The 72089-nt window shown below is 40.4% G+C and overlaps 2 protein-coding genes and 1 long non-coding RNA gene across 5 annotated transcripts; 2 read left to right on the forward strand and 1 right to left on the reverse strand.

The window, feature by feature from the left end:
* The first annotated feature begins 12678 nt into the window (after positions 1-12678).
* LOC117093742 (zinc finger protein 506-like) lies at positions 12679-32636 on the forward strand. 3 transcript variants are annotated; one of them, XM_033229256.1, is made up of 4 exons: positions 12679-12846; positions 28011-28137; positions 28644-28739; positions 30074-32636. In XM_033229256.1, exons 1-4 carry the CDS (start codon positions 12844-12846, stop codon positions 30160-30162), a joined length of 315 nt encoding a protein of 104 aa, XP_033085147.1. In that variant the 5' UTR covers positions 12679-12843; the 3' UTR covers positions 30163-32636. The 3 variants fall into 3 exon arrangements, with proteins under 3 accessions (XP_033085147.1, XP_033085149.1, XP_033085148.1); XM_033229258.1 differs by having other exon boundaries at positions 30121-32636; XM_033229257.1 differs by lacking the exon at positions 30074-32636 and adding an exon at positions 28975-29235.
* An 11790-nt stretch (positions 32637-44426) lies between these two features.
* Positions 44427-46471, forward strand: LOC117093518 (zinc finger protein 626-like). The gene is given in 3 exon segments (XM_033228853.1): positions 44427-44460; positions 44848-45065; positions 45067-46471. Coding segments are annotated over 3 exon segments (1026 nt in total). The 3' UTR covers positions 45841-46471.
* Positions 46472-57477: 11006 nt separating this feature from the next.
* On the reverse strand, positions 57478-70886 carry LOC117093762. Its single transcript, XR_004441225.1, has 5 exons — positions 70873-70886; positions 68751-68754; positions 64846-64851; positions 59286-59291; positions 57478-57546 (listed from the first exon to the last, which is right to left on the reverse strand). It is a non-coding gene; the product is annotated as an uncharacterized LOC117093762 (long non-coding RNA).
* Between the last annotated feature and the right edge of the window lie 1203 nt (positions 70887-72089).

Genomic DNA, 72089 nt, shown 5'->3' on the forward strand with positions numbered 1-72089 from the left:
GATACTTAGTGTCTTTTAGTCTTTATCATTCTATATTGCTAAATTTATTCCTATTTTTGTGCTAAGCTTCTGCGTGCTCTTAAAATTAGCTTTTATCTAAACAAATCTGTGTCTACTTTAGAGGACTAAAGATGAAAAATAAATAAATTTTGGAGAAGCAAAAACAAAGCAATAAATCTGAAGTACTAGATAAACATAATCTGGAGTCAGAGAAAATGACAAAAGGCTTATTCAGCTGTTAATATGATTTACACGTATTTCAAAAAAGCAGAGAAAAACATCTACAAATAATCTAATTCCCTTAAGAAAAGAGGGAAGAGCAAAAAATTTTTTGGAACTTTTTAAAGAGTTTTTGAACTCTTGAACATCTGAATTTTGCACACTATATGCACTTGAAAGAATGTTTATGGGAGAAAAAGCAGAAGAGACAAAGATGTTATAAAAAATCCACAAGTGCCCAAGACCAACGCAACAGAATAGAGAGCCCAGAAATAATGGCACCCTCCTACATCCATCAGATTTTTGACAAAGCTGACAAGAGGAATATGGAAAGAATTCTCTCTTCAGTAAGTGGGGCTAGAAGAATTACTTAGCATTATGTAGAAGACAGAAACTGGACCCCTTCATTACACCATATACACAAATCAACTCAAGATAATTTAAAGACTTAAATGAAAAACTTAAAATTATAAGAAATCCCACAAGATAACCTAGGAAATACCAGTCTAAACATAGAAACTGGCAAAGACTTCATGATGAAGCTACCAAAAGCAATTACCACAAAAGCAAAAATTAACAAATGGGACCTATTTAAACTAAAGAGCTTCTTTACAGCAAAGGAAGCTATCAACAGAGTAAACATCCTACAGAATAAAAGAAAATATTTGCAAACTTTGGCTCTGACAAAGGTCTAATAATCAAAATTTATTAAAAACTTAAACAATTTTGCAAGAAAAAATCTCATTAAAAAGAGGGAAAAAATATGAACAGATGCTGTTCAAAAGAAGACATACATGTGCCTAATAAGCATATAAAAAATGCTCATCGCTAATCATTAGAGAAATTAAAAGAGAAACCACAATGAAATGTCACATCACACTTGTGAGAACACTACATACCCATCAGGATGGCTATTTTTTAAAAGTCAACAAATAACAGATCCTGGCAAATTTGCAGAGAAAAGGGAATGCTTATACTCTGCTGGTGGGAGTGTAAATTAGTTCAACAACTATAAAAAGCAGTGTGGTGATTCCTCAAAGAGCTAAAAACAGAATTATCATTTGACCCAGGAACCTTATAATTGGGTATATAGCCAAAGAAATATAAATTATTATATTATAGAGACACATCCACATGCACGTTCACTGCAGAACTATTCACAATAGCAAAGACATGGACAGGCCCTAAATGCCTGTCAGTGGTAGACTGGATAAAGAAAATATGGTATGGTCAAATGCGGTGGCTCATGCTTGTAATCTCAGCACTTTGGGAGGCTGAGCTTAGAACTTTGATACCAAACTTCCCTGAGCTTAGAAGTTTGATACCAGCCTGGGCAACATGGTAAATTCTGCTCCATGAAAAATACATAAAGAAATATTGGCCAGGCATGGTAATGCACACGTGTAGTCCCAGTTACTTGGAAGGATGAGGGCGACGGAATTGCTTGAGCCTGGGAGGTTGAGACTAAAGTAAGCAAATGTCATGCCATAGCACTCTAGCCTGGGCAATAAGCCTGTCTCCAAAAATAAAGTAGAATAAAAGATTTAATAAAAACAAAATATGGCACATAAACATCATGGAATACTCTGTGGCCAGTGGAGGGTGGTGTAGGGAGACCTCCTGAAACTATTGCTATGGAATAAAAGATGAAATGCTCCTGATTATTGTAAATACAAAATTGCATGCAGGACTGTGTAAAGACAATGCCAGGTTGGACTGCCAGAATGAGCCGACAGCGTGTGATGTGCTTCCCCCTGCAGAGAGCATATGAATGGACTTGCAGTCAGGAAGGTTTCACATCACCAAGATTCCTATCCCAGAAGAGCAGATGTTCATAGCTCTGGGAATGGAACGCGACCCTCGTGGAAAGCCTATAAACGGATGTATGGGGGGGGGGGGGCGCCTGTCCATATTAGATAAGATAGGGCTATAAACACCCTCATCTTGCCGCGGCTCTTCTAGGCTTCTTTAGGGTTGAGGCATACTCCCTTCTGAGAATTTCTGGTCTAACCAGTTGTCTAACTTCACGTCCTGTTTCTATGAATTGTTTGTAACCAGCTTTTGCTGCAACTGTTACTGCTGATTAATATCTTGCTAATCATAGGTTATGGAAAGACTGTGTTCCTGTTTTAAGGGTCTGTTAGAAATTACTGATGCACACACGATATTGTCATTTTTTATCTCTGTATACTGTACTTCTGCATACAGATGTTATGTTAAAGAATTACTTCATTCCCACGTGACCATCTCACCTCATAATCAAATGGCCCTAAATCCCTCACTAACCTACCCCTGCCCTCACTAAACTTTTTTCTTTTTCTTTTTCTTTTTTTTTTTTTGAGACGGAGTCTCGCTCTGTCGCCCAGGCTGGAGTGTAGTGGCCGGATCCTGGCTCACTGCAAACTCCGCCTCCCGGGTTTAGGCCATTCTCCTGCCTCAGCCTCCCGAGTAGCTGGGACTACAGGCGCCCGCCACCTCGCCCGGCTAGTTTTTTGTATTTTTTAGTAGAGACGGGGTTTCACCATGTTAGCCAGGATGGTCTCCATCTCCTGACCTTGTGATCCGCCCGTCTCGGCCTCCCAAAGTGCTGGGATTACAGGCTTGAGCCACCGCGCCCGGACACCCTCACTAAACTTAATAATAAATGCTGGCATATCCAGTGCATTGTTGGCACCGCGGAACCAGAAGGCAGTGACCCCCCTGGACGCAGTTTTCACTATCTTGTGTGTGTCTATTATTTCTCGACCTGCAGATCCACCTGGGAGCAAACAGAGAGCCCCGTTGCATTGTGGACTGCTGGCCAGATCCTGCAATAGGGTGGGAGGACTCAGAGGATCAGAAAATATACCTGTTTGGTGCTATGCTTAGTACCTCAGTGACAAAATAATCTGCACATCAAACTCCCATGACATAATTTTAGCTGTGTAACAAGCCCACATGTGTACCGTGAACAAAAAATAAAAGCTAAAAGAAAAAAAAAATCCCTGGGTGGGAGAGAGTGCAATGTAGGTGAAAGGAATAATTTTTTGCTACAGATAGTAGCCCAGGTGGAGCTGTACTCTGATTCATTTCTGTGTGCATGCAGGCAGATGAGATTATGAACAGGAGGGCCAGAACCCTAGGCTGGTGGAGTAAACAGGCTGCTGCTGCAGATTCGGTGTCCAGGGATAGGGATATGCAAGGAGACCTGTAGACACTTGTGGCTTTTTGGCAAGAAACACTTGGATCAAAAATGCCGTGGTGAAGTTTCTGAGGATGGTGCCTAGTCCTGGGAGGAGTGTGGACACGTCAATGTCTAGAGTGTATGTTTGGGAGCAGGTGGGAATCCTGTGGTAGTAGCTGCAAGAAAAGGGGGTCTGTCATCAGAGCTCTTTCCTCTAAGTTTTCAGTCCTCTGTCACCCTAGAAGAAGACCTGGAATCACAGGACAATGGGCAGTGTGACAGCCTGTGTACAGGAGAGCAGCGCCTCCAGTTCCCAAATACCCAGAGTTTTATTCCATGCCAGGCCTTCATGATATCTTTTTTTCTGGCACCAGATCTGCAGAGTACTCTGCAGAAAACAATTCTCCAACATCAACTCAGTGTGAAACATTTGAATTCTGACAGCACCCAAAGTCAGCACAGACCGTGATTCAGGACTCAGTCCCACAACATTGTTCTCACTGCAGATGCCAGTCACAAACCCCATGGGCCCATCTATGCTTCTGAGCTACTGTTTAAAAATTGGGGACTTTCATAACTTCCTTGAAGTTCAATAATTTGGTAAAGCTACTCACAGAACTCAGCAAAACACCGTAGTTATGTTTACCAGTGTCATATATAAGAGGCAGCCCAGGAAAAGCCAAATGGAAGAAATGTGTAGAACAAAGAAAAGAGATGGGGAAAGATGAAACACATAGATAATCCTGGAAAATATTTGTGATTAATAAAATTCTCCATCCTTTGTGTGCTCCAGGAACAGTTTATGGAAAGAAACACTCTTCCTGTTATGACTTTTTCTTACATATCACACAGCCAGACACACAGTCTGCACAGTTTCTCCATTTTCTCATTAAGAAAAATCAGTTGAATTTGTCTTCACTGGTCAAAATATATATATTTTTTGAGATGGAGTCTCGCTCTGTCACCCAGGCTGGAGTGCAGTGGCACAGTGTCGGCTCACTGCAACATCCTTCTCCCAGGTTGAAGCAATTTTCCTGCCTTACCCTCCCAAGTAGCTGGGATTACAGGTGCCCACAAGGATGCCTGGCTAATTTTTGTATTTTTAGTAGACACAGGGTTTCCCCATGTTGGCCAGGCTGGTCTCAAACTCCTGACCTCAGGTGATCCGCCTGCCTTGGCCAGCCAAAGTGCTGGGATTACAGGTGTGAACCACTGCACCCGGCTTAAAATAAAATATTTTTAAATCAAACTTTACTTAGTGTTATCTCACTCCTTCAGGCTCCTGAACTTTGAGCTACCCTCAGCCTGAGTCAACATAGAAGCTTATTTTACATCCCTCCTAAGAACATGCTGATTTCAGGGTAAGACATTCTCTGATCTAAAATCTGACTTTTTCACCCTCCATTTGCCATTCCCCTCCCACCTCCTTTCTAATCTTGTTTGCTCCTCCGCAGGGAAGAAAGTCCTTTTATGCCTACATTTTTGCAAGCCATAAAGATCTTATAGTTGGTTGTTACTTTCTCCTGTTGCAATAATTTTTTGGAATTCATTTTTTTACATAAATATAGTGTTTTTACTTTACAAAATCTAGAAAGTGCCTCAAAACAATAACAAATTCATGATCAGTAAGACCCTCCCAGTTTCCCTTCATAGCCTCAACCGCATCTGCCTGTGGGACCCCAGCTTTCCAGGGCTCTGTAGCTTCTCTCAGAATAATGGCTCCTTCAATGGCTGGGGTGAGCAGGGGAGTCTTTCCAGAAAAAAGTAACTGGGACTTTGGCCGTGCGCTGTGGCCTGTAATCCCAACACTTTGGGAGGCCAAGGTGGGTGAGTCACATGGTCAGGCATTTGAGACCAGCCTGGCCAACATAGTGAAATCCTGTCTCTACTAAAAATTAGCCAGGTATGGTGGCGGGGACCTGTAATCCCAGCTACTCGAAAGGCTGAGGCAGGATAATCTTTTGAACCCAGGAGGCAGAGGTTGCAGTGAGCCGAGATCCTGGCAGTGCACTCCAGCCTAGGCGACTGTGTGAGACTCCATCTCAAAAAAAAAAAAAAAAAAAACTAACTCTGCCTTTAATAACCTTCTGTTGCAGGCTTAATATTAGCCTTAGGTTCAAGTCACTAGGTTAAAGCTTTAATTTCCATGTCAGAGTTATTCACTTGATTTTGAAACTAACTGCTTGAAAAATCCAGTGACATTACTCAAAGTGTTTACATAAGGGAAGGAAATTTTAAGGTGCTTACATTTATTTTATTTTATTTTATTTTGTTTTATTTTTGAGATGGAGTCTCGCTCTGTCACCTTGGCTGGAGTGCAATGGCACAATCTCAGCTCACTACAACCTCTGCCTCCCAGGTTCTAGCCATTCTCCTGCCTCAGCCTCCCAAGGAGCTGGGACTACAGGCATGTGCCACAGCACCCGGCTAATTTTTGTATTTCTAGTAGAGACAGGGTCTCGCCATGTTGGGCAGCCTAGTCTCGAACTCCTGACCTCAAGTGATCAGCCTGCCTCAGTCTCCCAAAGTGCTGGGATTGTAGGCATGAGCCACTGAAAATGGCTAAGGTGCTTGTATTTTGTATCTCCATAAGAAAAGCAAATATGTCTACTTCTTTCAGAAAACATATGTATTATTTTATTATTTCTATTAAAAATAATGTAAAAAATTAGTCATATGGGAACACTTGTAGAAGGTACATAAGTTTCATCACATATAATTTAGCATTAAACTAATAAATCAAGACAACATGATATAGAACCAAGATATTCACTGTCACAAATTTACCCTGCAAAAAGAGGAACTGATGTTTTGATGAATCTATGTAACCCATAAATTATCTACCACATTTTCCTGTGGAAATATGTTCATTGTCCACAGTCAAAATGAAAGAGAGATTTTCTGTAAATTTTTTTCTTTTTTCTTTTTTTTTGGTAGCTAACATTCTTTTTTTTTTTTTGAGATGGAGGATGGAGTCTTGCTCTGTCACCATGGCTGGAGTGCAGTGGCATGATCTCAGCTCACTGCAACCTCTGCCTCCCAGGTTCAAGTAATTCTCTGCCTCAAGCTCCAGAGTAGATGGGATTACAGGCGCCGGCCACCACGCCCGGCTAATTTTTGTATTTTTAGTAGAGACAGGGGCTCACCATCTCGGACAGGCTGGTCTTGAACTGCTGACCTCATGATCTGCTCGCCTCATCCTCCCAAAGTGCTGGGATTACAGGCATGAGATACCGCGCTCAGCCGGTAGCTAACATTCCTAAAGCTAAGGCTTTAAGGAATTTTGTTTGAAATAACTCAGCCATAAAAAACACACTTGAAAAAATTCCTAAGCTTACTCTGGGAAACAAAAAGGTAAATGAGAATTATTAACAAATGGAATATATTATTAAATACCAATTTTTTGAAACTCATCTCTTTTATGTCCTTTGTAAATATTTTCTTACCTTTTAAGCCCTACTAATAAAATGCAAATAACAGTAAAAAAAAATTGATGTGGCTGGGTGCAGTGGCTCACGCCTGTAATCCCAGCACTTTGGGTGGCCAAGTCAGGTGGATCACTTAAGACTGTAAGTTTGGGATCAGCCTGGTCCATCTCTACTAAAAATACAAAACCTAGCCAGGCGCAATGGTGCTCACCTATAGACCTAGCTACTTGGGAGGCCGAGGCACGAGAATCACTTGAACCCAGGAGGCGGAGGTTGCAGTGATCTGAGATCAAGCCATTGAATTACAGCCTGTGCAACAGAGGGAGACTGTCTAATAAATAAATAAATATATATATATATATATATAAATAAATACCGGAGGTCAAAATAAGTGAACAAATCTTTTCAAGGTACACATCCAATTACCTATCCCATCCTGTTCACTTACATGCTCAGTAACCACCTTCCCAGGAGATAGTGCGCTATGCCCCAGTGAGAGCCCCAGGTGCATTTTACTTCGTAAGTTTTTATGCCCTCACACTGGGGTCAGTTTTTTTGTCTGTTGGAGTGTTTTTTGTTTTTTGTTTTTTTCAAATTTTTGACTATTTTTTCTTCACTATTTTTCTGCCCCACTCAAGAGAATCCAGGGACGGAAATTATCTGTTTTCCCCTCAATACCAGGTTCTGATTGGCTGCCCAGCAATGCGTATCCAACAAATGGAAGCTAGGTTGGGTGAAGACAATCTTCATGTCTCAAACGGTTAGCTTTTCAAAAAGAAAAAAAAAAGAAAGCGCACAGGGAGATGCCTTTCAGCCCCAAGGCTGCCACCTGCTCCCTTGAGAGGCTACACTCCATACTTCAAGTGGTCGTATTAGAGAAAATGACCAAAGAGCTAATAGTCACTAGACACTCTAGCAGAGATAGCCATGGTGGGTGGGTATCTTGGTTTATCGCCAGAAAGTACTAAAACCCAGGCCCAGAAAAAAACGAACAAACAAAAAAAAACTGAAGGATAGCTGAGGACACATCACCCTGTAAAATTTCCAAAGGGTAATCTTAACCTAAAAACATTCTGGTAAGTTCTCTGGAAAAATAGAAGAAAAAGAGGCACAGATATTTTTACAATACAGTGTCAGGGGATTATTCTTTGCTTTCTTTTCAGGGGAAATACTTACAAACAGAAAACAAATTTATTTAATAGTGTTATGCAAGGCTTTTTAAAAAATGATTAATTGAGGAACATGGGGTACACTTGAGGCCCTGCTTGGGACACATGTGAAAAATGCCAGAGAAAATCAGTCCCCTGTGGGGTGTGAAAATAATTAAGTGGCAGACAGTTAGACTTTAGGAGTCTGAGAGACTGAAGAGGCTCTAGTCCCCGAATTCCTACTTCTAAGAAGAAAATCTAAACTCAAGTGCATTTTTTGGTAAATCACTGCATTAGCGGAAACACAATTCAAGTTTAAACAACGATAAAGTGCCAATTAAACTCTGATTACATAATCAGGAAATTTTCACCTTGATTGTACAAATTAAGAAACTACCTAACTACATCTGACCAATTATTGAATATGGTTTTCTTCATCATGCATCTTATATATGTGTTTTCTTCAAGCCCCTCCCATGGACCTCAAACTACAAACGATAGCTGGGTGCTCTACAATTCTTCTATAATTCTTTCATTAAATTACTGGATATTGTTGCAGTGACTCCCATATGGTTTTTGTTTTGTTTTGTTTTGTTTGAGACGGAGTCTTGCTCTGTCGCCCAGGCTGGAGTGCAGTGGCTCGATCTCGGCTCACTGCCACCTCCCCCTCCCAGGTTCAAGAGATTCTCTCTCCTCTGTCCCTGGAGTAGCTGGGACTACAGACATTCGCCATCACACCCAGCTAATTTTTGTATTTTTAGTAGAGATGGGGTTTCCCCATTTTGGCCAGGCTGGTCTTCAACTCCTGACCTCAAGTGATTCGCCCACCTCTGCCTCCCAAAGTGCTGGGATTACAGGCGTGAGCGACCGCGGCCGGCCCCATACATTTTTAATAGGAGAAAAGAAACACTGAGAACCCCACGGACCAAAGCTCTTTCCATTCATGAACCCGCAGCCCGAGTCAGGAATCTCCCCTGTCGACCCTTCCCTGGTCCCTGCACAATCTGGGAGAGATGCGGCGCTGTGGGTGCAGAGCTGCTCAGAGAGGACTCCAGGCCAGCGCACAGTCACTGTGCAGGGAAGAGACAGGACGGCCGGGGCCGGCTGTCAGCGTAGCCAACATGTTATGGCTGAAGCGGACAGAGGGCGAGCTGGGCAAGGAAAACTCGGGGAGCAGATTTTGGAGCTGACTGTGGGAGGCCTGAGTCCTGCCACAGCCATTTCCCAGCCAAGGGAGGGGGTGACTGAGCAGGCTACCCAGCCTGGGAAACTGTACTTTTTCCGTGAAACTGTGCAATCCACTGATCAGAAGATTCCACTCGTGAAGCCACGCCACTGAAGCCTCAGATTCCAACCCGGGAGTTGAACAGATTCTTAACATCCTCTCAGCTAGAGTCTGCTTCAGCCTGCTGAGTTCCCGGGGGAGGGGCGACCAGCACCATGGCTGTGGCTGCCTGCTGTCTAAGCCTTTTGAGCTCCTTGGAGGAGGGACAGCAGCCAGCACTGAGACTCCCAATTGCCTAAAAGGCAAAGCTCCCTGGGCACAGGAAGGACAGCAGCAATTTCTAGAGCTCCTGGCTGCATTTTTTTCCCTGCTAGAGCCAGGGAGGCTAGACAACTTGGTCTCAAGAGGTGTCCCCCACAGCCCAACACACTGGCTGTGTAGATTGCAGCCAAAGTGTCTCTTTAGGCCTGACACTGACTCATCCCTCCTCACTGGGCAGGGCCTCCCTGCAGGAACTCCAACAACTCCAGCCAGGGGCTCAGGGACATAACTCTGATGTCCCTGGGCCCGAGCCCCTAAGGGGAGGGGTGGCTGCAGTCTCTGCGGACCAGCAGACTTAGCCTTTCCTCCTGCTAGTTCTGAAAAATGCAGGCAGCCCAGATGAGTGGGTTTCCCCCCAGTGAAACACCCCCCTCTACCAACGAACAAAGTGCTTCATTAAATGGGTTCTCCTCCCCATGCCACCCAACTGGATGAAACTCTTCAACAGGGGTTGTCAGACACCCTATACAGGAGCAATCCTACTGGCATCAGGTTGGGCACCTCCTGAGGTCAGAGATTCCAGAGGAAGGAGCAGACACTCTTCTTTGCTATTCTCCAACCTCCTTGATTGACATCTCCAGGAACAGGAGTGAACCTGTTGTCCTGAATAGGGCCTAAAGTGACCCCCAGCAAACAGCAGCAGCCCTACAGAAGAGGGACCTGACCACTGAAAGAAAATCAAACAAACAGAAAGCAACAACAACAGCATCAACAACAAAAAAGGACCAACAAAAACCCATCCAAAGCCAGGCATGGTGGCTCACACCGGTAATCTCAATACTTTGGGAGGCTGAGGCAGGCAGATCACTTGAGGTCAGGAGTTCAAAACCAGCCTGGCCAACATGGCGAAAACCCCATCTCTACTAAAAAATACAAAAATTAGCCAGGCATTGTGTTGCATGCCTGTAGTGCCAGCTACTCAGGAGTCTGAGACACGAGAATCACTTGAACCTGGGATGCGAAGGTTGCACTGAGCCGAGATTGTGCCACTGCCCTCCAGCCTGGGTGACAGAGTGAGACTCTGTCTCAAAACAAAACAAAACAAAACAAAACAAAAACAAAAACAACAATTCAATTGTCAGCAAACTCAAAGATCAAAACTAGACAAGTTCATGAAGATGAGAAAGAACCAACAAAAGAACGGTGAAAGGCCAGAGTGCTGCTTTTCCTCTGAGTTATCAAAATGTCTCTTCAGCAAGGGCGCAGAACTGGACAGAATATGAGATGGATGAATTGACAAAAGTAGGCTTCAGAAGATGGGTAATTAACTCTGCTGAGCTAAAGGAACATGTTCTAACCCAATTCAAAGAAGCTAAGAACCTTGATAAAAGGTTAGATGAAGTGCTAACTAGAATAACCAGTTTAGAGAGGAACATAAATGATCTAATGGAGGTGAAAAACACAGCATGAGAACTTCATGAAGCATACAAAACTATTTGTAGCTGAATTGACCAAGCAGAAGAAAGGACATCAGAGTTTGAAGACCACCTTGCCAAAATAAGGCATGCAGACAAGATTAAACAAAAAACAATAAAAAGGAACAAATTAAGGGTAAACAAGCTTTATCCCAGGTAAATGGCAATGCATCTATAATAAGCAAATTGATATAATAAGAACATTGCAATGGGAAGGGGAGAAGAGAAAATATATATATATATATATATATACACACACACTCACCAGACTATGGAGGATTCATCAGCAGATCAGGAAGCAACAGTCTGGACTCCAGAGTCAGACACCCACTCACCAGACCGGGATTCACCACCACACCTGGAAACAACAGCCTGGGCCCAATAGTCAGCCACCTGTCCCTGCACAGACAAGGAGAGGTCTTTGAAGCTTTGGTGCAGTTGGGGATCCTAGCTCCTTTTGTAACAAGTTGTTTGGCATGAGGCCCAGTTGCAACTGGGCTCTTTGCAGCTGGGCTCGAGGAACACAAAAAGGTCAACTTGTTTTTTTTTGCGATTGGCTATTGTTTTTCAATAACTAACATATAGGAATAGACCAAAATAGAGATTTCTCCAAAACAATCTGCGCCCCAAGTTCTCTTTGCCCAGCTTGGCCTCAGTCCCATTCAGCCAGAAGATGGCAGCTGCACTGACAGCCAGGCCCCCAGGCGTCCTGTCTCTTCACTGCGCTGTGACTGTTCGCTGGCCTGGAGCCCTCTCTGGGCAGCTCTGCACCTGCAGCATAGCGTCTCTCCCAGATTGTGCAGGGACCAGGGGAGGGTCAGCAGAGGAATGCCTCAAGGGGCTCACATAACCTGTTCCAGGACTTGGTGACCATTGTGTGTGTCCACATTCAATTGAGTTCAAATTTAATATTTAACTTTTCCTCCACAAATTCCCCTGTCTTGATGAATCACCTCTGTCTCGACAAGATGAAGCCCTTAGGCCGTTACATAACCTCCGCCTCCTGGGTTCAAGCGATTCCCCTGCTTCAGCCCCCGTAGCACCTGGGACTACAGGTATGTTCCACCACACGTGGCTAATTTTTTGTATTTTTATTAGAGATGAAGTTTCGCCACGTTGGCCAGGCTGGTCTTGAACTCCTGACCTCATGAGATCCACCCACTTTGGCTTTCCAAAGTGCTGGGATTACAAGCGTGCACCAGCGGACTGGCCCTAAATGATTTCTTTCTGTCTCCTGTAACAGTTTGAAATTACTTAAAGGTTGTTTCAAATTGAAAAAATAAAAATAATATAGATAAAATAAAATATAAACAGTTAAAAAATTATATTAGATTACAAAATATATACGTAAATCTCGAGAGGTCAAAAATGACAAATTTGATCTTTTATAAGGTTTTATCAAAATTACCTTTAGTATTGACAATACATTATTGCCAAAGTAAAAGCTGATTTTCTCTTGAAAAAAAGTTTTATGTATTATTAATATGAGAGCAAAATATTTCTGTTCACCTTTTGAAATACATTCAACAAGAGAGAGAGTAAAGAAAAGAGAATTTTCCCAGGCTCTGGGGTGGGCTTGGCTCAGCTCAGGGAGGAAGCCCTGCCTGAAAAGGCTGCAGCGTAGGCTGTCACTCTTTCTTCACTCAGCCCAGCGTCTAATCACATCTACTGTCACTCGGGGCCTCAGAGGGCGGGGCCTTAAGCATTATCCAATCAGGGGCGGCGGGCTGGAAACCGTCCAATCAGAAAGGCAGCTGGAGCGAAGAGGACGGTTTCCGGATTTGGTGTGGCCTTTGTCTCTCGCTGTAGTCAGAGCTCTAGGTCTCGTTCTCACTGCTCCTAGATGCTCAGGCTCTGTGGTCCTGTGTCCTGCAGGTATTGGGAGATCCACAGCTAAGACACCGGGACCTCCTGGAAGCCAAAAATGGTGAGAGTGCCGGTCCGACATCCCGAGAGAGGAGAGGGACTGGTTGGAACCGGTGAAAAGTGGCTGTGGCGGGACTCAGGCCTCCCCGCAGTCGGCTCCACAATCTGCGCTCCCAGTTCTTAACCAGCTCGGCCTCAGTCCCGTTCAGCCGTAAGATGGCAGCTGTACTGACAGCCGGGCCCCCGGGCGCTTTGTCTCTTCACTGAGCGGTGACTGTGCCCTGGCGTGGAGCCCTCTCTGGGCAGCTCTGCACCCGCAGCGTGGCCTCTCTCCCAGATTGTGCAGGGACCAGGGGAGGTTGGGCAGGGGAGAATCCCGACTCGGGGTGCGGGTTCATGAATGGGAAGAGCTTTGTTCCTTTGGGTTTACAGTGTCTCTTTTCTCCTTTTAAAAATTTATGGGGCCGGACGCGGTGGCTCACGCCTATAATCCCAACGTTTTGGGAAGCCGAGGCGGGCGGATCGCTTGAGGTAAAGAGGTGTTAGGACAACAGAGTTCCTCTTAAGTGACTTAACTTTCTGGTCATAAGTTGTAAAAGTTGTAAATCAACCCTACCCCTTCTTCTTCCCCTTTTCCTTTTCTCGCAAGTCGCGCATTTACCTTATTTGGAAAAAGTTTCGGTCTAAGCTTACGGGGATCAGCTTAGATTGTGCGGTCTGATCCCAGACAACAGGGGACGGAAACAAAAACAGGAACTGCATTAGGGTTCAAAACCCCTTCCTGGCTGGGTGCGGTGGCTCAAGCCTGCAATCCCAGCACTTCGGAGGCCGAGGCGGGTGGATCACGTGGTCAGGAGTTGTAGACCAGCCTGGCAAACGTGGTGAAACGCGTCTCTACGAAAAATACGAAAACTATCTGGGCGTGGTGGCACGTGCCTGTAGTACCAGCTACTTGGAAGGCTGAGGCACGAGAATTTCTTGAACCTGGGAGGCGGAAGTTGCAGTGAGCTGAGATCCAGTCATCTTAGCCTGCTAGACAAAGCGGGACTCCGGCTCAAAAAAAAAAAAAAAAAGTAAGCATCTTAAAACTTCCTTTATGTAAACACTGTGAGTAATTTCACTGATTTTCTAACACTTACTTTCACAAACCAAGTGAATAACCCTGACGTGGAAATTAAAGCTTGAACCTAGTGTCTCCAAGCTAAGGCTGATATTAAGCCTGCAACAGGAGGGTTTTTGTTGTTGTGGGTTTTTTTGTTTTTTGTTTTTTGTTTTTGGACACAGTGTCGCTCTTGGTACCCAGGCTGGAATGTAATGGCGTGACCTCGGCTTACCAGGTTCAAATGATTCTCCTACCTCAGCCCCTCCAGTAACTGGGATTACAGGCATGCACCATCACGCCCGGCTAATATTGGTGTTTAGTAGAGACGGGTTTTCTCCGTGTTTGTCAGGCTGGTCTTGAACCCTCTGCATCAGGCCCGCCTCAGCCTCCCAAAGTGCTGGCATTATCGATTTGAGCCACCGCACCCGGCCGATAGGAGGTTATTAAAGACCCTGTTAGTTTTTTCTGGGGAGTCTCCCCTGCAGATACCTCAGACTGCTCACCCCAGCCGTGGAAGGAGCCTTTATGCTGAAAGAAGCTACAGAGCCCTGGAAAGCTGGGGCCCCGCAGGCAGATGCGGTTAAGATTAAGATGAAAGGAAACTGGGAGGGTCTTACTGGTAATTAAGTTGTTACGGTTTTGAGGCACTTTTTACACTTTCTAAAATACAAATGTTAGATTTACGTAAAAAAAAAAAATGAGTTCCTAAAAAGTATTGCAACAGGAAGAAGTACCAACTAACTAAAAGATCTTTATGGCTTGCAAAAAATGTAGTCAGAAAAGGGCTTTCTTTTATAGGGAGGAGTAAACAAGATTACAGAGGAAGGTGAGAGGGGAATGGCAAATGGAGGGTGAAAAAGTTTAGATCAGAGAATGTCTTACCCTGAAATCAGCGTGTTCTTAGGAGGGACATAAAATGGGGTTGTATGTTGACTCAGACTGAGGGCAGCTCAAAGTTCACTAGCCTGAGGGATGGAGATAAACTTAAGTTTGATTAAGAAATATTTTAGGCTGAGCGCCATGGCTCAGGCATGTAATCCCAGCAGTTTGGGAGGCCGAGGCAGGCGGATCACCTGAGGTCAGGAGTTCCAGACCAGCCTGGTCAACATGTTGATACCCTGTGTCTACTAAAAATACAAAAATTAGCCAGTAGTCATGGTGGCCACCTGTAATGCCAGCTACTTGGGAGGCTGAGGCAGGAGAATTGCTTGAACCCTGGAAGCAGAGTGAGCTGAGATGGTGCCAAGGAACTCCAGCCTGGGTGGCAGACCGAGACTCCATCTCAAAAAAAAAAAAATTATTTTGACCACTGAAGACAAATTCAACTGAATTTCTTAATGAGAAAAAGGAGAAAATGTGCAGAGTATGTGTCTGGCTGTGTAATAGGTAAGAAAAGAGGGCACCATCTAAGTCATAATGAGAAGGGCGTTTCTTTCCATGTACTGTTCCTGGAGCACACAAAGAATAGAGAATTTTATTAATCACAAATATTTTCCAGGATTATCTATGTATTTCATCTTTCCCCATCTCTTTTCTTTGTTCTATGCATTTCTTCCATTTGGCTTTTCCTGGGCTGCATCTTATATATGAAACCGGTAAACATAACTACAGTGTTTTGCTGAGTTCTGTAAGTAGCTGTACCAAATTATTGAATTTCAGGGAGGTTTGGGAGTCCTCAGTTTTCAAACAGTAGCTCAGAAGTATAGATTGGCCTATGGGGTTTTTGATTGGCATTTGCAGTGAGGGACAATGTTGTGAGAATGAGCCCGGGTTCAGGGTCTGTGCTGACTCTGGGTGGTGTCAGAATTCAAATATTAGGCAATGAATTGGTGTTGGAGAATTGTTTGATGTTCAGCAAACTCTACAGATTTGGTGTCAGAAAAAAGATATCACGGAGGCCTGACCTGGAACAAAGCTCTGAGTATTTGAAAATGGGAGGCTCTGTTCTCCTGTACACAGGCTGTCACACTGCCTGTTGTCCTGTGATTTAAGGTCTTCTTCCAAGGTGACAGAAGACTGAAAACTTAGAGGAAAGAGCTCTGATGACAGACCCCCTTTTCTTGCAGCTGCCATCACAGGATTCCCACCCACTCACAAACACACACACTAGACATTGACGTGTCCACACTCTTCCCAGGACTGAGCACCACCCTCAGGAACTTCACCACGGCATTTTGATCCTAGTGTTTCTTGCCAAGAACCCAGAAGTCTCTACAAGTCCCCTGGCATATCCCCACCCCTAGACACAGAATCTGCAGCAGCAACCTGTTTTCTCCACCAACCTAAGGACCTCCTGTTTATAATCTCATCTATCTGCATGCAAACAAAAATAAATCAGAATACAGCACCACCTGGGCCACTATCTGTAATGAAAATCAGTCCTTTCACCTACATTGCACTCTCCCACTCCTCCACAGGGATTTTTTTTTTTTTTTAAAGCTTTGATTTTTGATGGGGTGTATACATGTGGGTTTGTTACACAGCTAAAATTATGCCATGGGAGTTTGGAGTGGAGATTATTTTGTCATTGAGGTACTAAGCATAGCACCAAACAGGTATGTTTTCTGATCCTCTTACTGCTCCCACCCTCCCCCCTCAACTGGGCCTGACTGTCTGTTGTTCTCTTTGTGTTTATATGTTCTTATTACTTAGCTCTTACTTATAAATAATAACATGCATTTGGTTTGCTGTTTCTGCATTAGTTTTCTTTTTTTGTTTTTTGTTTTGTTTTGTTTTTTTGAGACGTATTTTTGTTCTTGTTGCCCAGGCTGGAGTGCAATTGTGCGACCTTGGCTCACCACAGTCTTCGCCTCCCGGATTCAAGCGATTCTCCTGCCTCAGCCTCCTATGTAGCTGGGATTACAGGCACATGCCACCACACCTGGCTGATTTTGTATTTTTAGTAGAGAGGGGTTTCATGTTGGTCAGGCTGGTCTTAAACTCCTGACCTCAGGTGATTATTCCACTTTGGCCTCCCAAAGTGCTGGGATTACAGGCATGAGCCACAGTGCCCGGCCTCTGCATTAGTTTTCTAAGAATAATTGTCTCCAGCTTCATCAGTGTTACTGCAAAGGACATGGTCATTTTTTTTTTTTTAATGACCACAGAGTATTCCATGATGTTTATGTACCATGTTTTGTTTTTACTAAATCTTTTATTTTATTTTTGCAGACAGGCTTATTGCCCAGGCTAGAGTGCCATGGCATGATATTGGCATACTTTAGCTTCAACCTTTCAGGCTCAAGCAGTTCTCTCCTACTTCATCCTCCCAAGTAGCTGGGACTACACATATGCATTATCATGCCTGGCCAATTTTTCTTTTTGTATTTTCCGTGGAGACAGGATTTTGCCATGTTGCCCAGGCTGGTCTCAAACTTCTAAGCTCAGGCAATCCACCTGCCTTGGCCTCCCAAAATGCTGGGATTACAGACATGAGGCACCGCATCTGACCATACCATATTTTCTGTATCTTGTCTACCAGTGATAGGCATTCAGGGCCTGTCCACGTCTTTGCTATTGTGAATAGTGCTGCAATGAACATGCATGTGAATATGTCTTTATAATAATTTATATTCTTTGGGTATATACCCAATTATGAGGTTCCTGGGTCAAATGATAATTCTGTTTTAAGTTCTTTTTTTTTTTTTTTTTTTTTTTTTTTTTTTTTTTTTTTTTTTGCGACGGAGTCTTGCTCTGTCGCCAGGGCTGGAGTGCAGTGGCCGGATCTCAGCTCACTGCAAGCTCCGCCTCCCGGGTTCACGCCATTCTCCTGCCTCAGCCTCCCGAGTAGCTGGGACTACAGACGCCCGCCACCTCGCCCGGCTAGTTTTTTGTATTTTTTAGTAGAGACGGGGTTTCACAGTGTTCGCCAGGATGGTCTCGATCTCCTGACCTCGTGATCCGCCCATCTCGGCCTCCCAAAGTGCTGGGATTACAGGCTTGAGCCACCGCGCCCGGCCTGTTTTAAGTTCTGTGAGGAATCACCACACTGATTTTTACTGTCATTGAACTAATTTACACTCCCACCAGCAGAGTAAGCGTTCCGTTTTCTCTGCAACCTTACCCATCTGTTATTTTTTGACTTATTAAAAACAGCCACTCTGATGGGTGTGAGGTGGTATTTCATTATGGTTTTTCTTTTAATTTATCTAATGACTAGCGATGACCTTTTTTTTTTAATATATAATGCTTGTTAGCCACATGTATTTCTTTTGACAAGCGTCTGTTCATGTTTTCTGCCCACTTTTTAATGAAGTTGTTTGCTTTTTTCTTGTAAACTTTTTTTTTAAAGTTTAGGTTCTTAATAAATTCTGTATGTTAGACCTTTGTCAGAGGCAACGTTTGCAAATATTTTCTTTTATTCTGTAGGTTGTTTGCTCTATTTATAGTTTCCTTTGCTGTGAAGAAGCTCTTTAGTTTAAATAGGTCCCATTTGTCAATTTTTGCTTTTGTTGCAGTTGCTTTTGGTACCTTCGTCATGAAGTCTTTGCCAGTTTCTGTGTCTAGAATGTTATTCCCCATGTTTTCTTGCAGAGTTTCTTATAGTAAGTCTGTGATTTATCTTGAGTTGATTTTTGTGTGTGGTGTAATGAAGGGGTCCAGTTTCAGTCTTCTACATAGTGCTAGGTAGTTATTCCTGTACCATTTGTTAAAGAGAGAATTCTTCCCACAATCCTCTTGTCAGCTTTGTCAAAACTCTGATGAGTATAGGAGGGTGGCATTATTTCTGGGCTCTCTATTCTGTTGCATTGGTCTTGTGCACTTATGGATATCATATAATATCTTTCTGTCTTCTGGTTTTTCCTCCATAAACATTATTTCAAGTGCATACAGTGTGCTAATTTCAGATGTCCAAGAGTTCAAAAAGTCTTTCAAAAGTTCCAAAAAAATTTTTGCAATGCCCTTTTTTCTTTTTCTTTTTTTTTTTTTGAGACAGAGTCTCGCTCTGCCACCCAGGCTGGAGTGCAGTGGCATGATCTCAGCTCACTGCAACCTCTGCCTCCTGGGTTCACGCCATTCTCCTGCCTTAGCCTCCCAAGTAGCTGGGACTACGGGCGCCCGCCACCACACCCAACTAATTTTGTGTGTGTGTGTGTGTTTTCAGTAGAGATGGGGTTTCACCGTGTTAGCCAGGATGGTCTCGATCTCCTGACCTCATGATCTGCCTGCCTCAGCCTCCCAAAGTGCTGGGATTACAGGCGTGAGCCACCACGCCTGGCTTCTATTCCCTCTTTTCTTAAGGAATTTAGAATATATGTAGATGTTTTTCTCTGCTTGTTTGAATATACGTAAATCATGTCAACAACTAAATAAAACTTTTGTCATTTTTTATGACTCCAGATTATCTTTATCTTGTACTTCAGATTTATTGCTTTGTTTTTGGTTCTGAAAAGTTTATTTTTTTGATTTTTATTCCTTTAAAGTAGACACAGATTTGTTTAGATACAAGCTCATTCTAGGAGCACACAGAGCTTAGCACAAAGATAAGATTAAAGGTAACAATACAGAATAATAAAGACTAAATGATACTCAGTTTCTGTGACAGAAACCTGATAATCCAAGGTAACTATCCAATATTTGCAGGCTGAAGTACTTACACTGTGAAAGCAAGAACAGTTCAGGGTATAAACTGAACAGTTGAGTCTGTAGTTGTACCTTGCTTTCTATTTATTACTTCAGAGCAATTAGCATAGTTATGTGTAATGTTTGTAGATAACCTGCATTCACATAAATTAAACAATATTTTCTTTTTTTTTTGGAGACAGAGTCTCACTCTGTTGCCGAGACTGGAGTGCAGTTGTTTGATCTCTGCTCACTACAACTGCTGCCTCCCAGGTTGAAGTGATTCTCCTGCCTCAGTCCCCTGAGTAGCTAGGTTTACAGGCATGCATCACCATGCCTGGCTGAGTTTTTATATTTATAGTAGGGATGGGGTATTACCATGTTCGCCAGCTTGAACTTGAACTGCTGACCTCAGGTGATCCACGTGCCTCAGCCTCCCAGAGTGCTGGGATTACAGGCATGAGCCCTAAACAGTATTTTCTAAAATAGTATGAATACAAAGCCACAATATTTACTTTGAATTAATCACTTAAATGGTTATTTTAATACTGTTATTTATGCTTTTGAAACATAAAATGTTTTAACTGAAGTATAGATTCCCCACCCACCCCGCACCGGAGTCTCCCTCTCTCGCTGGGGCTGGAGTGCAGTGGCACCATCTCCACTTACTGCAACCTCCGCCTCCCGGGTTCACGCCATTCTCCTGCCTCAGCCTCCTGAGTAGCTGGGACTACAGGCCCCCGCCACCATGCCCAGCTAATTTTTTTTGTATTTTCAGTAGAGACGGGGTTTCACTGTGTTAGCCAGGATGGTCTCGATCTCCTGACCTCGTGATTCACCTGCCTCGGCCTCCCAAAGTGCTAGGATTACAGGCGTGAGCCACAGCACCCAGCCTCTGTTGCCCAGGCTGGAGTGCAGTGGTGCGATCTTGGCTCACTGCAAACTCGGCCTCCGAGGTTCAAGCAATTCTCCTGCCTCAGCCTCCCAAGTAGCTGGTAGTACAGTTGTGAGCCACCAGGTCCGGCTAATTTTTTTATATGGTTTTAGTAGAGACAGACTTTCTTTTTTTTTTTTTTTTTTTTGAGACGGAGTCTTGCTCTGCCACTCAGGCTGGAGTGCAGTGGCCGGATCTCAGCTCACTGCAAGCTCCGCCTCCCGGTTTATGCCATTCTCCTGCCTCAGCCTCCCGAGTAGCTGGGACTACAGGCGCCCGCCTCGTCGCCCGGCTAGTTTTTTGTATTTTTAAGTAGAGACAGGGTTTCACCGTATTAGCCAGGATGGTCTCGATCTCCTGACCTCGTGATCCGCCCGTCTCGGCCTCCCAAAGTGCTGGGATTACAGGCTTGAGCCACCGCACCCGGCCTCAGACTTTCACTATATTGGCCAGGCTGTTCTCAAACTGACCTCGTGATTCACCATCCTCGGCCTCCCAAAGTGCTGGGATTACAGGCATGAGCCACCACACCCGGCCTAACTGATGTATAATTTTAATTTTTTAAAATGCTACATACATTATGACTAGTTCATTAAAATTATTCATACTTAGATATTTATATCTAATATCCAAAGAATATTTACAACCAAATTGTTAGAGTTAGTAGATATTAGACATGTTTATTACTTTATTCAATCAGGATAATTATGATTAAGCACAATTTTAGTATCTTTTATTTCACTAAATTTGTATGCGGCTGTTACAAGACAAATAAAGACAGGTGATGTGGCCACCCAAAAACTATAGTAGTTCTTCAATTAGCTATGTTGCAAGATCTAATATATTCCAGTGTATGAACATAGTCAGTTTGTATTTTTTCATCAAAATGTGTTATTGGAAGTTGTAAGATATATTTCAATATAGACCCCCATTCAGTGGCTAGGAGAGCACAGCAGAAATGGAAATGAAACTTTATAAAATTCTTCTGAAAATATGCCCCCATTCTTTTCCTTTCTTTTTTTTTTTTTTTTTTTTTTATAGGGGAACAGAGTCTCACTCTGTCCCCTGGCTGGAGTGCACTGGCACTATCTGGGCTCACTGCAACCTCTGCTTCCCGGGTTCAAGTTATTCTCCTGCCTCTGCCTCCCGAGTAGCTGGGACTATAGCACCCACCACCATGCCCTGTGAATTTTTTTGTATTTTTAGTAGAGATGAGGTTTCACCATATTGGCCAGGCTAGTCTCGAACTCCTGATCTTGTGATCCACCCGCCTCAGCCTCCCAAAGTGCCAGGATTACAGGCGTGAGCCATCTCACCTGGCCTTGCCCCCTTCCTTCATAATGCACATGTTTCTCATGCTTAGAGTAGCTGTGCACTTTGGGTGTTCAGAGAGAAATTGCTTTTAGGGGAATATTTTCTGGCTGACATCATCAATCTTATATGTAAACTGAGCTTTTTCTTAAGATCTAACTTTTTTCTCTCAAAAGAATCTTGCTCAGATGCAGATCTGTTTTTCTCTCCAATGCTTTGGGTGTCTGTTTCAGAAGCCCTATTAATATCCCATGGTTTCTGAATAAGGTGGGCTGTCACAGTGAGAGACAACTTTTGGAGCTATCTCTATCTGGACTCATGCTGGAAATTTAGCAGTATTTTTTCCTTGTCACTATTATAAGTAGAAACTGAGGCTGAAACACTGCTCCCATTTCCATTATTGTGAAGGTGAAATTCTACCCAGGAGGCCTGCAGGCTCTCCTCCTGCAGCTCAGGCTTCCATTTCTGATGTGACCCTAGAGTGCTGCTGTGGCAAATGGAATTCACATAAACTGTAAACTGTGCTCTGAGCTGTGCCTCAGTGGCAGATGGTAGAGGTCAAGAGAGGACACTAGCACTCAGGAGAAAGCAAGCAGGAGTGCTGTAGCCCAATGCCAAGGAGTACAGAGCCACTGCTCTAAAATGTAAATAGCCAAAAAGATAGAATCCTATTCAACCATTTTTGTAGCAGAGTGAGAGCCTACGTTTAGCAGGCACCTGGCTTCAAGCTGCTAAACTTCCTCCTGTTATGAAGAGGTGAAAAGTTTATTTGTCATTGAATATAAGTAATTAGCATACACAGATGGCCTCTTCAATCTCCAGGTGAATTTAGGATAAACTATGTATGACATGGTGCTGAAATTCTTCTACTTGTGGACTAATTATGGTGGCTGTCTTTCTATTTTTGCAGTCTCTTAAGCAGATTGACTATGATGCATGTCACATTCAAGTTTAATTGTGTAATAAAACCATTTTCTTTCTGTTCTATTATTGTGGAGTTTCTCTGGGGCTGGAGAAAATTTTTCTTTTAATTATTGTTTCCAAACAGTCTAGAATTACCAGACATGATATAAACACATACAGTGCCAACCAGAATTTACTCTAGAGGGGACGTTCCGTCTCAGGCTTCCAGTCAACTCACATTTGTGCAGAGAAGTGTATGCTGTTCCCTAAATGTGCAGGCAGAATTGTGTTTCTGCCTATTTGTTATTTATAGTCCTCTACAGTCACTTCTAGAGAGTCTAGATCAGATTTCTATAAATTTCACAGGGCAGCAATCAATCATTTTACTTCTTTCAATGACTCTTTTATCTTCAATCATGAAACTGATTCAGAGACCATGGGGCCCATAAACCCAAGTAGAGTAACATGTATGCATTGAGTAGACATGTAGACAAGAAAATCTCCATTTTTTTCTTCCTTCCCTTGCTAAAAAGCTCACAAATGTGCAGGTAACATGTGCTGCTGCTCCAGCCACTCAAGCCCTAAATCTGCAGCTCCATATTTTGAGTCCAGGTCTTGGGATTTGGGAATTAAAAAACTTTTATCTGAAAAATGCAAGTCCTTTTAGTTATCAAACTCAGAGACGTTAAAATAAAAGTGCAATTATGTCTTTCTCCTCCCTTTGAATTGTGTATTCATCTTTTGAAACTGTTCAGTATTGCCACATGTAGCTATAAATTAAACTAATAATGCCACATTGGACACTATATCCCATACCCTAAACTATAACGATATATATCTAATTAATAACCAAGGTTATTTTTTTACATAAATAGAAATTACTGACAAACAACTTCGTGTCAGCCCACTCTGTGTTTCTCTTTTTGTCTTTACAAATCTTCTTGTAACTACTGCTAATCGAAGTGTAGATTCTAGGCAACTTTAATCTTTGCTCCCAGGTTATTATCTGTAAACTTTATCCAAATAAACTGTCTACTTAATATTCATGTTGTGTCAGCTTTTTTTTTTTTTTCCATGTAGACTTATCATTTAGAATGTGCTAGAGCAGCCTCTATGAGGGGATCTCTCCTTCGTTTGTACTCCACTTGCTGTAACACAAAGGATGCAGAGCCAGGTGTAACCTACCTAGAATCTGCAGATAACATCTGGCCTCTGCCTGGGATTTACAAAAAAGGGCCGGACTTTGGATAGAGAATGTACAGAAAAGTAACAAAAGACATTTTCTGCATTGTGAGATGTCAGCCTAGACAGCTTACAGCCCCCATTTGGCAGTATGGCTCTGTGAGATTTTTCACATCTTGTTCATTGACCTGCTACAGTGGTGTGAGAGCTTCCAGGAGGAAATAGAATCTCATGACAGAATATGTGTAAGTATAGAAAAGCATCTTAAAAGTGAGAGAACAAGGCCACAAAGTATCCAGAGCTATGACCACAACTATATTTACCTGTAAAATGTGATACTGGAGTACAGTATTTGTGTTCTTTCTTTTACCCAAGAGCTAGCAAATCAGGACAGGTGATCCAGCTTCTGGAGCTCCACCAAGGCAGTTCCATTTCTCATTGAGAATCAGCCTGAGTCTCTCCAGCCTGGCTTATCATTGGGCCATCAGTCCCAGGTCACTGGGAATTCTCTCACAATCATCCAGGTATCTTTGAGGGATTTGAGGATGTCCAGAGCAGAATTGTGTCAGGCTGACAAGAGTAGTTAATTCTGCTTCTTTCTCAGTGTAAGAGAAATGAATCATCCTGTGTTTGTTCATCCCCTCATACAAGGGGTGTCTTTGGTAGGTACCCAGATGAGAGTTTATCCAGTTTCGTGGTACTTGGATGATAAACAAGAGGACATCTGGAGACCCAAATAGATAAACTAGTAAATTCCATTTCATATGACCATTAAAATAAAACATGAAGCAGTCATGGTTCCTACAGTCCAGAAACTTTTAGTCTAGACTAGCAACTGGGTAAATAATTGAACCATCATATGGTTGGTACAACAAATAGATATGTCCAAAATATTGGGCATTTTTTGCCACTTTATATTGTGACTTCTGATCCCTATACTTGAAAGGATATTTATGAACAGAAGAATTGTTGTTATAATTTCTTTTTTTTTTCTTTGTTGATATGGAGTCTCCCTCTGTCACCCAGGCTGGAATTCAGTGGCACAATCTCGACTCACCACAAACTCTGCCATTTGGGTTCAAGTGATTCTTCTGCCTCAGCCCCCTGAATAGCTGGGATTACAGGTGCCCGCCACCACACCCAGCTAATTTTTGTAATTTTAATAGAGATGGAGTTTCAAAATGTTGGTCAGTCTGGTCTTGAACTCCTGACCTCATGATCCACTTACCTCAGCTTCCCAAAGTGTTGAGATTATGGGCATGAGCCAACAGGCCCAGCAGTATTTCTATTTCTTTCATCCTGTTAAGTGTACATATTTGTTTCCTAATAAACTTACCCTAGAGAACCTTAAGGGATTTGTTTAAATTGCATATTAGCATATAATATAGAGTTGACAGGGCAGTGGCTAGAAAAGATTAAAATTACACAGACTCTGGTATTTAAGTTTCTTTTAGGTAAGCTTAGAAAAAACAAAACTGGAAATACCCCAGTGGCATAGAGAACAGAATTCTACATAGGGTCCACTTCCTGACCCAGTTCTGTTGAGATTCACCCTTTTTGGAGGCCTTATTTAGGTGTGACCCTACCCTGGAGTCTTGCCTCACAGAACCTTGTAAAAGAGATCAGAGTTTTGGCTGGTGAATCCTGTTGTCTTTCTAGAGCTGGTGCTTACAATTTCCTGAAATCCAAAAACAGATAAATGGAAAAATAAATTATATGTTGTAGGGTCTTGGTTTTTAAATTTTACATTAAAACCAGTATTTGCAGAGACATTCTATTTAGGAACTTGTTTTCCATTCCTGCATATCCGGTAGTTGCTCCACAAGTCACAAAAATGTAAATATAAGCAGAATAAAATTTTCTCTAAACTACATTAAACTCTTGCTTTCCATGTTTCTTTCATCTGTCTATATTTAGCTTTAATTTTTTGCAGTTTTTAAAAAAATTTGATGGCAGAGAAACAGAAGAAGCAACAAAAATGCTGGGCCCTTTACCTAAATCCTGAAAATTATTATACACTTAGTACCAGCTCCCAGGGTGTTATGAGAATTAAATCACATAATGTGTTATGCCCAGCACACTGCTCTGTATCCTACTCTTGAGCACATAGTACCTGTTTGAAAAACATTGCATTAGTACATGTGTACATGCTTTTTAAATCCAGACTTATTCAGAAACTGCTGCCTTTTGTTTTTTCTGTAAACTGTAAAGAACCAGCAAAGGATATAAAACTTTAGGATGGAGATGGGTTGTCCTTATTTGTACCAGAGGGATGGCATTTATTACCCAGAAAGTTCTGAAAAAAATTATTAGGAGATACCTGCTCTTTAGGGTGCTAAATGAAGCCTATTTAAAATTACTACTAAAAATTACAGAACGTAGCAGTCGTCTGTATTTTAAAGTTTGTATAAAACTGATGTTTCTTTCTTTTTTTTTTTTTGACACGGAGTCTGGCTCTGTCACCGAGGCTGGAGTGCAGTGGCGTGATCTCGGCTCACTGCAACCTTCGCCTCCCAGGTTCAAGCAATTCTCCTGCCTTAGCATGCTAAGTAGCTGGGATTACAAGTGCTTGCCACAACACCCGGCTAATTTTTGTACTTTTAGTAGAGACAGGGTTGCACCATGTTAGTCACACTGGTCTCGAACTCCTGACCTTGTGATCCTTCCCCCGCAGTCTCCCAAATTGCTGGGATCACAGGCATGAGCCACCGTGCCTGGCCTAAAACTGATGTTTCTTTATACTTACATTCAGACTATAATTTATTTTCTTTGGGAGGAATATTTCAACAGTGATCCTGTGTTCTTCTGTGTGCATTAGCACATCATAAAAATTTGTCCTAGGCTGGGCGCGGTGGCTCACGCCTGTATTCCCAGCACTTTGGGAGGCCGAGGCAGGCGGATCATGAGGTCAGGAGATTGAGACCATCCTGGCTAATACGGTGAAACCCTGTCTCTACTAAAAATACAAAAAAATTATCCAGGCATGGTAGTGGGCGCCTGTAAGCAGGAGAATGGTGTGAACTCGGGAGGCAGAGCTTCCAGTGAGCCGAGACTGCGCCACTGCACTCCAGCCTGGGTGACAGAGCAAGACTCCGTTTCAAAAAAAAAAATTGTCCTAGTGAAGTTAATGGTTAATGATTCACTTGGTTAAATATCTCTGATATATTTTTTTCACTATAGAGTTAATTATTTTTCCTCTTTATTATTAAGTATCTTTATGCAGCTGATGTGCATAAACCATCACATTTAATCTGGCAACTGTCCTTTTTTTCTCTACATATGTTTCTATGGTGAATGAAGGCTATTGTGTTTGTTTACAGGCTAGAAAAAGTGGGAAAAACACAGGCTCTTCCACTTACTAGATGTTTGTCAAAATATCCTTCTTGGGCCAAAAACATTGGCATTACTGGTGAGCTTGCTAGAAATTCACAAAATTAGCTGGGCACGGGTGTCTCTACCTGTAATCCCAACACTTTAGGAGGCCAGAGGGGGCAGATCACCTGAGGTAGGGAGTTCAAGACCAGCCTGACCAACATAAAGAAACACCATCTCTACTAAACACACACACACACACACACACACAAAATTACCAGGTGTGGTGGGGCATGCCTGCAATCCCAGATACTTGGGAGGCTGAGGCAGGAGAATTTCTTGAACCTGGGAGGCGAAGGTGGCGGTGAGCCGAGATGGCACCATTTCACTCCAGCTTGGTCAACAAGAGTGAAACTCCATCTCTAAATAAATAAATAAATCAGACTTTATTCCAGATCTTCTGCGGGGGAGGGGAGGGACCTGCATAACGAGGTCTTCAGCTTATTGTACATATTAAAACTTTAGAGATGCTCTTCTAACTCAACATGTCTTTTCCATCTGAAAAATATTCACAACTCATTCTGTATGATGTAAATATAGCACTCAAAAATGTACATGTTCATGTTCTTGCCCTTAATTTTATACTTTATTTTAATCTAGAAAAATACATGAATTGATGTGGATCTTATGCTGCTCTTTCTTCTCCGAGTTAGAGAATACATTAGATAATATTTCTGTTTTGAAATCATTTTATTGGATAATTTTAGTCAGTTCTATAAGACAGAACCAGTTCTCTTTACTCTCTCATTTCACCTTAAGTCAAATTAAAAATTCCGCCCATGGCCACTTGGTAAAAATGTGTGTGTGTGTGTGTGTGTGTGTGTGTGTGTGTGTGTGTGTGTATGTGTATGTTTTTCAGGGACTATTACAATTTAGAGATGTGGCCATAGAATTCTCTCTGGAGGAGTGGCATTGCCTGGACACTGCACAGCGGAATTTATATAGGGATGTGATGTTAGAGAACTACAGAAACCTGGTCTTCCTTGGTGAGGATAACTTGAGTACATAATAATATACCCTAACGGTTTTATTTATTTATTTATTTATTGTATAATTTTTTTAGTAATTTATTCTTTGCATAAAAGAGTTTCGGATCCCCATTTTCCAGAAAATCTTCAGAATTTGTTCACTTAGAAAAGAATTTCTTCAACGTGTTCCATCTTAATCCAAACTTTCCACATTCCTGAGTTGATCTATATTCTTCATTCTAAATTAGTGGTAATTCCAGAAATTTAATGGCATAAAATATTGTTGCCCCCATCTGAAAATCTAATTGCCACCACCAATTTTTGATTCAGTAGTACCAGCTAGTAAAATTAAGAAACCTACAAGTTGAAAGTATTTTCTAATTATTTAGAAATTTCTGTTATAAGTTAGTATTTTTGTATTAATTTACTAGAATATTTTGTCACATTCTCTCTGCTGAGCACATTACTAGCTTGTAATTGGAGAATATAAGCAAGATTTATGTTCTTTATTTTTAATAAAACAGGTATTCCTGTTTCTAAGCCAGACCTGATCACCTGTCTGGAGCAAGGAAAAAAACCTTTGACTGTGAAGAGACATGAGATGGTTGCCAAGCCCCCAGGTAGGTGCGAGTGAAAATGAATACAACAGACGACACAGATAAGAGGTCCCAAGGTCAAAGAGAAAGCCAGCCCTTAAAATGTGATTCGGGAAGCTGTGTTCCAAAGGAAATAGTTCTTGGGCAGCTGTTTTTTTTTGTTTGTTTGTTTGTTTTTTCTTTTTTAATTTTGCTCTTACAAAGGAGCATCATCTGTCTTATGCTTTTAAATTCTCTAAGGATTTTCCTTTTCTTTCAGTGAGCTTCCTTCAAGTTCACAGTGAGAGCCAAAGTCCTCTTCATGGCAATTAACAGACTGTACAATGTGGCTGCTTTTCCTTAATTTTTGGGACACACAAATATCTGCATGATTTTGAGAAACTAAAATTACTCTCAAAGTTCTCTTTTTGCATCAGGTCTGAAATGTCTGAGAGTAATAGTTTCTGTTGAATTTTGTTTGTTCATTTTTCTGCACAATCCATTCCATTTTTATTACTATCTAGTCTTGAAATATATAGTTTGAAATTATAAGTATGACATCCCTCTGCTTTGTTATTTTTCCTCATGGTTGCTTTGGCTATTCAAAGTTCATTTTAGTTTCATGTAAATTTTTGAATTATATTTTCCATTATTGTGAAAATAGTACCACTGCAATTTTAATTAATAGGAGGTTTATTGAATCTATAGATTGGATAATATGGCACTTCAATAATATTTATTTTTTCAATTCATAGATAAAATATTTTAAAGTTTATTTGTATCTTTTCTAATTTTTCCTTTTTTTATTGTTTTTTTTTTTTTTTTTTTTTGAGACGGAGTCTGGCTCTGTCGCCTGGGCTGGAGTACAGTGGCCAGATCTCAGCTCACTGCAGGCTCTGCCTCCCGGGTTCACACCATTCTCCTGCCTCAGCCTCCCGAGTAGCTGGGACTACAGGCGCCCGCCACCTCGCCTGGCTAGTTTTTTGTATTTTTAGTAGAGACGAGGTTTCACTGTGTTAGCCAGGATGGTCTCGATCTCCTGACCTCGTGATCTGCCCGTCTCGGCCTCCCAAAGTGCTGGGATTACAGGCTTGAGCCACCGCGCCCGGCTCCTTTTTTTTATTGTAAAGATTTTTTACCTCCTTGGTTAATATTTTCCTCAGAAATTTATTATTTAATGGTATAGTCAATAAAATTTTTTTCTTCTTCTATTTTATCAGATATGTATGAAACCATAGATGTATGTTAATTTTATATTTTGCTAGTTTACTGAGTATATCTATTAGTTTAGACAGATTTTAATATACTGTTTATGGTTTTTTAAATATAAGATTGTATGATCTACAAATAGCAGCATTTTACTTATTTTTTAATTTCAGTGGATTTTTTTATTTCTTTGACTAATTCTTCTGCCACATACTTCCAGTGCTACATTAAAATAGATGCACTGACAATGGGCACAATGTAGTTTTGTATTGGTGTCTGAATTTGATGGAACAAACACCTCTTCAAGTTTTCATAAACCGATTTTAGAAGGTAAAGGTTTTCTTTTATCGGGCCCTTAGGGTGATGAGATGCCCTCTGAATTTGTAGTGAAGAGGGATTGTAGCTTGGTCACAAGGATGCTGGGTCTCCACTAGGGTTCACCTTCAGTTAGCCTGTTACGGGGGCTTGGGTAGTTGTAATTCCTGTTTTATTTTTGGACACACTGCTTATCTTTCAGGACTTTGCTCTGTAGGGCAGACACTAGGGCATGCTTTTGCAGTCAGGTCTGCATATGCTGGGCCTTAAATCAGGATGTGGATGAGTGTGGCTTTCAGTAAGTACCAGAGAGCATTTCCTCAGGTAACTGTGTGGGTTTCTATATAGGCAGAACTGACAATAAACTGTGGCTCACATAACTGAAACTGAGTCAGTGAACTGTTTCAGGGACCACGGTAAAGGCCAGAGTCTGCAGGCCTGCCTACATGGCTGTAAATGGGTGCCTTCCTCCAGGTCTCTGGCATAGCAGGACCGCTGCCAGTCCGGGGCTGGGAGGAGTCTGTGATGGTTACAGAGTAAGTTCAGAATTCTCTGTGGGACCAAGTTGGGTGAACCCTATCCTGGTCTGTAGCCAAGAACTGGGGTCCTGTAATTTCCCACCTGAATGAGGGCCTGCCTTCCGAATAGAACATGTCTCGCTCGAACTGAAGCTTTAACAGCATTTCACAACTCCATCCCTGGATCTCAAATCTCTCTTAGAGGCACTTATTTTGGAGATGGCGTCTTGCTACATAATCAAGGCTGGTCTCAAAATCCTGGCCTGAAGCATTTTTCTAACCGTAATGTACCATGTAGCTGTCATTACAGGTGTGAACCATAATGCCTGGTTCTCTCATAAAATCATTTTTGGTCAGGGATGGCTGACTTTTTTTGCTGTAAGGGGATATGAAAATAGAGCACTTTTATTCTTTTCATTTCACTGATGTCACTCTCCTTATACATTTCTTTCTTTCTATATTCTATTTCAAATTTGTAATTTTAGATTCAGATATTTAGAACAATATGCTAGAATTTGCATGGTATGCCGAAAGTAAATTAGATAATTAGTAAGCACTCCATATTTATGAAAATAGTTACTAAATGGTTATATTTACTAAATATAAATAGTTACTAGTTATAAGTAGTTATAAAATTATGGGATTTTTATCTACTTTCTTCACCCTGTATATAAATAATAACAGAGTTTATTTCCTAATATTTGTTTTACGTATCAGAGGGTCTAACCCTATTCTGCAAAATATATATATATATTTTTTCTATATTTAACAATGTAAGGCTATTCTTTGCTTCTAAAGTTGGAATACAGCAGTTTTGTGTGAGAATAACATATTTAAAACGTAAAAAGCAACTCTAGTTTCTTTTAAATGCTAATTTATTAAAAGTTTCTCATTAGAATCTTTTTATAATTATACTGCATATTCTCTGAAATTTTACTGCCACACAGTGCATGCCAATGATTCAAAATACCTGTATATGATAAGTACATAATAATAGTTTAAAGATTGCAGTTACCTCAACAATTTTTTTTTTTTTTTTTTTTTTTTTTTTTGAGAAGGAGTTACCCTCTCTCATCCAGGCTGGAGTGCGGTAGTGCTATCTTGGCTCACTGCAACCCTCACCTTCCGGGTTCAAGCAATTCTCATGCCTCAGCCTCCCAAGTAGCGGGGATTACAGGCATGTGCCACCGTGCCTGGCTAATTTTTGTATTTTTAGTAGAGATGGGGTTTCATCACGTTGACCATACTAGTCTTAAACTCCTAACCTCAGGTCATCCACCCGCCTCAGCTTCCCAAAGTGCTGAGATTACAGGCATGAGCCACAGCGCCTGGCCTGACAAATTTTTGTAATGATACTTCCATGTGTTATACCAGATTTTATGAGTAAACATTTATCTTATTTTGTGAAGTTCTGTATTAGCATGTTTTTTCAGTGTAGTTTTTTTGTTTGTTGTTGTTTTGAGAGGAAGTCTCGCTCTCTTGCCCAGGCTAAAGTGCACTGGCGCAATCTCAGCTCACTGCAACCTCCGCCTTCCGCCTTCAAGCCATTCTTCTGCCTCAGCCTCCCAAGTAGCTGAGACTACAGGCGCGCCACCACTCCCGGCAAATTCTTGCATTATTATTCGAGACAGTGTTTCACCATATTGTCCAGGCTAATCTCAAATTCCTGACCTCCTGATCTGCCTGTTTTGGCCTCCCAAAGTGCTGGAATTATAGTCATGAGCCCCTGCGCCTGGCCTCAGTGTAGGTTTCTTAACATAGGTTTATTGTGCCTGTTGGTTTTACTTACATATTATAATTTTAGAGAATTTGCAATTCTGTTTGTACACTTTAAGTCTATTTGAGGTTTAACTAAGAGATAAATTGCACATGTCTATCCCAATCAGATTACATATGTGTGTTTCTAAATATGACCCCAGTTTTAGTTATGGCTTGTCTTATATTCTTAGCTGATTTTCAGTGGTAGTTTTTTTTTTTTTTTTTTTTTGAGACGGAGTCTCGCTCTGTCACCCGGACTGGAGTGCAGTGGCCGGATCTCAGCTCACTGCAAGCTCCGCCTCCCGGGTTTACGCCATTCTCCTGCCTCAGCCTCCCGAGTAGCTGGGACTACAGGCGCCAGCCACCTCGCCCGGCTAGCTTTTTGTATTTTTTAGTAGAGACGGGGTTTCACCGTGTTAGCCAGGATGGTCTCGAACTCCTGACCTCGTGATCCGCCCGTCTCGGCCTCCCAAAGTGCTGGGATTACAGGCTTGAGCCACCGCGCCCGGCCAGTGGTAGTTTTATCTTGCCTAAGTGATTAGTCATGAAGATAGTCTATTTCACCATGTGTTTAATGATGAATATATATTTCCTTTTGTGAGAGAAACACTTTTGTGATTTGAAGGTAATTTTCAAAAAGACTTATAATTCTGGATTTTTTCAGTTTTTCTTTAAAAACATTGTTTTAAAAACACATAACATAAAGTTTACCATCTTAAATGTATTGAAGTGTACATTTCAGGGCCAGGCATGGTTGTGGCTCTCATCTGTAATCCCAGGATTTTGGGAGGCCAAGACAGGAGGATTCCTGGAGCCCAAAAGCTTGAGACCAGCCTGGGGAACATATAGAGACCCCTTTCTATAAAAAAAAATTAATAATAGTCAGGCATCGTGGTGTGCAGCTGTGGTCCCAGCTACATGGGAGATTGAGGGGGAGTCAAAATTGTGTCACTACACTCCAGCTTGGGTGACAGAGTGAGACCCTGTGTCAAAATAAACAAGGTGTTCATTTCAGGCATGTTAAGTATATTCACATTGTTATGCAAAAGACTTCTAGAAATTTTGCATCTTGTAAAACTAAAACTCAATACCCATTAAATAACAACTGCTCATTTTACCTTCTCTCCAGCCCTTGACAGACAAACCTTCCACTTTCTGTTTTTATGGTTTTGACTACTTAAGGTATCTCATATAAGTGGAATCATACAGTATCCATAATTTTGTTACTGGATTAATTCAGGTGACATAATATTCTCAATGTTTATCTTAAAATGTGACAAGATTGTTTTATTTAAGGTGGAATAATATTCCATTGTGTGTATATGTTACTTTTTTAATATATTTTTAAATCAAGAGACATCTGGGTGGCTTCAGGCTTTTGGCTTTTGTGAATACTGGTATAATAAAGACAGATTTTCAAATATGTCTTCCAGGTCCTGTGTTGCTTTCTTTTTTTTCTTGAGATGGAGTCTCGCTCTGTCACCCATGCTGGAGTGCAGTGGTGTGATCTCAGCTAACTACCACCTCTGCCTCCTGGGTTCAAGCAATTCTCCTGCTTCAGCCTCCCGAGTAACTGGGATTTTAGGTGCCCATCACCATGCCTAGCTAATTTTTTGTATTTTTAGTAGAGACAGGGCCAGCCTGGTCTCAAACCCCTGGCGTCAGATGATGTGTTCCCGCCTCAGCCTCCCAAATTGCTAGGATTACAGGCTTGAGCCACTGTGCCTGGCCTTTTTTTAACATATTTTGGATATAGATTTACAAATGAGAAACATTTATAACTTTTTAAAATAATGACTGTATCTTTGTTATCCACCAACATTCAACTTAGGTTTCATTTGTATTGCATCATCAACAGATTTGGTGTTTTGTTTTTTTTTTTTTTTTTTGTTTTTTTTTTTGTTTTTTTTTTTTGAGGCGGAGTCTCGCTCTGTCGCCCGGACTGGAGTGCAGTGGCCAGATCTCAGCTCACTGCAAGCTCCGCCTCCTGGGTTTCCGCCATTCTCCTGCCTCAGCCTCCCAAGTAGCTGGGACTACAGGCGCCCGCCACCTCGCCCGGCTAGTTTTGTATTTTTAGTAGAGACGGGGTTTCACCGTATTAGCCAGGATGGTCTCGATCTCCTGACCTCGTGATCCGCCCGTCTCGGCCTCCCAAAGTGCTGGGATTACAGGCTTGAGCCACCGCGCCCGGCCAGATTTGGTGTTTTTTAAAAAACTTATAGTGGCCTTTCTGGCTGGGCGCGGTGGCTCAAGCCTGTAATCCCAGCACTTTGGGAGGCCGAGACGGGCGGATCACGAGGTCAGGAGATCGAGACCATCCTGGCTAATACGGTGAAACCCCGTCTCTACTAAAAAATACAAAAAAACTAGCCGGGCGAGGTGGTGAGCGCCTGTAGTCCCAGCTACTCGGGAGGCTGAGGCAGAAGAATGGCGTAAACCCGGGAGGCGGAGCTTGCAGTGAGCTGAGAACCGGCCACTGCACTCCAGCCTGGGTGGCAGAGCAAGACTCCATCTCAGAAAAAAAAAAAAAAAAAATTATAGTGGCCTTTCTAATGGGTGTGAGGTGATTTTGTTTGTCATTGTTTTTTTTTCTCTATAAACTAGTAATTTTCTGTGTCCTTTCAAACGCTTTTTTTCATTTGTGTACTTTTCTAATAAAAATTTCATTTGTCCATTTCTAAATCAAGTTATTCAACTTCATTGTTTAGTTTTAAGGGTTGTTTATGTATTTTGAATATTTTCTTTCACATGTAATATGCAAATGTTTTACCCATTTTCTAAGGGATATTGTTACTCTTGAATTGATTTTGATATGCAGAAATTTTGAAGTTTAGTGTAGTTAAACTTTTCTATTTCATTTGTTGCTCAGGCATTTAATTTTGTATGTAAGAAAATGGTGCCAAGACCAATGTCGTGTCTTACTCCTGTATTTTTTTCTAAAAGATTTGTTAGTTATTTTATGTCTAAGTATTTTATTAAAAATATATTTTTGTAACATTCAAGGAAATAATCCAACTTTATTGGTGTTGATATTCAGTTTTCAACATCATTTTTTGAAGAGATTATTTTTCTCTATTTTGTACTCATGGCAACTTTGCGGAAGATCATTTGGTAATATACGGAAGGGTTCATTTCTGAGCTCTCTATTCTGTTCTTTCATCTGTTTATCTTTGTGTCAGTATCACATTGTTTATGTTCTGTAACTTTTACTCTAGGTTGTATTGACATTTTGTGAAAAATGAAATTTTTTTGACCCCTGAGCAAGAATATGTTGAGTGTTTCGTATACACATGGTTTTGAATTTGCCAGTTTGACTTTTGCTTTTAATTCCCAGTTTCATTCACTTTTTGTTGGAAAACACACATGCATAATTTTAGTCTTTTTTAAGTGATTGCTTTTGTTGTTTTGAGACAAGATCTTAGCGTCACCTAGTGTGGAGTACAGTGGCATAATTTTGGCTCTCTGTAGCCTCAGCCTCCTGGGCTCAAGTGATCCTCTTACCTCAGTTTTCTGAGTAGCTAGGACTACAGATATGGACTACCTTGTCTGGCTAATTGTTTGTTTGTAGTGTTTGAATCTGACTATGTTGCCCAGGCTGGTCTCAAACTTTTGGCACCAATGGATCCTCTTACTTTCATCTCCCAAAGGGTTAGGATTATAGGCAGCAGCCATGGCACCCAATCAGTATTTTTGAAATTAATAAAACTTGGTGTGTGTCCTAAGAGAATACACCAGATGTAAATAAGAATATTGCGTATTATCTTGGTTTTGACTGGAAAGTTTTGTGTGCGTCTGTGAAGCCTAGTTGGTCTATAATATGATTTGGATGTCCATGCTCTCCAAACCTCATGCTGCAATATAAATCCTTAATGTTGGATGTAGGACCTGGTGGGACATGTTTGGATCACGGGGGCAAATTTCTCATGAATGGCTGGTACATTTTCTTGGTAACCATAAAGTTTACACTCTATTAATTCAAATGAGAGTAGGTTCTTTAAAAGAACCTGGCTCCTTCACCTCACACTTGCTCTGTCTCTTACCATATAATACATCCAGTTACCCTTTATTTTTCACCATGATTGTAAGTTTCCTGAGACCCTCACCAGAAGCAGATATTGGCACACACTTCTTATACAGTCTGCCAAACTGTGAGCCAAATAAACCTCTTTTTGTTATAAATAATGTACTCTCAATTATTCCTCTATTTGAAAAATAATTAACATAGTCTATAATGTTTTCTAAGTTTTCTGTTTGTTATTTTTTATCTGAATTTTCTATTTATTATTGCAAATGGGGTCTTGATGTCTACAATGATTATGTTGCTATGTATGTCTTGCTTCACTTTTGTCAATATTTGCTTTATATATTTTGGAGCCCTGATGTTATATACACATATACATATAGAAAGGTAAATATTATAGATTTCTGGTATATCAACTCACTTTGTCATAATACAATATCAATCTTTGTCTCATAGTAGTACATGACTTAAAGCATGTTATGTCTAGTATAATTATGACCACCTCACTCAATTGTGGTTACTATTTTCATGGAATATACAATTTTTCCATTCTGTTACTACAGCCTATTTGACTGAATGCTAAGATGAGTCTCTCATAGGCAACATACTGATTGCTTTTTAAAAAACCACTCAGGCTTTCTATTTCTTTTTCTTTATATACTTTTATTTATTTATTTATTTATTTATTTATTTTTTTGAGACGGAGTCTGGCGCTCTGTCGCCCAGGCTGGAGTGCAGTGGCCGGATCTCAGCTCACTGCAAGCTCCGCCTCCTGAGTTTACGCCATTCTCTCGCCTCAGCCTCCCGAGTAGCTGGGACTACAGGCGCCCGCCATCTCGCCCGGCTAATTTTTTGTATTTTTTTAGTAGAGACGGGGTTTCACCGTGTTAGCCAGGATGGTCTCGATCTCCTGACCTCGTGATCCGCCCTTCTCGGCCTCCCAAAGTGCTGGGATTACAGGCTTGAGCCACCGCGCCCGGCCTTATTTATTTATATATTTATTTATTTAGACATGCAGTTTTGCTCTTGTTGCCCAGGCTGGAGTGCAATGGTGCAATCTCAGTTCACTTCAACCTCCGCCTCCCGGGTTTAAGCGATTCTCCTGCCTCGGCTTCCAGAGTAGCTGGGATTACAGGTGCCCGCCACCATGCCCGGCTAATTTTTTGTATTTTTAGTAGAGACAGGGTTTCACCGTGATGGCCAGGCTGGTCTTGAACTCCTGACTTCAGATGAGCTGCCCATTTCGGCCTCTCAAAGTGCTGGGATTACAGGCGTGAGCTACCAAGCCTGACCTCATTTATTTTTGAAATAGGGCCTCACTCTGTCACCCAGGCTGATTTGCATGTCTCACTGCTATCCAAACCTCCCAAACTCAGATTGTCCTCTCATTTTAGCCTCCCAAGTAACTGGGTTACTAGTATGTGTCATCACACCCAGCTAGCTTTTTTGTATTTTTTGTAGAGACAGAGTTTTCTCATGTTGCCCAGGCTGGTCTTGAACTCCTGGGATCAAGTGATCAGCCTACATTGGCCTTCCAAAATCCTAAGATTACATTTTATTTTATTAAGTAGTTTAATTAATTTATATTTAAAATGATTGCTTAAAGAAATGAAGTTGTTATTTCCCGTTACATTGTTATTTTATGTGTTTCTAGTAGTTTTATTTTTCTCATTTCCTGTTTTACTTTCTTAATTTTTATTTAATTTTGTACTGGCATGCATTATTTTTTACTTTCTTTTGCATACATTCTATAAATACTATCTTTGTAATCATCTTGAAAATTGGAGATTACATATATCTTAAAACAATATGTTTTAATTTTATAACAACTTCAATTTAATACAAAAGCTATGTCTCTATATTTTCCAGTTATTGATATTAAAATTATTTTATATGGTATATTTATTAACAAATTTAGGCAGAATTTTTTTTTTTTTTTTTTTTTTTTTTTGAGACAGAGTCTCACTCTATTGTCCAGGCTGGAATGCAATGACACAGTCTCGGCTCACTGCAGGCTCCACCTCCCAGGTACAAGTGATTGTCCTGCCTCAGCCTCCCATGTAGCTGGGATTACAGGTGTGCACCACCATGCCTGGCTAATTTTTGTATTTTTAGTAGGGACAGGGTTTCACCGTGTTGGCCAGGCTGGTCTCAAAGTCCTGGCCTTATGATTCGCCCTCCTTGGCCATCCAAAGCACTGGGATTACAGGCATGAGCCACCGTGCCCGGCTGATTTATGCACATTTACTTACGTTTTTTATATTCTATAAAAGAACTTTAAAGGTTTTATGAACAATCATTTTGCTTTTGTTTTGTTTTGTTTTGTTTTTTGAGACTGAGAGTCACTCTGTTGCTCAGGATGGAGTGCAGTAGTGGAGTGCAGTGGGCACCATTGCACCTGGCCTATTTTTTTTTTTTTTGTAAGATGGAGTCTTTCTCTGTCACACAGGCTGGAGTACCATGGCATGATTTTGGCTCACTGCAACCTCCACCTCCTTGATTCAAGAAATTCTCCTGCCTTGTCCGCCTCAGTAGCTGGGACAACAGGAATGTGCCACCATGTCCAAATAATTTTTGCACTTTTAGTACAGATGGTGTTTCACCATGTTATTCAGGCTGGTCTTGAACTCCTGACCTCAGACAATTCACCCGCCTCAGCCTCCCAAAGTGTTGGGATTACAGGCGTGAGCCAGGGTGCACAACCCCGTATGGTATATCTTGTAGGATTGTGCTAATGGTGAGGAACACTCAACTTTTATTTTGGAAAGTCTTTATACTCTTTTTGAAGTAAAATAATTTTGAATCAAGTATTACTGGTTAGAAGTTTTTGTTGTTGTTACATTAAAATTTTGGAAGTTCTCAGCTCTTTTTTTTTTAATCTTCAAGTAACCTTTGTATTACTTTACCTTATATTCTAAGATTCCTTTCATGAATACATGGATCTACTTGTTTTACATCCCATGTTTTAATTTTTTTGTAATTTAATATTTTGTGTTATATATTTTTGGGTATGTCACATCACACCAGTTAATTATGTGTTGATTTTTTAGTTTATATTATAATTGTATATAACAATATATTTTTGTTTATATTATAATTATATATAAGAATATTTAGGCCGGGCGCGGTGGCTCAAGCCTGTAATCCCAGCACTTTGGGAGGCCGAGACGGGTGGATCACGAGGTCAGGAGATCAAGACCATCCTGGCTAACACGGTGAAACCCCGTCTCTACTAAAAAATACAAAAAAATTAGCCGGGCGAGATGGCGGGCGCCTGTAGTCCCAGCTACTCGGGAGGCTGAGGCAGGAGAATGGCGTGAACCCGGGAGGCGGAGCTTGCAGTGAGCTGAGATCTGGCCACAGCACTCCAGCCTGGGCGGCAGAGCGAGACTCCGTCTCAAAAAAAAAAAAAAAAGAATATTTAACTGTACATTTTAAGACAATGTAGAGCAAAATTAAATATGAAAAAGCCATCTAACTATTGCCAATATAATTATTTCTATGTGTCTTTGCCTGTATAAATATTATCCCTGTAGTTTTGTGTCACTTGTATATTTGTTGTGTAGGTTTGGTGTAACAGGGTTTTGTTTTTGGTTTTGGTTTTTTTGAGAGGGAATTTTGCTCTTGTTATGCAGGCTGCAGTACAATGGTGGGATCTCAGCTCACTGAAACCTCCAACTTCTGGGTTCATGCCATTCTCCTACCTCAGCCTCCTGAGTAGCTGGGATTACAGGCATGTGCCGCCACACCTGGCTAATTTTGTACTTTTAGTAGAGACAGGGTTTCACCATTTTGGTCAGGTTGGTCTCGAACTCCTGACCTCAGGTGGTCGGCCTGCCTCGGCCTCCCAGAGTGCTGGGATTACAGGCGTGAGCCACTTCATCTGGCCTGTAACAGTTTTTTAATCCTGTCTAGGTGAGTAGTCATGAAATCTCTCCCAATTTCAACGTCTATTTATTTGTGAATCTATATTAATTTTGTGTCAGAGAAACACTTTTGGATTTGAAGATAATTTAAAAACAATAATTACTCTGTATCTATTTTAGGTATTATTGTTTATTTTTACTTATGTGTTATGTGTCAAAAACACATAACAAAATTAACAATAAAATTTTCTAGGCCGGGCACGGTGGCTTATGCCTGTAATCCCATCACTTTCAAAGGCCAAGGCGGGTGGATCATGGTGTCAGAAGATCGAGACCATCCTGGCCAACATGGTGAAACCCCGTCTCTACTAAAATACAAAAAATTAGCCAGGCGTGGTGCTGTGCACCTGTAATTCCAGCTACTGAGAAGCTTGAGGCAGGGGAATTGCTTAAACCCAGGAAGTGGAGGTTGCAGTGAGCTGAGATAATGCCACTGCAGTTTTGCCTGAGAGTTAGAGTGATAAGTACATATTTCTAAATATTCAGTTTGGTCATATTAATTATATTGACATTGTTATGCAGCTTATCACTAGAATGTTTTTATCTGGCAAAGCTAAATCTCATTACACATTAAACAACTACCAATTATTCCCATTTCGTGGCACTTTTCAAACACCACTCTGTTTTCTGTTTTTAAGAGTATAACTGCTTTATGTATCTCATACAATCTGTGTCTTTTTCTGGCTGGCTCATTTTATTTTGCATAATGTCATCAATATTTATCTTAATAGTTAGACTAATTTCTGCTATTTGAAAACTGAATGAGATTCCAGTATTTTTGATTTGGTGACAGAAATTTGCATTGCTTTAACCTATTGGCTTTCAGTAACAATGCTGCAATAATTATGTGAAAGCTAACATGTGTGCTGCATTTTTTTTTTTTTTTTTTTTTTTTGAGACAGAGTCTCCCTCTGTGGCCCAGGCTGGAGTGCAGTGGCGCGATCTCCGCTCACTGCAAGCTCCGCTGCCTCCTGGGTTCACACCATTCTCCTGTGTCAGCCTCCTGAGAAGCTGGGACTACAGGCGCCTGCCACCACGCCCGGCTAATTTTTTTTTTTTTTTTTGTATTTTTAGTAGAGACGGGGTTTCACCGTGTTCGCCAGGGTGGTCTGGATCTCCTGACCTCGTGATCTGCCCGCCTCGGCCTCCCAAAGTGCTGGGATTACAGGCGTGAGCCACCACGCCCAGCCTGCATTCTGTTTTGTTGGTCTACTTTTTCACTTTTATACTCATACCAAATTGTTTTAATTCTGTAGCTTTTTGATGTGTTTGGAAATCAGAAATTGTAATGCCTCCAACATTATTCCTTGAAGATTATTGGGTACTTTATTATCTCTTTAGATTCCATATACTTTTGGATTTGCTGTTTTTATTCAAAAATGCAATGAGAAATTGAAAAATATTGCATTAATTCTGTAGATTAAATTGAACAGTATAGACATCTTCACAATATTATTCCTTTTTTGATTGTTTGTTTTTGAGATGGAGTTAAATTCACCCACCTTGGCCTCCCAAAGTGCTGGGATTACAGGCGTTAGCCACTGCACCCAGCCCAGTAATTTCAACAAGTGCATGCTTAATAGTGTGTTGTATCATTTCTATATATTTTTAAATTTATCAATTATTTATGTTATTGTTTTATACTCTAATTCCATTTTTGTCATAGAAAGTGATCAATAAAATTTCAATTTTAAAAAATGTGTTAAGGCTTTGTTTTTGGCCTAACAGGTGGTCTATAAAGAAGAAAGTTGTATGAGCTATTGAGAAGGCTGTGTATTCTGTTGTTGAGGAGTGTTCTCTATACCTTCATTAGAAATCATTGTTTTTTACTGCCTTCTAGCCTTCTGTTTCCTTACTAATATTCTCTCTTGTTTTATTACAGAAAGTGAAGTATTGAAATGTCATATTATAATTATATTGCTCTCTCTGTGTTTATTCAGTTTTGTTAGTATTTGCTTTATATATTTGAAACCCCAATATGAGACACACACACATAAATACACACATGTATATACAAATTTGTAATAGGTTCCCAGTGAATGAATCTGTATATTTTTTTAATGTCCTTCTTTGTCTTTTTGAAGTTTTGACTTAAAGTACATTTTATAAAGTATGACAGTTTTTAACTTAACATGTAGCTTGTGTAATATTATTTTGACCCCTTCTCTCATTTTGTTAATATTTACATGAAATTTCTACTTCCGTCTTGCCACTTTCAGTCTTTTTTTGTCATTAGATCTCAACTGACTCTTGTAGAAAGGCAAGTTGAATCTTGATTTTTATAATTTTTTAATAAACCTGTTTATTGAAAGTATATCTCTTGATTGGAAAGATAATTATGTATATATTTAAATGGTTTTCTGAAAGAGAAAAACTTACTAATGTTATTTTATTAATTGTTATATTTGATTCTTATATCTTTGTCTCTCCTTTTTCTGTGGTTTTTGTGTTTTTTTGATTTTTGTATTGGTATGCATTCAGGATTTTTAAAATTTTCTTTTGTGTATCCATACAAATATTTTCTTAGCAGTACCTTGGGGATTACATGAAACCGCTAAAAGATCCGACAATATATTTGAATGTGGTAAAAAATAAACTTCAGTTAAATACAAAAATTCTTCATCATTACATCTGCCTGCATTGCAGCTCCTAAAATTCTCTTATCTGTGAGTTTTGAAGTTTTGCTTGTATGTGTGTTTGTTATAAATATCTTTGTGTGTGTCCTAGTTTGTTCAGCTTTTTCATGTTTACATTAGTTTTTCTTTTAAGAAATTTTTCAGTTATTTTTTGAATTTTTTATATCCACAATTTTTGTTTTTTGCTATTTTAATATTTCTTACTATCCTCATTTTTATCTTCAGTACTTAATGTTTCACTGACCTAATATTTTTCAAATTTATTTATTCATTCATTCATTCATTCATTCATTCTGAGATGGAGTCTTTTTCTGTTGCCCAGTCTCTGGAGTGCAGTGGCGTGACCTCGGCTCATGGCAGCCTCTGCCTTCTGAGTTCCAGCAATTCTCCTGCCTCCGTCTCCCAAGTAGCTGGGGTTACAGGTGGCTGCTGGCACGCCCGGCTAATTTTTTGTATTTTTAGCAGAGACGGGTTTTCACCATGTTGGCCAGGCTAATTTTGGACTCCTGACTTCAAATGATCCACCCACCTCGGCCTCCTAAGTTGCTGGGATTATAGGTGTGAGCCATTGTGCCCAGCCTATTTTATTTTAGTTTTGAGACAGTCTTGCTCTGGCACCCAGTCTGGAGTGCAGTGGTACAATATCCACTCACTGCAATCGTCTCCTCCCAGGTTCAAGCAATTCTTGTGTGTCAGCCTCCCAAGTAGCTGGGATTACAGGCACATGCTACCACGCCCAGCTAGTTTTTGTATTTTTAGTAGATACAAGGTTTCACCATGTTGGCCAGGCTGGTCTCAAACTCTGATCTAATGTAGTTTACCCACCTTGGCCTCCTAGTGTGTTGGGATTCCAGGAATGAGCCACCAAGCTTAACCTGTACAGTTTATTGGGAATTTTTAAAATTACTTTATATACATTTTATGGTTGTTTTTGAAAATTTTATAACTTTGATGGGGTCATATTGCTCTAATATTTTGTATTTATTATAATCTTTGAGATTTTGACATTAACAAAATGCTACCTGTTACAATCTTTGTAATATAGCTTTGTCCTGGCATAGTCTGAAATCAATTGTCTTAACTAGAGATTCTGGGAATCTCAGCTCACTGCAACCTCCACCTCCCAGGTTCAAGCAATTCTCTGCCTCGGCCTCCTGAGTAGCTGGGATTACAGGTGTCCAGCACCACACCCAGCTAATTTTTTGAATTTTAGTACAGATTGAATTTCACCATCTTTGTCAAGCTGGTCTGGAACTCTTGACCTTCTGATCCACCCATGTCAGCCTCCCAACATGCTCGGATTACAGGCATGAATCACCCTGGCCAGTCGACAATTTGCTTTTAAAGGCACAATGTTATACTGGAGAGCAAAAACAGCTGTGTTGGGTATAAGTAACAGACTTTTCTATTTCTTCTATTTGGCCCTTTGCATTGTGCTCACCTGGGGCCCTTCACAACTTATTTATAAGTTTTTTACAAATGTATTTTGGTCAGTATCTTTTTGTTAAATTTATATGTCTAGGAAGAAATTATCATCTGTGGTATTGTGCTATGCCATCTTGCTTATGTAGTTTATGTAATTGTATAGATTAGACTTGGAAAATATATTCATTTGAGTCTAGCAATTAAAGTAATGTGTTATTTTTATTTCTTTCACTAATGTGTTCTCATTTCACCCAAGACTTTTTGCCAGAGAAGAACATAAAAGATTCTTTCCAAAAAGGAACACTGAGAAGATACGAAAAATGTAGAGATAGGAAATTTCTTTAAAAGAAGGCTATAAAAGTGTGGATGAGTGTAAGGTGCACAAAGAAAGTTATAATGAACTTAAGCAATGTTTGCCAACTACCCAGAGCAAAATATTTCAATTTGATAAATATGTAGAAGTGTTTCATCAATTTTCAAATTCAAACAGACAAAAGAGAGGACATACTGGGAAAAAACCTTTCAAATATATAGAATGTGGCAAAGCTTGTAAGCAGTTCTCAACTCTTAACTACACATAAGAAAATTCATACTGGAGGGAAACCCTACAAATGTGAAGAATGTGGCAAAGCCTTTAAGCACTCCTCCACTCTTACTACCCATAAGAGAAATCATACTGGAGAGAAACCGTACAAGTGTGATAAATGTGGCAAAGCCTTTATGTCATCCTCAGCCCTTAGTAAACATGAGATAATTCATACGGAAAAGAAACCCTACAAATGTGAAGAATGTGGCAAAGCCTTCAACCGGTCCTCAACCCTTACGACACATAAGATAATTCATACTGGAGAGAAACCCTACAAATGTGAAGAATGTGGCAAAGCCTTCAACCGGTCGTCAACCCTTACGACACGTCAGAGAATTCATACTGAAGAGAAACCATACAAATGTGAAGAATGTGGCAAAGCTTTTAAATACTCCTCTACCCTTACTACACATAAAAGAATTCATACTAGAGAGAAACCCTACAAATGTGAAGAATGTGGCAAAGCCTTCAAGCGGTCCTCAGACCTTACTACACATAAGATAATTCATACTGGAGAGAAACCCTGCAACTGTGAAGCATGTGGCAAAGCTTTTAAGTACTCCTCCAACCTTACTACACATAAGAAAATTCATACTGGAGAGAGACCCTACAAATGTGAAGAATGTGGCAAAGCCTTCAACCAGTCCTCAATCCTTACTACACATAAGAGAATTCATACTGGAGAGAAATTCTACAAATGTGAAGAATGGGCAAAAGCTTCAAGCGGTCCTCACGCCTTACTACACATAAGATAATTCATACTCGAGAGAAGTTCTACAAATGTGAAGAATGCAGCAAAGCTTTTAAGCAGTTCTCTAACCTTAGTACACATAAGAAAATTCATACTGGAAAACCCTACAGATGTGAAGAATGTGGCAAAGCCTTTGAGCGCTCCTCTAAACTTACTACACATAAGAGATTTCATACTGGAGAGAAACCCTACAGATGTGAGTAATGTGGCAGAGCTTTTCACCTATCCTCACACCTTACTACACATAAGATAATTCATACTGGAGAGAAACCATATGAATGTGATGAATGTGGAAAAGCTTTTAACCAGCCCTCAATTCTAACTATGAGAATTGATATGGAATATAAACCCTACAAATATAAAGAATGTGACAAATTTTTTAAGGAACTTCTCAACTTTTATTACACATAATTCATACTAGAAAGAAACCCTACAAGTGTGAAGAATGTGGCAAGGCATATAACAAGTTCTATATTTTTTTTTTTTGAGATGGAGTTTCAACTCTTATCACCCAGGCTGGTGTGCAACAGCACAATCTCGACTCACTGCAACCTCCGCCTCCTGGGTTCAATCCATTCTCCTGCCTCAGCCTCCCAAGTAGAGGGGATTACCAGTGCCCACCCCCATGCCCAGCTAACTTTTGTATTTTTAGTAGAGACAGGGTTACGCTATGTTTGTCAGGCTGGTATCCAACTCCTGACCTCACATGATCCACCCACCTCGGCCTCCTAAAGTGCTGGAATTATAGGCATGAGCCACCATGCCTGGCCACAAGTTCTTAATTCTTTTTTTTTTTTTTTTTTTTTTTTGAGGCAGAGTCTCGCTCTGTCGCCCGGACTGGAGTGCAGTGGCCAGATCTCAGCTCACTGCAAGCTCCGCCTCCCGGGTTCATGCCATTCTCCTGCCTCAGCCTCCCGAGTAGCTGGGACTACAGGCGCCCGCCACCTCACCCGGCTAGTTTTTGTATTTTTAGTAGAGACGGGGTTTCACCGTGTTAGCCAGGATGGTCTCGATCTCCTGACCTCGTGATCCACCCGTCTCGGCCTCCCAAAGTGCTGGGATTACAGGCTTGAGCCACCGCGCCCGGCCTTAATTCTTAAGAGACATGGTGATAATTCATGCTGAAGAGGAACTCTACAAACGTGAAAGATGTGACAGTGCTTTTATCAACACCTCCATCCTTTCTATATATAAAAAATCTATACTAGTGTGAAACCCTAGAAATATATAAAATGTGAAACAACCTTTATATGGTTGCCATTTTTGATAGTAAGTAAGATAATTCATACTGGCAACATTCCTACAAGCATGAAGAATGTGGCAAAACTTTTAGTCAGTATGTACACCTTATTTCGCAGGAAAGCTAGTATCCTTGAGAAAAATTGTACAAATGTAAAGAATATGGAAAACCCATGAATGCCTACTCAACATAAGAAGGTTCATAGTTAATCTTACTCAACATCTTACTCAACATAAGAAGGTTCATAGTTAATAAAAGCATTAAAAGTGCAATTACTGTCAAAAAGTCTTTCAGAAAATATAAGCCTTTAAAGTGAAGAAGAGTGTTTATTCTGAAGACAACCATTACAAATTTAGAGGGGGTTTATTGCACACATTTTGTACTAGAGGAAAACCCTGAAGCAGTTGCTCCAGCTTTGCTCAACATCAGGGAACTTATATTGGAGAAGAGTCTTGCAAATGTAATGAATTTGGAAACACTTAAAAAAAAAAAAAAAGTACAGCTCAGAAAACACCAGAGTTTATACTAAAATATATTTCTGCAGATGCAGTCAACATGAAAAAATACTTAATTCAAAATTAATTGTATGTACATATCAGAGAATTAAAGAATAAGGCACTGACACTTCAGACATTACACTAAATAAGAGTGTCGAGTATAAAAATGAATTCACAGCTAAAGTTGTTAAATTATTTGTATATAACTTTAAAAGGAGATTTTTTTGAAGCTTTGTAATTACATTGAAACTATACTGGTTTCCTTGAAAACAGTTTTTTGAAAAGTGAATAATGATGTAATACAGCTTTCAAATTACTTTATGCTGTTACTTTATTTCTGTTGTAGTCACATGTGAATGTATGTGATCAATTGTCACTGCATCAGAGATATTAGAGATTCTTTATTGAGCATTCTTTATGACCTTTTCTATAAAGGAGTAAGGACATTAAAATGTAAGATGCATGATGAAAATATAAGTGGAGAGGCTCATTGTAGTTAACCTGAATTAAGTAATGTTTAAGGTAGGTGTTCAGAGTAATACTTTTCTACATTATACTGAGAGAAAGAAATTATAAATTATAGTTAAAGTATATCAATTATTATTTTAGTAATTTTACTGTTATGTAATAAAGTGCAGTATATTTAAAAATTGTTAGATTATGTGTGAACTTAATTTATATTTTATTTTTTTATTTATTTAACTTTTCTTTTGAGATGGAGTCTTGCTCTGTCACCCAGGCTGGAGTGCAGCAGCATGATCTCAGCGCAATGACTGCAACCTCCGCCTCCCAAGTTCAAGAAATCCTCCTGCCTTAGCCTCTCGAGTAGTGGGGACTACAGGTGCTCAACACCACTCCTGGCTAATTTTTGTATTTTTAGTAGTCACAGGGTTTCCCCATATTGGTCAGGCTAGTCTCGAACTCCTAAGCTCAAGCGATCCACCCACCTGGGCCTCCCAAAGTGTTGGGATTACAGGTGTGAGCCAATATGCCCGGCCTAATTTTATTTTTTACCATCTTAAAACTATTGTGCATTTAATGAAGCATTATCATGCCACTAACTTTAACCTACCCCACCATACTCAATGGTGTAAGTAAAAGATGGAAGAAGTATACTATTTGGCATATAGTGGACTACCATCACTAGTAATCACTTTGCCAGTAGCTTTAAACTGCAAATGAATTGAAGAATATTGTTCCCATTAGTTAAATTTTTAATCTTTTTTCGTAATTTATTATTACTATTTTTGAGTATATAGTATGTGTATATATGTCTTATAGAGCATATTTTGATTCAGGCATACAATATGTAGTAATTAGGGTAAATAAGGTATCCATCACCTCTAGTATTTATCCTTTCTATTCCAAACAGTGTAATTATACACTTTTAGTTATTTTAAAATACCCAATTAAATTGTAATTGATGACCGGGTTATTTTTATGGTCATAATAAAAATTATACAGATATATAAATAGAATATGGGCTGGGCGCAGTGGCTCATGCCTGTAATCCCAGCACATTGGTAGGCCAAGCTGGGCAGATCATGAGGTCAGGAGTTCAAGACCAGCCTGACCAACACTGTGAAACTCTCTCTCTACTAAAACTACATAAATTAGTTGGGCATGGTGGTGCACCTGTATTCCTCGCTACTCAGGAGCCTGAGGCAGGAGAATGGCTTGAACCTGGGAGGTGGAGGTTGCAGTGAGCTGAGATAGCACCACTGCACTCCAGCCTGGGTGACAAAGGGACACTCCATCTCAAAAAAAAAAGAAACTGGGCATGGTGGCTCACACCTGTAATCCCAGCACTTTGGGAGGCTGAGGCGGGCGAATCGTGAGGTCAGGAGATCAAGACCATCCTGGCTAACATGGTGAAACCCTGTCTCTACTAAAAATACAAAAAGTTACCCCGGCGTGGTGGTGGGCGCCTGTAGTCTCAGCTACTTGGGAGGCTGCAGCAGGAGAATGGCATGATCCCTGGAGGTGGAGGTTGCAGTGAGCCAAGATCGTGCCACTGCACTCCAGCCAGGGCAACAGAGCAAGACTCCATCTCAAAAAAAAAAAAAATACGGCCATGTGCAGTGGCTCACGCCTGTTATCCCAGCAATTTTGGAGGCTAAAGCAGGTGGATTGCCTGAGTTCAGGAGTTAAAGACCAGCCTGGCCAACATGGTGAAACCCTGTCTCTACTAAAAATAGAAAAATTAGCCAGGCATAGTGGCACACACCTGGAGGCTGAGGCAGGAGAATCATTTGAACCTGGGAGGTGGAGGTTGCAGTGAGCTGAGATTGCACTGCTGCACTCCAGCCTGGGTGACAGTGAGATTCCTCAAAAGAAAAGTATATATATATATAATTTTTACATTTCTGAGTCCTGAAAAATTATTAATAAATATTTGTTATATAGTTTTCTTTGAACATGTGGTCTCTTTGCCTGCAAACATAAATACTTTTAGTTTTAATTTTCATAGAGTGAAATATACACATACTCCTCTGAAGATAAACCATAGGTGTAAGAAATTATGGAGTGTGTTTGGTGAGTATGCATTCGTACATATTTTCAGAAGAAAAGCACAATTATTGGAACAAAACAATTTTTTAATTACGTGACTAATGGAAAACTAAACACCTTGAATATGCTGAAAGCAAATGTATACTTTATGCTTTGTGTTGAATTTATTAATGTAAAATGTTATGGCTTATGGCTTGGATTCTCCCCAGAATAAAGCACAGGCAACTTTGTCTCCAGAAATAACACTCTTAAGTACAACAATAAAAGCCTTCTTCAAACACACACACACAAAATTATTTTTAATGCTTATTTTAATAAAAATTAAACCAAAATTGAATAATTGGATATATTTTCATTGTTCTATTTGTGTGTGAATGTATAAAATGGCACATAAAGGAAAAATAATTTAAGCCAGAAAAAAGAGGTTAGTTAACATTTGTAATGATAAAACTGGAAAGTAGTTCATTATTATTTGCAGATGACATTTGTGTTTATGTAGATAACAAAACAGTAGAAAAACTTTTTAAAGTTTATTCAGGTGGGTAGGCAACATTCTAAGATAATACCCTGGATTCCCAGTCTGTTGCACACCTACTGTGTAATACTTTCCTCTTGAGTATAGAAACATGTGACTGTGGTGGGAAATCACTCATGAAATTAGGTTACTCATGTGTTGACTTTGTGTTTACCAAAATGGATATTATCCTGATTGTGCTAAACTTGTGGGCCATGTTGTAAGCTGCTTATAGTGGCCACATAAAGGAAACAGGTTTGTATATTGTCATCATTTCTACCTTCCGCATGTTGCTTCCAGTAGGGAGAATAAGAGGATCCTATGGCAGAGGGAAGAAAAGGGAATCTCATTCATGCAAGAAATAATCACCTCTCACCTGGGATAGCTTAAGAAAAACAGGAGACCACAACAGGCCCACATTAATGAAAGGAAAAAGGTAACCCGGGTAAAAGTGCCCACTGTCATTATGGAACAACATTTAGTAAGCTGCAGTGAATGATCAGCTTCTGGGATACCAATAGTCTACCAACAAGGCTGAACTCATTCTAATTCAATCAGCATGTCTGCACCATTCTGGTGACCTGGGTTTACACTACTCATTACAGAAATACCATGAAGACCAGTGGGTAATGTCCTAGAACTGAACTTACTTCAAATCATACCTAATTGTTTTCACATTTGAAAAACAAACACAATGAATTCATAAACAATTCTAATTATAAATGATTTTACTATAATAAACTATAAACAATATGAATATTTCTTGAACGCATAATTATGTAGACAGTTTAAATTAACATGATAAAAACAATTAGAGAAAACATTTCAGATGGGATAAAATTAATCAAAATCACATATTTTCAATGACATGGCTTAATTGCCATGCTTTTGGAAATGGCCAGATGACTAACAAGAAACAAAAACAAGATTTTGACTTCGCTCATTGTTTTGACCTTTTGAAATCTAAAATCCTGGCTAAAGTATTCAAAGGGAGTATTTTATAGTTGGCTTCCTTGAGTTTCTAATTCAATAAAGGAAGAATTTTGATAGGCAGGAAAATGCACACTATAGACACACATTGCTCTTCTCTGATTTAACGCTGAAAAATTGAAGATTGTAAATGTAGTCTCAATTTAGAGTAAATTAATGAAAGATTTGTTTTTCAAAACAAAGCAAATGTATAAAATTAATGGTAACAGATGCCATTAGCTGCTAAAAAATAGTATGACTAAATTAAGTAAGTATCTAGCCATGCAAATAACAGCCCAATTAAATGGAGACCCTAATAGCTGCATGTGAAAAGCATTGCTGTGCAGTGTGGTGCACCTCCACTCAGCATTTTCTTTTGCCTCTGCACAGATACCAATTTCCCCTGAGTGACTCAGGGTGCATACTGGGAACTGAGAATGCTGTGTTCAGAGTGATTGCTGAAAACATAGTTAATGCACTTCTTTCATATGATAATAAAATGTTATAAATTTTACTCTGCCTCAGAAAAGCTTTTAGTTAAAGATTATCTATAGTACTCAATTTAGCTTAATGGAAAATGTAAGTAGTCCAGATAATTCAGACACTTAAGTGTCAAGGAAATTCCATAAAACATATTTGAATAAGATAAAGTCTTCTTAGCTAACAATTTTATATTACAGGTAAATTTAGAAAAAAATAGAAAAACTATTTTTATTGCAGTAAACGGAGGAATGAAGAGACCTATGCGGAGTACAGGAGGATTTTTTTATTTTAGTTATGCACCGGCTCAGAGGATTCACATCCAAAAGCTGAGCATTGAACAAAGATAGAGTGGGGTTTTCAGAAGCGGCCTTACAGAAGCAAAACAACAGCAGTTAATCATACAGGAACAGGTCATGTAATCTATAGCATAACATAACTTGTGACCTAGCCGGTAGCCTTGTAGCTGCATTAGAAGAAAAACAAGAACTGGCTAAATACAGACATTTGTAAAACATAATCATGCTTAAGAAGCCTGGGAAAAGAGTAACAGTAAAAGAACCTGTCTCTCTCTTTGTTTTTTCCTTCAACCTTGCACTGGAAGGGAGGCGGATGTCTGGAGCCCATTCCTTTGGACTTGGCTGTTCAGTGTTATCTTCTAACTATTTGAAGTGAGCTGCTAGGCAGAGGCAAACTTGTTCTTTTCTTTTTAACCTTTGCCTTGCCACATTCTGGGCCTTAGCTTTTACTTTTCTTGGGGTGAATAAATGCAGTACTTATTATTTTTAAACTTCTGCCTCACTTTAAGCCAAATAACAATGTTTGACATGTGAGTTGCAGTCAAACAAGTGCTCTTCATGATCACTGTTAAAGCAGCAATAGCACCACGTGCTTTCCTGGGACATACTAGCCTGTTTTCCACTGATATAAAGTGGAGAAGGGATTGAAATAGCAAAGGAAGGTGATATAAATTGAATACCTATATGAAATACAATTTTAAATAAAAAATAGCATTTGATGTTGTACAACTATAGGTGAGACTATTAGTGTGAGGTCATATTTTTACTTGTATTGACAAAATAACCATTCTCAATATTCTTATTTAGAATAATATTCCCTTTCTCCTGTATATTTGTTAGCTTTTGATCAAATATTTTGGGAGCTCAATAGAAATTAACATAATCTTTATTTTACCACAAGCATTATTGATGCATATGCTTGTTTTTCTTAAAATTCATTCGCTTTTCATGAAAGATTTAGACTTTTTTTTTCAGTGTGTTGTTTATTGCTTAGAAGTGTCTGTCCTGCCAGAAAACTGCTATTCTCAGCTATACCCACATTGACTAATAGTGAATGGAAGTGAAGTGGGTAAAAAGCAAATCTGTCTTCTCTGTATCTTTTTTCACTTAGTGGCTGGAAAGCAGAGGGATGCAGAAGATAAAAGAATATGTAATCCCTGAAAGATCATGAAGAAGCTCTCTTAGCCAGACCAAAAACCCAATAGGGGATTTTTTTTTTTCTCATTATTTTATTGTCTGCTTCTATGAGTTTAATTTTTTTTTTTTTTTTTTTTTTTTTTTGAGACAGATTCTCGCTCTGTTGACCAGGCTGGAGTACGGTGGCCTGATCTCAGCTCACTGCTACCTCCACCTCCTGGGTTCAAGCAATCATTTTTCCTCAGCCTCCTGAGTAACTGGGATTACAGGTGCGTACCACACACCTGGCTAATTTTTGGATTTTTTTGTTTTTTTTATTGAGACGGAGTCTCGCTCTGTCACCCAGCCTGGAGTGCAGTGGCGTGATCTCGGCTAACTGCAAGCTCCACCCCCCGAGTTCACGCCATTCTCCTGCCTCAGCCTCCCGAATAGCTGGGACTACAGGCGCCCGCCACCTCGCCCGGCTAGTTTTTTGTATTTTTTAGTAGAGACGGGGTTTCACCGTGTTAGCCAGGATGGTCTCGATTTCCTGACCTCGTGATCCACCCATCTCGGCCTCCCAAAGTGCTGGGATTAGAGGCGTGAGCCACCACGCCCAGCCAATTTTTGTATTTTTAGTAGAGACGGGGTTTCACCATGTTGGTCAGGCTGGTCTCAAACACCTGACCTCATGATTTGCCCACTTTGGCCTCCCAAAGTGCTGAGATTACATGCATGAGCCACTGTGCCTGGCGAGTTTAATTTTTTTTCACACTTTAGACACTGGATTATGTGGGCCAGGCACGGTGGCTCACGCCTGTAATCCCACCACTTTGAGGGGCTGAGGTGGGTGGACCACTTGAGGTCAGGAGTTTGAGACCTGTCTCTACTAAAAATATAAAAATTAGTCAGGCATGGTGGCGGACACCTGTAATTGCAGGTACTGGGGAGGCTGAGGCAGGAAAATCGCTTGATCCCAGGAGATGGAGGTTGCAGTGAGCAATGAAGATCCAGTTTTATTCTTATTTGACTTAGCATATCATTCAGGTTCATGAATGTTGTTGAAAATAAGAAGACTTTCTTATTTTTAAGGGCTGAATAGAATTGCATTGTGTACATATACCACATTTTCTTTCTTCATTTACCTATTGATGCACATTTAGGTTGATTCCATACCTTAGCTATTGTAAGTAACCCACTTCCTTCCTTCTCTTTTATTTTTTATTTTGTTTTGTTTGAGAAGGAGTCTCATTCTGTCACTCAAGCTGGAGTGCAGTGGCACAATCTCGGCTCACTGCAGCATCCACCTCCCAGGTTCAAGTGGTTATAGTGCCTCAGCCTCCCAAGTAGCTGAGATTACAGGTGTGCACTACCACCAATTGACTAATTTTTGTATTTTTAGTAGAGGCAGGCTTTCACCATGTTGACCAGGCTGCCTTTCATTTGTTTGTATATTTCTTTCTTCCTTTCCTTTTTTATTCTAGAAGCATTTTAATTTCAAAATATAAACTATGAATGTTAAAAACCTCCATTTCTCTGTCTTTGATTACTATTATGGTTGATGAAAAATAAGTTTTTTTGAAATTTCCCAGATAAACGTTATTACTTCATTATTAATATAACGAGATAATATAGAAATGAAAATGAGTATTTGTTAGTAAAACAGCAATTATCTAGCTCCTGGTAGTCATTTAATCTCTCATCTAGTCTAGATAGAACTTCTATCAAGACAAGAACTCTGTTTTTTTTTTCAAGAGTGTGTGATGTAAAATCACAGTCTTATCTTTTTGTCTTTGTGGCAGAAGTCGGGTATTAATGGTAATAAAAAACAAGTCTAGGTCTCTTTTTAGAAGACAGATGGTGATGATGAAGCAAATACAATGGTATATGGTACTTGGCCACATTTCAAATGGAATAGAACAGTCACTGAAGTGCCACAGGTGGCTCTTATTTGCCAGGTCAAATCTTCTTTATGAGGAAGGCTCAGTCCACTTGTGTCAAACATTTCTGGCAGTTCCTAGATACATGAAAAAAACCTCACTGCGCTTGTTTTATGAGACCAGAATTAAAAACACCCAGGTGCCAGGTTATTAAAAACATTTTTACACTTATGGAAAAAAATGTGATGTGGCGTGTGGCTTGGTTTGAGTAAATCTTCACTGAGCTAAGTAACTGATTGGATTTACCTATCCTGTAGGAAAAGAAAATGGAAATCACCTCTGAACAAGTTTATTTTATAGGCTTCTTTCTGTACACATAGATATAAATATAAAATAGGTGGCTAGATAAACATATACACAAAAATTGAGTCACATAGGTATGTCTACGTAATGTTTATTTGTGCATAAACACGACACAAAAAAAGCCTCAGAAATAAAGTAGGTCAGATGACATCTCCGTATTCTACCCCTGAAGCTGAGGTAAATTAAATAAGCAAATTAGTAGAACCCAGATGATTCCAATCAGCCAGTTTGCATAGCCCAGGTGATTCCAACCAGCGAAGTAGCTCAGCCCAGGGCAATCCAATCATACAATTATTTGAATAGAGACTGTGGCTTCATTAAGGCAGGCCCCAAATGGTGATGTGAACAGGACATGCACACTCTGAGGAGACATGCAGGGCGCTGAAATACTAACCTGGACAGATGTGTTACATGGGTTTGTTTTCAGCTTATTTCTACGGCTTTGCCCTTGAAGATAAAGCTTTGTTGATATTTACATAAACAACATTGTATGGCTGTGTTCCATTCTGACATGTTATTTAGCAAAAGAAAAAAAGTAATTCTACATCAGCATCTTTAGTGCATGCTAGAAGATTAAAAATGTCTTTTGGGGAACGTGTTTTGTATACATAAATATTTAGATGGAAATATTTATATAATTCTCTATGTATTTGTCTTCTTATGTATATTTATATCTAAATGTATCAATCTTTGTATTGATATGCATTGCTATGAATAGTAAGATAAAAGTAACTTCCCCCCCGCCCAGGCGCAGTGGCTCATGCCTGTAATCCCAGCACTTTGGGAGGCAGAAGTGGGCAGATCACCTGAGGTCAGGAGTTCGAGAACAGCCTGGCCAAAATGGTGAAACCTCATGTCTACTAAAAATACAAAAATTAGCCAGACCGGGTGGTGGGCAATGGAACCCCAGTTACTTGGGGGGCTGAGGCGAGAGAATCGCTTGTACCCGGGAAGCTGAGGTCGCAGTGAGCTGAGATTGCACCACTGCATTCCAGCCTGGGTGACCCAGCGAGACTCCATCTCAAGAAACCAAAACAAAAACGAAACAAAAAAAAGTAACATCTATACATGTATAAGTTATATATAAATCCTATAAACAATATCACAAATACTACACAAAAATATACTCTAATGTACATTCTGCTGCATTTAATATATATGAAAAAGCATTTTTTGTTGTTTCTTGCTTCTGGGAGATAAAAATGCACTAAGGGGTGAGGTGCGATGGCTTACTTATGTAATCCCAGCACTCTGGGAGGCGGAGGCGGGCACATCACCTGAAATCAAGGGTTAGAGACCAGCCTGACCACCATAGCAAAACCCCATCTCTATTAAAAATACAAAATTAGCCAGGCGTGATGATGCATGCCTGTAATCCCAGCTACTCAGGAGGCTGAGACAGGAAAATTGCTTGAACCCAGGAGGCGGAGGTTGTGGTGAGCCGAGATCGTGCCATTACACTCCAGCCTGGGCCAAATGAGCGAAACTCCATCTCAAAAACAAAACAAAACAAAAAATTGCACTAAGGCAATGGAAGTCGTTCATTGCCATGTCAATGTTGATCCTTCTGTTTCTGTTACATATGGGGCCAAAGTTGAACTAGCCTCAGTCAGAAGTTTCTCACCAAAATTTGAGAATGTTTCTTTTTTCTTATTAAGAGACTTTCATCAAGACAGGGGCTCTTGTTTATTTCCACGAGTGTGCAATGTGAAAGTACACTCTTGCCCTTTTGCCTTTATGGCTAAATTAGGGTCTTTATGATAATGGAAAGAAAGCCTAAGTTTCTTATTAGAAGATAGATTATGATACTGAAAGCAAATATAATGGTACGTGTTACCTGGCTGTCTTCGATAATGACACTGCACTGAAGCACCAAAGGTGGTTCTTATTGATCAGGCCAGAGTTCCTTGTGAAAAAAATTAGGCTCACTGGCATGTCTGAAGATTCCTAGCTGGATGGACAGAACCCCGTGGGCTATTTTGATTAGACTCTGCATTTAAAACACCTTGGTGCCCAGTAATGAGGATATTTTCACATTTAGCACAACATGATTTGGTGGTGGATTGGATTTGATAAAACTTCACTGAGCTAATGGCTGATTGGATTTACCTGGCCTGAATGCAAAATGAAGTAAAAATCACCTTTAACCTACTCTTCTTTGGCAGTCTTTTTTATACATATAGATACAGATATAAGATAGATGGCTAGAGAAACATATGCACGGAAAATGGGTAACATAGGTATGCCAACATAATTTCCATTATTGTTTATGTCCTGTAGAGAAGCCTCAGAATAAGTAGGTCAGAGGTCGTTTTCCTTCCCAACTTCTATAGCCCAGCTGAGTTTAATGAGCCACTTAGACCATCTTAGATGGATATAAGTCAATTAGCTAAACTGGAAGACATCCAGGCAGGACCCAAATGGCAAATGTGAATCACATAGGCATACAGTGAGAAAGGATGCAGGGCCCTGAAATGCTAAGCTGGAACTAGTCTTAAATGGCTTTACCAAAAACATACTTCCCAGGCCATGCACCCATATGTGAAGCTTTGTTGATGTTTAAACATAACATTGTATGGCTGTGTTCCATTCTGAGATGGTATGGATCCATATAGGTGAGAGTAAGTTTATATCTGCATCCTTGCCGGCCGGGTGCGGTGGCTCAAGCCTGTAATCCCAGCACTTTGGGAGGCCGAGACGGGCAGATCACGAGGTCAGGAGATCGAGACCATCCTGGCTAACACGGTGAAACCCCGTCTCTACTAAAAAAAATACAAAAAACTAGCCAGGCGAGGTGGCGGGCACCTGTAGTCCCAGCTACTTGGGAGGCTGAGGCAGGAGAATGGCATAAACCCGGGAGGCGGAGCTTGCAGTGAGCTGAGATCCGGCCACTGCACTCCTGCCTGGGCGGCAGAGCGAGACTCCGTCTCAAAAAAAAAAAAAAAAAAAAAAATGTTTGTTGATTAATATGTTTTGTATACATAAATATCTCCACAGGTGAAGTCATATAATTCTGTATGTGTGTGTTTATCTGTCTACCCATGACTATCTATATACAGATCTAACTATCATTTTTTCCATATGCAGACAGAATAAAGATATAAGAGGTCAAACGATAAATGGGTGTTGGTACTTACAGCAAGTTAAAGAAAAACTTCAATAAATGCAAAATCTTATTTGCCCTTTAAATTCCATCAATGGCCGGGCGCAGTGGCTCACGCCTGTAATCCCAGCACTTTGGGAGGCCGAGACGGGCGGATCACGAGGTCAGGAGATCGAGACCATCCTGGCTAACACGGTGAAACCCCGTCTCTACTAAAAAATACAAAAAACTAGCCGGGCGAGGTGGCTGGCGCCTGTAGTCCCAGCTACTTGGGAGGCTGAGGCAGGAGAATGGCATAAACCCGGGAGGCGGAGCTTGCAGTGAGCTGAGATCCGGCCACTGCACTCCTGCCTGGGCGACAGAGCGAGACTCCATCTCAAAAAATAATAATAATAATAAATAAATAAATAAATAAATAATAAATAAATAAATAAATTCCATCGATAAGAGCACACAAATGGAGGTATATGCTCTGACCTGCATCTTGCTGCATTTAATGTTTTCAAAGAAAGAATTGGTTTTTGTTGCTCACATCTGTTAGCAAAAATGTACTAAGGCCATAAGAGTCATTTATTGCGAAGTCAAAAATGTCCTTTGTAATTCTGGTGAACGTGAAAACGTGGATAAACTAGCCTCAGCTTGAAGGCCTTAACACAAATTTGCAAATGAGAAATAATTCTTTTTAAAGCTTCCCTCAAATTTAGGGCTTTTATTTTCAAATATGTGACATAGAAATAGAATTTTTTTTTTTTTTTTTTTCAGATGGAGCTGGGTGTGGTGGTGGGTTCCTGTAATCCCAGATACTCGGGAGGCTGAGGCAGGAGAATGACTTGAACCTGGGAGGTGGAGGTTGTGGTGAGTAGCAATGGAGCCATTGCACTCCAACCTGGGTGACAGAGTGAGACTCCATCAAAAAAACAAAACAAAACAAAAAACTCACAAATGAAAAGTAAATCAGAGGTTATGTCCCTACTCATGCTCCTCAAGATAGATGAATACAATTTCATCAGGCAAATTTAATAAGCCAATAAGCTCAAGTTAGGTGTTTTCAAATAGCAAATTAGCTGAGCCCAGGAGAATCGCATTAGCCAAATAGCTCAGCCCAAGTGATTCCATTTACCCAATCAGCTCAATCTAGGCAATTCCAATCAGTAAATTTCCTCAGCCCAGGTGATTACATTTTGCCAATTGACTCAACCCACGTGATTCCAATCAGTAACTTAGCTCAGCCCAGGTGATTTCAAACAGCCACTTAGTTCAGCCTTAACAATTTCAGTCACTGAGATTAGCCCTGGTGAATCTAATTTGCCAATTAACTCAGCCTCGATGATGCTAAACAAAAAGCTCAGCTCATGTGCTTTTAGTCAGGAAATCAGCTAGGTTCTAGCGAGTCCAGTTAGCCAGTTAGTTGAAACCCTGTGTTTCCAATCAGTCAATTAGCTCAGTTTTAGAAGTATCTAATTAACCAATTAGCTAAAGTTAGCTGATTCCAATAAGGCACTTAGTTCTGCCCAGGTGGATCGAATCCGCCAATAATCTGAATAGTGACTGTAGATTCATTAAGTCAGAATGGTGGATGTAAAAAGCACTTTTCTACACTGAGAAGAAAAGCAGGGCCCAGACATACTAATATCTGGAGTGCAGTGGCACAATGATCTCGGCTCATTGCAACCTCCACCTCCCAGGTTCAAGCGATTCTCCTCCCTCAGTCTCCCGAGTAACTGGGACTACAGGCGCCTGCCACTACGCCCAGCTAATTTTTATACTTTTAGTAGAGACGGGGTATTACCATGTTGGCCACGCTGGTCTGGAATCCCTGATCTTGGGTGATCAGCCCACCTCAGCCTTCCAAAGTGCTGGGATTACAAGCGTGAGCCACCATGCCCGGCAGGAAACTTTCTTCTGTAGATTTAGAAACAGATATAAGACATGTATGGTATGTAGGAAAACACATATAAAAACTAAGGCTTATATACATATGTCTAATTAATGTCTACTTATGAGTATGTCTTGAAAAAAAAAGCCCCAAAAGAAAAGTATGTAAGAGGTCATTACCTTACTCATTCTCCTCAAGACATGGTCAATGAACTCAGCTCATGTGATTCTAGTTGGCTAGTTAGCTCAGCCCAGGTGATTCCAATCAGCCAATTAAATGAGCACAAGTGATACCAATTAGTCAATTATATCAGTAAAGGTGAATCCAGTTAGTCAATTAGATTAGCCCAAGGTGATTCCAATTTGCCAATTAAATGAGCCGAAGTAATACCAATTAGCCAATTATATCAGTAAAGCTGAATCTAGCCAATTAGATTAACCCAAGGTGATTCCAATCAGCCAATTTTCTTAGCCTAGGTAGATCCAATCAAACAATTATCTAAATAGTGACTACAGGTTTATCAAAGCAGGCCCAAACTAGTGGGTGTGGAGAGCACATACATACACTGAGAAGGAATGCAGGGCCCTGAAATGCAAACCTGAACAACATGAATAACATGGCTTTGCTGTCAGCTTATTTCTGAAGCCTATGCTACTGAAGGTGAAGGGTTTTTTTAATGTTTATATAAACAATATTGTATGGCTATGTTCCATTCTGAAATGCTACTGAGCAAAAGAGATTGAAAGTAATTATATATCTGTATAATTTGTATATGCCAAGTGATTAAAAATGGTCTATTGGGGAACATTTCTTGTATATATAAATATTTACCTAGATATACTCCTATAATCCTGTATGTAAGTTTTAAAAATCTATTTACCTGGTCAGCTGCAGTGGCTCAGGCCTGTAATCTCAGCACTTTGGGAGGTTGAAGTAGACAGATCATGAAGTCAGGAGTTCGAGATCAGACTCGCCAATATGGTGAAACCCCGTCTCTACTAAAAATACAAAAATTTGCTGGATGTAGGGGTGCATCCTTGTAGTCCCAGCTACTTGGGGGGGCGAGGCAGGAGAATCACTTGAACCCAGGAGGCGGAGGTTGCGGTGAACTGAGATTGCACCACTGCACTCCAGTTTGGGCAAGAGAGTGAGACTCCATCCCCCTCCCCCCAAGGAAAGTAACTTCTATACATGTATAAATATATTTGCCCTGTAAACTAGACCTAGAAGAGTACACTAATAAAGGTATGCTCTGACATACATCCTGCTGCATTTAACATATATAAAGGAAGCATTGGTCTTTGTTGCTCACTTCTGGAAAATAAGCATGCACTAACCAACGGAACTCATTGACTGCCATGTCAAGGTTGATCCATCCCTTCATGTTGAACATATGGCCAGAGGTAAACCAGCCCCAGTCCTAAGATTCTCACCTAAATTGTAAAATGTTTATTTTTTTTTCTCATCAGGGCTTTCTTTAAGACATGGGATCAACTTCATTTTTATGAGTATGTGATGTAAAAGTACAATTTTGTCTTTTCATCTTTGTGACTGAAGTAGTATCTTTATGGTAATGGGACAAAAGTCTAGCACTCTTTCTGGAAGATAGGCCATCATAGTGAAAGCAAATATGGCTGTACATGGTACCAGGCCGCATTTCAACCAGACCATAGTGATCATATACAGAAGTGCTAATGGCGGCTCTTATTAGCTAGCTCAAAACTTCTTTCTTCTTTCTGAGTAAGGATAGTCTTACTGATGTCAGACATTCCTGCTTTTTTCAACTGGATGGACAGAAGCCCACTAGGCTGATATATTGAGATTCAGAAATGAAAAGACCTGGGTGCCAGGTAAGAAGGACATTTTCAAATTTATGAAGAAAACAAAAGTGTGGCAAAATTTTGACTTGGATTTTATAAATCTTCACTGAGATAACTGGCTGATTGGATTTATGTAGTCTGGAAGTAAAGAAAATAGAAATGACCTTTTAACCAACATTATTTCAGTGCCTTTTTTCTGTAAATATAAATATGCATATAAGATAGGTTGATGGGTAAACATATACACAAAGAATAAGTCACATATGTATGTATAGGTCAAGTTTATTCGTGCATATGTCCCATGTAGGACAGAGGTCATCTTCATCTCTACCCCTGCATCCCAGATAAGTTAAATAAGCAAATTAGCTCAGCATGCATGATTGCAAAAAGCCAATTAGGTCAGCTCAGGTAAATATAACCAACTGATTAGCTAAACTGGGAAAGTGTAGACATCAAGCTAGGCTCAAAATGATGGATATGAATAATACAGGCATACTCTGAGAAGAAAATTAAGGACCTAAAATGCTAAGCTGGACATAAAGCCTTACATCACACTACCAAAATATTACTTCACAGGCCATGCTCATGAACATGAAGTTTGTTCATGTTTTGTACATAATGCTTTATGGCTGTGTTCCAATCTGAGATGGTATAAAGCAATATAGGTGAAAAGTAAGTCTTCATCTGTGTCTTCAGGTTAGGCTGGAAAATTAGAAATATCTATTGATGAATATCTTTTGTATGCATAAATATTTACATATACAAACTAATATAATCCTGTGTGTGTTTATGTACTTACGTATATCTATATCAACATCTATCTATAATTATGTTAACATTCATGCAGAATAAAGATGTAGCAAGTCAAAGTATAAGTGAGCGGTGGCTCATACCTGTAATCCCAGTACTTTGGGAGGCTGAGGCGGGCAGATCCTGAGGTCAAAAGATCGAGACCATTGTGGCCAACATGATGAAATTCCCTCTCTACTAAAAACACAAAAATCAGTTGGGTGTGGTGGCATGTACCTGTTGTCTTAGCTACTTGGGAGGCTGAGGCAGGAGAATCGCTTGAACCCAGAAGGTGGAGGTTGCAGTGAGCCCAGACTGGGCCACTACACTCCAGACTGGTGACAGAGTGAGACTCCATCAAAAAGAAAAAATGGAATAAAGGGCATCCAAATTGGTAAAGAGGAAGTCAAACTGTCACTGCTTGTCGATGATATGATTGTATACCTAGAAAACTCTAAAGACTTATTCAAACAGCTCCTAGATTTGATAAATAAATTTAGTAAAGTTTCAGGATATGAAATCAATGTACACAAATCAATATCACTGTATACACCAAGTGACTGAGCTGAGAATCAAGTCAAGAACTCAACCCCTTTACACCAGCTGCAGAAAAAATATACTTAGGAATATACCTGGCCGGGCGCGGTGGCTCAAGCCTGTAATCCAGCACTTTGGGAGGCCGAGACGGGCGGATCACGAGGTCAGGAGATCGAGACCATCCTGGCTAACACGGTGAAACCCCGTCTCTACTAAAAATACAAAAACTAGCTGGCGAGGTGGCGGGCGCCTGTAGTCCCAGCTACTCGGGAGGCTGAGGCAGGAGAATGGCGTAAACCCGGAGGCGGAGCTTGCAGTGAGCTGAGATCCCCACTGCACTCCAGTCCGGGAGACAGAGCGAGACTCCGCCTCAAAAAAAAAAAAAAAAAAAAAAAAAAAAAAAAAAAGGAATATACCTAACCAAAGAGGTGAAAGACCTCTACAAGGAGTATTAGAAAACACTGCTGAAAGGCTGGGCGTGGTGGCTCATGCCTGTAATCCCAGCACTTTGGGAGGACGAGACGGGCGGATCATGAGGTCAGGAGATCGAGACCATCCTGGCTAACACGGTGAAACCTCGTCTCTACTGAAAAATACAAAAAAAACTAGCCGGGCGAGGTGGCGGGCGCCTATAGTCCCAGCTACTCGGGAGGCTGAGGCAGGAGAATGGCATAAACCTGGGAGGCAGAGTTTGCAGTGAGCTGAAATCCAGCCACTGCACTCCAACCTGGGTGACAGAGTGAGACTCCGTCTCAAAAAGAAAAGAAAACACTGCTGAAAGAAATCAAAGATGACACAAACAAATGGAAACACATCCCATGCTCATGGATGTGTAGAGTCAATATTGTGAAAATCATCATAGTGCTGGAAGCAATCTACAAATTTATACCATTCTTGTCAAAATACCACAATCATTCCTCACAAAACTAGAAAAACATTCTAAAATAAAAGAGCCCGCACAGCCAAAACAAAACTAAGCAAAAAGAACAAATCTAGAGATATCATATTATCTGACTTCAAACTATACTAGAAGACTGTAGTTACCAAAGCAGCATGGTACTGGTATAAAAATAGGCAAATAGACAAATGGAATAGAATAGTGAATAAAGAAATAAAGCCAAATACTTTCAGCCAACTGATCTTCAACAAACTAAACAAAAACATGAAGTAGGGAAAAGACATCCTATTCAACAAATACTGCTGAGATAATTGGCAAACCACATGTAGAAGAATAAAACTGTATCTTCATTGCTCACTTTATACAAAAATCAACCCAAGGTGGATCAAAGACTTAAATGTAAAACTTGAAACTATAAAAATTTTGCAAGATAACATCGGAAACACTCTTCTAGGCTTTGGCTTACGCAGAGATTTCATGACCAAAAACCCAAAACCAAATACAACAAAAACAAAGATCAATAAATGTGACTTAATTAAACTAAAAAGCTTCTGCAATTTGGGAGGCCGAGGCGGGCGGATCACGAGGTCAGGAGATCGAGACCATCCTGGCTAACACCGTGAAACCCCGTCTCTACTAAAAATAAAAAAAAAAAAAAAAATTAGTTGGGCGTGGTGAAGGGCACCTGTAGTCCCAACTACTCGGGGGGCTGAGGCAAGAGAATGGCGTGAACCTGGGAGGTGGAGCTTGCAGTGAGCCAAGATGGCACCACTGCACACCAGCTAGGGTGACAGAGCGAGACTCTGTCTCAAAAAAAGGAAAAAAAAAAAAAAAAGACTACACATTGGGTACTGTGTACATTGCTTGGGATATAGGTGCACTAAAATCTCAGAAATCACCACTAAAAAAGTTTTTCATGTAATCAGACATCACCTGTAGCCGCAAAGCTGTCGATATAATAATAAAAACAAATCTCCGCCCCCAAAGTCCCATAAGATTAAGTTTATATGCTTTGGCATTTAATTTTTTTAAAAACGGTCTCTGTCATCCAGGATGGAGTGAAGTGGCTTGATCACAGTTCATTGCACTCTCCATCTCCTGGGCTCAGGCAATTCTCCTACCTCAGCCTCCTGGGTAGCTGGTACTACAGATGCAGGTAACCATGCCGAGCTAATTTTTGTATTTTTTGTAGACATGGGGTTTTGCCATGTTGCCCAGGCTTGCCTCCAATCCCTGGGCTTAAGCAGTCTTTGTGCCTTGGCCTTTCACAATTCTGGGATTACAAGCGTGAGCCACCATATCCAACTAGACTCTTATTTTTATGTGATATAGAAAAGCTAAACATATTTAGATCTGCTAGTTAACAGAGAATTTGAAAAAAATCTATTAAAAATATAAAATGGTTTTTGTCTACAAATACTGATACCAAACAGTTCAAAATTATTTACTAGAGATTTCACTAAAAATTAGGTTTTTAAGAGTTAATGTAATTAATATATATAATTAAAACTACTGGATCTAAGAAAAACAATTTTGCATAGTGTGCAAACAAAAGCAAAAATATGTTTTCAATGAAGAAAGTTAAAAATATTTTGTCTTGTTTGAAATTACTTAAAGATTGTCTCAAATTGAGAAAATAAAAAGAACATAGATAAAATAAAATACAGAAAGTTTAAAAAGTAATTAAAAGAAACCTGGGAGCAGTGGCTCATCCCTATAATCCCAGCATTTTGGGAGGCCGAGGCAGGCGGATCACCTGAGGTCGGGAGTTGGAGACCAGCTTGACCAACATGGAGAAACTCCGTCTCTACTAAAAATACAAAATTAGCCTGACATGGTGGCACATGCTTGTAATCCCAGCTACTCGGGAGACTGAGGCAGGAGAATCACTTGAACCCGGGAGGCAGAGGTTGCAGTGAGGAGAGACTGCGCCATTGCTCTCCAGTCGGGGCAACAAAAGCGAAACTCCCTATCAAAAAAGAAAAAAAAGGTAATTAAAAGAGATTATAAACTATGTATGGAAATCTAGAGTGGTCAAAATGATAGATTTGGTGGATTTATTTATAAAGTTTTGTGAAAATTAGCTTTTAATTTTTTTAATTTTAATTTTTTTTTTTGAGACAGAGTCTTGCTGTGTCACCTAGGCTGGAGTGCAGTGGCGCAATCTCGGCACACTGCAACCTCCACTTCCTGGGTTCAAGTGATTCTCCTGCTTAGCCTCTCTGGTAGCTGGGACTACACGTGCCTGCCACCACGCCCGGCTAATTTTTGTAATTTAGTAGGGACAGGATTTTGCATATTGGCCAGGCTGTTCTCGAACTCCTAACCTCAGGTGATCTGCCTGCCTCGACCTTCTAAAGTATTGGGATTCCAGGTGTGAGCCACTGTGCCTGGCCAAAATTAGCTTTAGTATTGGTAACACACTAATAGAAAAGTAAAAGTTGATTTTCTCTTGGAACAAAAATTTTATGTATTATTACTATAACACAGTAACATATTTTTATTCACCTTTTTAATTAATTTAAAAAGAGAGAGAGTAGAGATAGGGTTTTTCTCGTGCTGTCTTTCTTGGGTCATTTGATTGTAAAACTAAATTCCCTGCATCAAACAATAAATGGTTTTGTTTTTGTAAATCTTCTAATAGGCCAGGCACCGTGGCTCATGCCTGTAACCCTAGCACTTTGGTAGGCCGAGGAGGGCAGATCACCTGAGGTCAGGAGTTGGAGACCAGCCGGGCCAACATGAAGAAACCCCATCTCTACTAAAAATACAAAATTAGCTGGGCATGGTGGCACATGCCTGTAATCCCAGCCACTTGGGACACTGAGGCAGGAGAATTGCTTGAACCCATGAGGCAGAGGTTGTGGTGAGCCAAGATCGTGCCATTTCCAGTCCGGGCAACAAGAGAGAAACTCCGTCTCGAAAACAAAACAAAACAAAAAACCAAAACAAGCAAACAAAAAAAACCTGTCAGGCCGGGCACGGTGGCTCAAGCCTGTAATCCCAGCACTTTGGGAGGCCAAGACGGGCGGATCACGAGGTCAGGAGATCAAGACCATCCTGGCTAACACGGTGAAACCCCGTCTCTACTAAAAACTACAAAAAACTAGCCGGGCGAGGTGGCAGCACCTGTAGTCCCAGCTACCCGGGAGGCTGAGGCAGGAGAATGACGTGAACCCGGGAGGCGGAGCTTGCAGTGAGCTGAGATCCGGCCACAGCACTCCAGCCTGGGTGACAGAGCGAGACTCCATCTCAAAAAAAAAACAAAAAAAAACCTGTGAGCCCAGATAAGACAAAAATTAATTGACCATTACAAAAGTACTCTGCCACATTTTTAAAGTTATATCAGCCAGTACAGAAATGTTTTAGATATGCTGTTTAAATAAACTCTGTGGTCCAAGTCAAATTAACTATGATAACCTCTCAGGAATAGTGGTGTGCACCTAAATTGGGGGAAAGTAACCCAATGTTTAAGAAATGTTTAAGAAGTGTTTAAGAAGACATAAACTTAATGTTAAGTGTGGACTCACAGAGAACCTAGGTGGCCACTTGATTTTTCCTGAGTTCTTTTTTTAGAATTAAATTAATTTTTTTTTTTTTTTGAGATGGAGTTTCACTCTTGTCACCTAGGCTGGAGTGCAATGGCATGATCTCTGCTCACTGCAACCTCCACCTCCCAGTTTCAAGCAATTCCCCTGCCTCAGCCTCCCAAGTAGTTGGGACAACAGGCGGCTACCACCATGCATAATTTTTGTAATTTTAGTAGAAATGGGTTTCACTATGTTGGGCAGGCTGGTCTCGAACTCCTGACCTTGTGATCTGCCTTCTTCAGCCTCCCAAAGTGCTGGGATTACAGGTGTGAGCCTCCTTGTTCGGCCCCTATTCCTGAGTTCTTGAAGTTTCCATTATTAAAAACTCTGCATTTCACTACTCATCACAGAAAAGATAAAGTAATTAACATTAAATATAAATTGTGTGTGTGTGTGTTTGTGTGTGTTTGTGTGGTGACGATTCTAAATTACTACACTAAGTTAAGACCAATTTTTTTTTTGTCAAACTTATAATTCTTAGAAGACAATTAAGTTTATGTATGTTTCTGCTACCTTGTGGGCCATTTAAACATTTATACAGAAATTGTCATTTTTTTTTTTTTTTTTTTTGAGACAGAGTCTCACTCTGTGGCCCAGGCTGGAGTGCAGTGGCAAGATCGCGGCTTATTGCAACGTCGACCTCTTGGATTCAAGCGATTCTTCTGCCTCAGTCTCCCAAGTAGCTGGGACTACAGGCACATACCATCATGCCTAGCTAATTTTTGTATTTTTAGTAGAGACGGGGTTTCACCATATTGGCCAGGCTGGTCTCGAACTCCTGACCTCGTGATCCACCCGCCTCAGCCTCCCAAAGTGCTGGGATTACAGGCATAAGCCACCTCGCCAGGCTTTTTTTTTTTTTTTCTTTTTTGAGACTGAGTTTCACTCATGTTGCCCAGGCTGGAGTGTAATGGCTTGATCTTGGCTCACTGCAACCTCTGCCTCATGAGTTCAAGCAATTCGCCTGCCTCAGCCTCCCATGTAGCTAGGATTACAGGGGGCCGCTAGTACACCCAGGTGATTTTTGTGTTTTTAGTAGAGACGGGATTTTATCATGTTAGTCTGGTCTGGAACTCCTGCCCTCTGGGGATCATCACACCTCAGTCCCAAAATACTGGGATTACAGACATGAGCAATGGACAGAAAACTGCACACCTGGCAACTGTTATTTTTAATGCATGTTTTCTGGTAGTATAAAAGCTTTCCGATGCAAGAAGGATGATGTTTTAACAGTAGCTAAAAGGATACTAAGACATTTTTTCCCTCATGAAACCTTTCTGAAAAGGTGTCCAATTACAAAGATATTTATTTCACTAGGAAAGTTGTAAAACTGTTAAATAAGGTATTACAGATATAATAGTACTGAGCAAAGCTAACTAAATTCACTAGATTGCTTTTGTAATTGCAATCGATGACAGTCGGATCCATCTAGAGTGGAAAAAATGTGTTGACCTTTATAAAAGGTCATTGGAAGCCTTTTGTTTTTTGGTTTTCTTTTTTTTGAGACAGAGTCTCGCTCTGGCCCAGACTGGAGTGCAGTGGCCGATCTTGGCTCACTGCAAGCTCCGCCTCCCGGGTCCACGCCATTCTCCTGCCTCAGCCTCCCAAGTAGCTGGGACCACAGGTGCCTGCTACCTCGCCCGGCTAGTTTTTTTGCATTTTTTAGTAGAGACGGGTTTTCACCGTGTTAGCCAGGATGGTCTCGATCTCCCGACCTCGTGATCCGGCTGTCTCAGCCTCCCGAAGTGCTGGGATTACAGACTTCAACCACCATGCCCGGCTTTTTTTTTTTTTTCAACTAAAGTTGTGCTAAATAAAAGAATGTATCTAGTTTACTTACTGGATAAACAGAGAAGTATCTGTGCAGTTGCTAGTATTTGTAGTTGCACATGGAGAAATACATCGAGTATTACAGAGATTCCATTGTAGGAAATTAATGAACAGACTGCTTGGTTGAAATGAGTAGACCATTTAACAAGCTAATTATTTGATCTATTTAATCTTGGTTGGTTCATGGGGTCCTTGGTTAGAAAGCATACTTCAGGCCTGCAACGGTGGCTCACACCTGTAATCCCAGCACTTTGGGAAGCCGAGGCAGGATCACCGGTCAAAATTCGAGACCAGCCTGGCCAACATGGTGAAACCTTGTCTCCACTAAAAATACAAAAATTAGCCGGGTATAGTGACACATGCCTGTAATCCCAGCTACTTGGGAGGCTGAGGCAGGAGAATCACTTGAACCCAGGAGGCAGAGGTTGCAGTGAGCTGAGATTGTGCCATTGCACTCCAGCCTAGGTGACAAGAGTGAGATTTCATCTCAAAAGAAAAAAAAAAAAAAGCATACTTCTAGCTCTTGACATTATTTTCCTGATAGTCAGAATAATAGTCTCCCTACTGCACTCTATTGTCTCAAAAATTACAAATCTTTGCATGCAGTCATCTCAAGTGGTCTGTCTTTAACTGGAATGATGAAAACTTGAAGATGCATGTGACCATAAGAACACCATAACCTATGAATGACCTGATAAGAACGGAAACCTAAAATAATGGAAACTGAGAGTGACACTAAGACCCTAAGTTTTGGTGACACTCTGACCTATGTGAAAACTTAATCAAAAGAGGGGAAATTTTTTAAACAAAATTATTTGAGGCCATCATTCTGGACTGAGCTTGTTCGCTAGGCCCAAACAGACCAAACCAAACCAAAATGGAGTCATTCATGCTAAATGTGATATAGTCAAACTGCAAATTTAAAGAAATAGGTAGATTCTAAAACTGGCCACATCTTGTTTTTCTTTGGTAGAAAGCAGATTTCAATACAAGGAGGTTTCTTCTACTGTAATCATTTAAAAAAATAATAACCTGAAGTACTTGTTTTCACTTTATAAAACCCACAGTTCTGGCCGGGCGTGGTGGCTCAAGCCTGTAATCCCAGCACTTTGGGAGGCCGAGACAGGCAGATCACGAGGTCAGGAGATCGAGACCATCCTGGCTAACACAGTGAAACCTTGTCTCTACTAAAAAAATGCAAAAAAGCTAGCCGGGCGAGGTAGCGGGCGCTTGTAGTCCCAGCTACTCGGGAGGCTGAGGCAGGAGAATGGCGTAAACCCAGGAGGTGGAGCTTGCAGTGAGCCGAGATCCGGCCACTGCACTCCAGCCTGGGCAACAGAGACAGACTCCGTCTCAAAAAAAAAAAAAAAAAAAAAAAACTTACTAAACTTATGGAAAAAAACAAAAAAAACCCCACAGTTCTGCTATTTTATAGTGGAATTTGAGACTAAATAAGTATTGTAATGGTGACAAAGTAATATCAATGTCTAAAGTTTTGGTTTATTTCTTGAAATTGAGGAGATAACCAAAAGGGAGATATTGCTAAATTAATTATAGCCTAAAGCTGACCCCTTTTATGTTTAATTTTGGTTAATAGGATTTTCTGTACATAGTAAATGAAAACCGAGCTGAATGTGTACATAGATTGTAACCTATTCTTGTATCAACCACTGTGTTTTTGCCAATAAAAGAACATCAACTGGTCAAACCATATTCAAATAAGGCAAATCCCAAGCTGTAATAAATCTGGCTGTTTCTGTACCTCACTTCCATTTCCTGTATATCACTTTGCTTTTTCTGTACATAAATCTTTTTTTCCACGTGGCTGTGCTGGAGTCTCTCTGAGGCTACTAGGGACCCACAGGCTGCTTAATTTGCAAATTATTCTTTGCTCAATTAAACTATGTTAAACTTAATTTCTCTAAAGTTTTTCTCTTGTAA

This window comes from Trachypithecus francoisi, unplaced genomic scaffold, assembly GCF_009764315.1.
Source record: "Trachypithecus francoisi isolate TF-2019V2 unplaced genomic scaffold, Tfra_2.0 Lachesis_group12, whole genome shotgun sequence".
Taxonomy (NCBI): Eukaryota; Metazoa; Chordata; class Mammalia; order Primates; family Cercopithecidae; genus Trachypithecus; species Trachypithecus francoisi.

What these genes read in the sequence shown, in the direction of transcription:
- LOC117093742 (XM_033229256.1), top strand. An exon ending in CAGAAACCTGGTCTTCCTTG is followed by an intron (nt 28,138 to 28,643) that starts GTGAGGATAACT and finishes TTAATAAAACAG; the next exon opens with GTATTCCTGTTTCTAAGCCA. An exon ending in GATGGTTGCCAAGCCCCCAG is followed by an intron (nt 28,740 to 30,073) that starts GTAGGTGCGAGT and finishes TTTTAATTTCAG; the next exon opens with TGGATTTTTTTATTTCTTTG.